The 60,948-nt window shown below is 47.6% G+C and overlaps 1 protein-coding gene and 1 pseudogene across 1 annotated transcript; one reads left to right on the top strand and one right to left on the bottom strand.

The window, feature by feature from the left end:
- The first annotated feature begins 21,454 nt into the window (after positions 1-21,454).
- LOC136399366 (leukocyte-associated immunoglobulin-like receptor 1) lies at positions 21,455-30,575 on the top strand. The gene is made up of 10 exons (XM_066374458.1): positions 21,455-21,697; positions 22,124-22,159; positions 24,740-25,042; positions 25,869-25,928; positions 28,360-28,398; positions 28,686-28,796; positions 28,892-28,934; positions 29,038-29,075; positions 29,270-29,322; positions 29,844-30,575. Exons 1-10 carry the CDS (start codon positions 21,664-21,666, stop codon positions 29,988-29,990), a joined length of 864 nt encoding a protein of 287 aa, XP_066230555.1. The 5' UTR covers positions 21,455-21,663; the 3' UTR covers positions 29,991-30,575.
- Positions 30,576-53,557: 22,982 nt separating this feature from the next.
- On the bottom strand, positions 53,558-55,092 carry LOC136399370 (ras-related protein Rab-6A pseudogene; annotated as a pseudogene).
- Between the last annotated feature and the right edge of the window lie 5,856 nt (positions 55,093-60,948).

Raw genomic sequence — 60,948 nt, 5'->3', positions numbered from 1 at the left:
AATGCTAACTATTATTGTCATTAATATATTCATCTGACATGCTTGATTAGATGTCCAGCCCCACCTGCAAGCAGACACCACACACACACTGACAGATACACACACACACACACACACACACACACTATTTTTCCCTTCTAGCTCCCAAAGTTGCATTTGCAGCAATTAATTCTCCAAACTTCATCTTTTCTTTTCAAAAATGGTCTGAGACCATAAACACTTCCCCCTCAGTGTGACATTTATTGAATTCAACAAGTTTCAATATGACCCACTGTCTTTATTCTCTTCTAAATATGCTGTAACATCTGTGTGATTTTACTCTGTAACTCATGAGGCAGACAGAAATGTTTTGAGTTTCAAAGGTATGTTTTAAAATTTTAACTTTTTTTATTTTATCGATTCTAGAGAGAGAGAGAGATGAAGGGAAAAAGAGAGAGAGAGAGAGAAATACTGACTTGTTGTTCCACTTATGGGAGTTCTCAGTTTATGACAGTATTGACATATGACATTTCGGATTTACGATGCTCCCAAAATAATTTTTAAAAATTGATACATGAGTGTTTTTTGTCTTATGCTATTAGCGTCATACTTACGGACTATGCGGTGGGTGAACTATTTTGGTTAGAAGAAGTCATCAACCTTTCAGACTAGCCTGGAACAATTCTTTAAGAAGGTAGAGAGGCCTGCAACAGATCCTATACATTCTACATCAGCTGCTTCTCATGATGAAACACCTGTAGTCCAGGTAGAGTCATCTCCAGCATCTCCTGTATGTTTCTTAGGCGATCATGGTTCACCTGACCCAGTATCTCCAGCACCTTCTGCAGGTTCTCCTGCCTCTCCAGCTTCCTCCTCCCAGTAGGTCACTCTCTCCCACCTTGCACTGCCCCTTCCAGTGTGCAAGCCAACCACAGGAATAAAGGGAAGGAATTTTTTTTACACTCATTTTTTTCTATTACTACACTACAGTACAGTATATTTATGTCTTTTTCCTTTTTCAATGGCTTAGTTGTGTTTTTATATTCTAGATTACGATTTTACAACTGTGTTAGGATAGGTAAGTGACTGAGGCTCGGGTGTGTTTTGACTTAGACCAAAAATTTGGGTTACGTCACTGTCGGAGGAACAGAACTGTGTCATAACCCGAGGACCCCCTGTATTTACGCAGTCATTGGTTGACTCTTGTATGTACCCTCACTGGGGATCCAATCCACAACCTTGGCATATTGGCATGACACTCCAACTAACTGGCCTTGTCTTTCAATCTTCTAATTTTTTATTTTTGATACCATTTTTGGAGTCAGAGAATATGATTTATAGTAGAAAAAATGTGTGGACTATTTTGAGATCTCCTTGGTAGATTAATAAGTTAATTTTTGTAGATACTTTGTATGTTCTTAAAAGATCATTGATTCTCTGATAGTGCTGTTTTGTGCACATAAATATAACAGTAACAATAATAATAAGACTCAGATTAAACATCGATGTTCGAGCCCTTACTGTGTCAGGCCCTGCCTGAGCACTTTTAAACATATTCACTCATTGAATATTCACAAGAGCTCTAAGAGCTAGAAGCCATTACATTTTTGTATTATTTCACAGAGGAAGAAGCAGAGGCTCAAGATTTATTAACTTGCTCAAAGTTACAGAGTTTGTAAGCGGCAGAGCCACGATTCAAATAGAGAAATCTGGTTTTTAGAATTGTGTTTAATAACGCACTAGGTGCGTCCTTATACTTTGTATATTCTGCATGGATCTATTTATAGCTTATCATTCAAAAGTATTTATTGACTATCTATGGTATGCCCGGGGCTTTTCTAGGTTCAGGGACACAATAGGAAACACCACAGGGGAAAAATTATCTATGCACCTTATGGGGAGACAGACAGCAAAGGATATTGGTAAGTAAAATATATAACAAGGTCAGCAGTGCATGCTGAGAAGTTGCAGAAAGCAGTAAAAGATAATATAAAATGTGGAAGGAGTGGAGCAGTTTTAGGTAGGATGATCTGGGAAGGGTGGATGAGAAGGGAACATTGGAGCAAGACTGAAGGATGGAAGGAGTGAGCCAGGGCATCTCCAGGTGGGGAGGGGGGAAGAACATGCCAGGCCGAGAGAATGGCAGGTGCAAGGGTCCTGAGGCAGATGCGTGGTTGGTGTGTTCAAGGCATGACACAGACGTCAGCGTGGTCAGAGCAGTCGGTGAGGGGGAGGGTCGGAGGAGCTGCAATGACAACAGTAAACCAAGAGGGAGACAGAAGGCTCAGAGCCTGGCAAGTCTATCTGAGATGAAAACCCTCAAATGTTTCTGAGCAGAGGAATGCCACAAAGTGGCTAATTCTCACTTATTTCATTGCCAAATTGCCAAATTGTATTTAATTATGAGCATGTGTTCTCTGTGGAATTGAACTGGTGGTACTTTGGAGAGAGATTCCAGATTTTCTTTTTAACATGGGATATATTTGACATGTAGTATTGTGTAAGTGTAAGGTGTACAGCATATTGATTCGATACATCTGTCTCATTAGCTGACACATCTCTGGAGTCACATGATTATTATTGTTTCTTGTGGTGAGAAGAATTAAATCTCTCAGCAAGTTTAATGCTTATGACACAGTATTGCTGTCTATAATCACTGTAGTGTATATGAGATCTTCAGGATTTATTTAACTATCGATTGCAACTTTGTACCCTTAAACAATATTTCCTATTCCTTTTCTCCTAGCACCTGGTAGCCACTATTCAACTTTCTGTTTCAATGAGTTTGACTGGTTTAGGTTCTACATATAAGTGAAATTATATGGTAGTTGTTTTTCTCTGTCTGGCTTACCTTACCTACTTAGCATAATGCCCTCCACCCACCCACCTTGTAGCAAATGGCAGGATGACATGATTTCATCTTCTTTATGGAGTTTATCCACTGATGGACCCTTAGGTTGCTTCTGTAGCTTGGCTACTGTGAATAAAGCTGCAATGAACGTAGGTGCACATATGTCTTTTCAAATTGGTGTTTTCATCACCTTTGGGTAAATATCCAGAAGTTGGATGGCTGGGTCATGTGGTAGTTCTATTTTTAACATTTTTGAGGAATGAGAGATTCTGGTTTTCACAGAAGCACCAGTGTATGTGGAACTGAAACCAACATTCTCAGGTGAGTGGCCTTCCATCCCACCTCTTGGACATCAGCAGTGTGGATACGTAGGCATCATCTTTGTCTTTCCACTGAGGGGAGGGGGGCTGGAAACTAGGAGCTGTTAGCACGTGTCTCAGATCTTCTCTCTCAGGGAAAACAGACTGGGTGCACCCCTGCAGTTTCTCTCAGCCTCCGTTGTAACTGGGTATACAGGGACCATTTATCCCGATGAATAGCTCTCCTCTCCCTCGTCTCCATGGAGGCCTCTGCCCGTCCTCACAGGAATAATAAAATAGACCGCAGGAATGGGCCCTTTCTTGAATGGCTCTTTCCTGTTGCCTTTTCATCTTTTCATTCACTGCTTCATCTCTTGTAACATCGGCCTTCTTCCTCTGACAAAGCTTTGCTCTCAAGGGAATGGTTTTCTAGAAGGTTGGCCATATGTTGGCTGGCTGTTTCCTCTTATCTAGATCTGCCCAAACTTTAGAAATGACTTTGGCTGGTGCAGTGGCATTCCTAGTGCATTGGTGGTCATGCCTACATTCACCTTCTTCTACCTGCCAGGTGTGGCCCCAATTCTCAGAGGGAATTCTCACATTTAACAGGGTCACTCTGGCCCTGGCTGGTTGGCTCAGTGGCAGAGTGTCAGCCAGGCTTATGGATGTCTTGGGTTTGATTCCTGGTCAGGGCATACAGGAGAAGCAGGCATTTGCTTCTCCACCCCCCCTCCCTTCTCTCTCTAGCTTTCTCTCTCTTATCCTCCCGCAGCCATGGCTTGAATGATTTGAGCAAGTTGGCCCCAGGTGTTAAGGATGGCTCCATGGCCTTGCCTCGGGCACTAAAGTAGCTTGATTGTTGAGCAATAGAGCAATGGCCCCAGATGGGCAGAACATTGCCTGGGAGGGGGCTTTCCTGGTGGATCCCAGTCTGGGCTCATGTAGGAGTCTCTCAGTCTGCCTTCCTGCTTCTCACTTAAAAAAAAAACAACAGCCTGATCTGTGGTGGTGCAGTGGGTAAAGCATTGACCTGGAATGCTGAGGTTGCTGGTTTGAAACCCCTGGCTTGCTTGGTCAAGGTGCATATGGGAGTTGATGCTTCCTGCTCCTCTTCCCTTCTCTTTCTCCTCTCTAAAATGAATACATTTTAAAAATTAAAAAAAAAGAACAAAACAAACAAACAGGGTCATTCTGTTGCTCTGTTGACAAGAGACTGAAGGAGGTTATAAGTAAGGAAAGTTATTAGGAGGCTCTTGCAGTAATCCAGGTGATAGGTGATGGTGTTTCAGACCAGGCTAGTGTTAGAGGAGATGGTGAGAAGATATGCAATCCTGTAATTCTCTCTCTCTCTCTCTCTCTCTCTCTCTCTCTCTCTCTCTCTCCTCTCAATTGGACTCTGATTATACATATATTAGATCTTTTCACTTTATCCCACCCTTGCCTCATGTCCTTTTCTGCTATGTTTCAGTTCATTATTTCTCTGTTCAGTTGACTCTGATTTACTGTTAACCTCATCTGTTGAGCTCATAATTTCAGCAGCCTTATTTTTTAATTCAACAATGTTTATTTTTGTGTATATTTTCTACTTTTTTAATTGAAATTCCTCATTTTGCCATTTAGTTACTTGTAATAATAATTATGGTTATTCAAAGTCGAGTGTAATCTATTTCTATTATATCTATATAGATATATAGATATATACATGTATATATACATACATTTTGAGCCTACTTCCCAGTATATATTTTCCTCTAGCTTCTTTGGACTGTCTAATTTTGATCTCTTGATGCCTTATTGTTTTTGATCATGTGCCCCAAATTAGCATTTTAAAAGATATGTTGCCACTTAATATGGTTCTATTTTTCCAGGGAACATTTATTTTTGCTTCTGGTGGGCTGGTAGATTAGAAACCAGTCACCTTCACTTTAAAAAATATATATATTTATTGATTGAGTTTAGAGAGAGGAAGGGGGAGAATGAGAGAGACAGAAACACCCATCTGTCCCTGTATGCACCCTGACCAGGGATTGAACTGGCAGCCTCTGTGCTTCAGGATGATGCTCTAACCCCCCAAGCTATCTGGCCAGGGCATAGTCACCTTCACTTAACACTGGGTTTCTGCCTTCCCCGGGTCTTGCCAATGCTCAGGTCACTTTTATCACAGTATGTGGCCCTTTGAGGAACCCAGCCTGAAGCCTGGGGTGTTTATGGGGAGCTTTCTCTGGGCTGGACCCCTCCGGTTGATGCTCTCAATTTGAAATGGTTGCTTCATGGGACTTCCACAAGCTCTGCTCAGCTCTTCTGGTCTGTCATCTACTGCCTGTACTTTCCAAGCCAGCAAACTGTGCATGCAGAACAACCCCCAAGTGCTAAATTCTTTGCTCTCAGTTTCCTTTCCCTTTTAAACCTTAAAAACCATGCAGTTCATCTGCCTTGGAAGCTTTTGAGGCCTAGAAACAGAGCTTCTATATTTAATTTTTTTTTTACATTGGGAAGTTTAATCTAAAAATAAAAACACCTAGTCAGACATTTCTGGGAACCAAACTCCCATCAGCATTTTTCAGCCAACTTCCCAGTTTATTTATTCAAACCTCTACAGTTCTGGGCCATGAATCTCTGTCCTGCAAGGCCTGAGCTCCTGAGCTGATCCAACCATGCTGTGTTTATTCCCTTTAGTGTGTTCTATTAATACTAAATACAATATAGCAATAACAGGTGAGAACATAAGGTCTTCCCAGGTGGAAATCCAGCTCCACATTTTACTCGAGACACAACACTCATGATTAGTTAACCTCCCCCTGCCAGCCTCAGTGTTCTCACCTATCAAATGGGTCCAATAAAGAAGATGCCTTCCCAGAGTCATTGTGAGAATGAAGGCCACTGTCCACATGGAGGACTCAGAATCGTGTCTGGTATGTCATAGGCGCTCAGGACATGTTAGTTGTTATTGTTCCTTCCAACTCTGTCTCCACAAGGTGGTCATGCAGATACATTCTACACAAAAAAATGGGCTTATGCCAGGCTTATGTTTAAAACCTTCCTCATTATCTTGGGAATAAAATTCCAAATCTTGGTTTTTTTTTCCCCCAAACCTTTTCAGGATGTATTTAAGTCCTTTAACAAGACGTGCTTGTACAAAAGAAGCTTTGGTAAGGAACTCCATGTCTAATTATTATTTTTTTTTTAAAAAAGGAGATCTGGTAACCCCGGCCAGATGGTTCAGTTGGTTAAAGTTTCGTCTAACCCAAAGTGCACAGGTTGTGGGTTCGATCCCTGCTCAGGCCACAAACAGGAACAGATCGATATTCTTGGCTCACTTTCTCTCTCCCCCTTTCTCTCTCTCTCAAATCAATTTTAAAAAATTAAAAAAGAAAGATCTGATAACACCATCAATAGTAACACTGCAAAGGACTATTTGGTTGGAATGCCCTCCAACCTTGCTTTGGTAGCCATGACCCTTCAGAAGAGCCTCCGAGGGCCCTTGGGTCGCTGAGTCACTCAGTACCGTGTTCTAAGAGGTCAGGACACAGCACGAGTCAGCACAGTCCTTTCCCTCCTGGAGCTTATATCCTTGGGGACACGCAACAAACAAAAGCTTAGGGGACGAGAAAACCCAGAATTAGGGACTATGACAGGTGCCCTGAAGATAATAGAAAGACAAGTAAGACGAGAGAGGTGATGTGTCATGGTTAAATAAGGTGGCTGTGGAGAGAGGCTTCCCGAGGAGGTGACCTTGGCTAGAACGAGGTGAAGATGGGAATGAATACGGAAACAACCCTTTATGATTTTGCCACGCACATGCCCTGGCCTCTTCTTCGGAGGAGGAGAGATGATGGCTCTCATTTAAGGGGTGTTATTTATTGGTTACCCAAGGTTAAGGCCCTCTGCCTGCCAACCTTTATTTGAAGTGTCTTCCTAGCCTGGCCTGCGGTGGCACAGTGGATAAAGCGTCAGCCTGGAACACTGAGGTCACCGATTCAAAATCCTGGGCTTGCCTGGTCAAAGCACATTTGGGAGTTGATGCTTCCTGCTCCTCCCCCTTCTCTCTCTCTCTCACCTCTAAAATGAATAAATAAAACCTAGAAGAAAAAAAAGAAGTGTTTTCCTAGTTCAGCTGTCTTCCTTCCACTGTGACAAAAACCCACTTCTCTCTCAGAGCGATGGAAGCTTTGATCAGAAGAAGAGAGGCAACTGTGTATAAGGATGTTACCTTTGCCCACTTGCAAAGGTGAGAAGCCCAGAATTTTACATGGCTATTTATTTATTTATTATTGATTGATTTGAGAGAGAGAGAGAGAGAGAGATTTATTTTGCTGTTCCATTTATGCACTCATGGGTTGATTCTGTTACATCCCAGGAGACAGACTACAGCAAACCCAAAGTGAATTTTATAAGTTTTATTGCAAACCTGCGCAGGGACTGCAGGCAACCCACGCAAGGGAACACTGCAGCCCCAAGCTTCTAAAATGGCTCCTTTTTATAGGGTGGCTATCTAGGCTGAGCAAGCAAGCAGCGTTTACAAGGGCGGGAGGGGTGCAGTTAGCTGACCTCATTCTTGGCTAAGTCTCTAGGGTAGGGGCTTCCTTGATCTGGGTACATAGAGTTCTGTGGAAAATATTGCTACATTTCTAACGGTTGTTTATCTTTTGCCTCCTAGCCATGTACTGGATGTACTCAGTTTTCATGGCTGGTGGCCTGCACCACTTGTCCTAAGATGTCACAGATTCAACTATGTACCCTGACCGGGGATCAAACCGGCAACCTTGGCGTTTTCCTGATGACGCTGTAACCGATAGAGCTACCCGGCCAGGGCTCCCTGGACATTTAGAAAGTCCTACACCGCCAGTCTCTATTGGAGCTCTGCTCACCGTTCTCCCATCCCCAGCTTGTGGGCAGCTGTCCAGCCTCTTAGAAGTGGGGAGATTATTTCCTGACATCCCGGCTTTCCATCGAAGCTGTGTCCTCTGCTCTGTCTGCTTCCCCATGGGGACCGCCCATCAGTCCTCAGAGTCCTGATTAAAAGCTCAGCATGATCGGGGTGGCCTTCCCTGAGGTCTGCACTCAAGGTCAAGTTCCCTTTCCACATAGGGTCATAGCCATTTTTTCCTTAGAGCACTCACTGCGGGTGCAGCTACGGTGTGCCGCGCACCAGCCTCCCACGGTTTCTCCTCTGTTGTGTAGGGACACCACTGGTGACAGCTGCCCCACCGACTTGATCACCTGCTTCTCTTGCACCCCTCTGTGGGCTCGTGGCTGATTCTCACATCTCGGAACGTGGGCAGACGTGATGTGTGTGTCACATTGAGTTTTTATTTTTTCTTAAAAGAAATTGATTATCATGTTCCCTCTCTCTTTCTCCTCCCCCTCTCTGGTGGCTGAATGTTCCCAGGTCTTAGGGGACATTGGAGCCAGAATTTAGCAGAATCCTGGAGGCACTCGTCACCCCACGGAAAAACTCCAATGTCCGCCTGGGACCCCCATACTGAAGTGCGACGTGGGAGAGAAGTGGACATTCCGTTGTGATAACCTGCTGATACGTTGAGGTTGTTTGTTCTTTTTAATTTGAACTTATTGGGGTGACATCGGTTAATAAAGTTATATAGGTTTCAGGTGTACAGCTCTATTAAACATCACCTGTATGTGGTATTGTGTGTTCATCACCCCAAGTCAAGTCTCCCTCCCTCACCATCTCTCCCGCTCTGCCCTCTCCTGCCTCCCCCACCCCCTTCCCTCTGGTAACCTCCACACTGTTGTCTGCGTTTATGAAGTTCTCTTAATCCCTTCACTTTTTCTTTCACTCAGCCCTCAAACCCTCTCCCCTCTGACAGCTGTCAGTCTGTTCTCTGTATCTCTGAATCTATTTCTATTTTATTTAGTTCATTAAGTTGATTTGTTTTAAAAGAATCCAGTGTCCCTCCAGGCTACCTCTCCCCACTGCAGTTATATAAGTTTTTGAACAGTTTCATGTGTTTTCCTCATAAATCTGTGAGCTCCGTTGATTTGTATTTTCCCAATATTTGGCACAGACCCAGGCACCCCATATACATGTGCTGTTTGAGAGAAAACAAGAAAGTCACCTGATCACATCGATTTAAGTCCCCTGGGAGGTGACTTGACTAAGCTCCCGTGTTCCACATGGGACAGAGCCAGCATTACTACATCATTTGTGCCCAACTCCTGAGCCAGCGCTCAGAATTCCTCTCCATGCTCCAGGGCCAGCATTGCCATCCTGGGTTTGGTGTCAGGGTCGGTCGATCTGAGATAACGTTCAACTGGGCCGGGCATGAGTGTGAGTGACAAAGGGTAAGAGGCACGGTCTCCTCCCAGACCTCCAGTCAAGGGAAGGAGAAGCCAGACCTAGTGGGCGACCTTCCTGTGAAACACACAGTGACAAACCACAGGATGGTTGGAACTGAGTCTGAGATGGCCACTTCCTGTCCAGCTGTCTGTCTGCACAGCCTGGTGCCTGCTCTTTGCTCCTGGCTTTCCCCGGGGCAACTCCGGGCATGATGGGGAGGAACTGCTGTGTGGGGGCTGAGATCCGGGAATCCAGTTCTCTCCCCTAGACCCAGGTCCTGGTTGGATCAGTGCCAAGGGCCCTTGGTGATTGAGGGGAAGCAGAGACTATGAACGGAAGGCGTTGTCTGCCCAAGCATTAGGCTTTCCTACCTCGGGTTTAAACCAGGAGCCTGTAGACTTAATCAAGTACAGATTCTGACTGAAGTATAAAGTAATTTATTTATTTATTTATTTATTATTATTATTACTATTATTATTTGTATTTTTCTGAAGTGAGAAGCGGGAGGCAGATAGACTCCCACATGTGCCCGACTGAGATCCACTTGGCAAACCCACCAGGGGGCGATGCTCTGCCCATCTGGGCTGTTGCTCCTTTGCAACCAGAGCCATTCTAGCGCTTGAGGCAGAGGTCATGGAGCCATTCTCAGCGCCTGGGCAAACTTTGTTCCAATGGAGCCTTGGCTGCGGGAGGGGAAGAAAGAGATAGAGAGAAAGGAGAGGGGGAAGGGTGGAGAAGCAGATGGGCGCTTCACCTGTGTGCCCTCGCCGGGAACCGAACCCAGGACATCCACATGCCGGGCCGATGCACTACCGCTGAGCCAACCTGCCAGTGTTATTCTTATATTATTATTTATTGTTATGGAAGTCTTGAGCTCTGGAATAGAGATTTCAGTGGAAAATGTCCAAGTTATCCATAGCATCTACAGCAGCAAAGCTATAGCTGGCGATTTTGGACTAGACATCTGCCCAGAGGTTGCCCAGACTTGAGTTCTGCTCATTGTACTCAGAGAAAAGGGGGAAGGGAATGGGCCATGTGAAGCCCTTCACAAAGTCTAGAATCGAGGGAATGGGGGAGGAAGAGGCAGCCCCCTTTCACACAGCTACCTCTCTTCTTCTCACCACTTGTGACCATGGTCTTCAGGTTAGCCGAGACTCATGCGGGTTTCCGGAGGAAATGTGGGATGGTGTCCGTTTGACGTTACTCAGAACTCCATTGTGTTACATACGGAGCTGTCAGTCACCCCAGACCAGCCGATGCTTCGCTGGACGGGTTCCAATAACACACTTCTCTGTCTTCCACGCTTGTGTGTGATTTTTCTTCAGATTACTTTTCACATTAGACAGAGATGTCTGGCTGATCACCAGGAAAGTGTGAGTTTCCCCTTTCACAGCGGAATAGTGTCTCTGGGAGGTGGCTATCCACTGGGGTCTTTATTTCCTAGTTCTCTTTGCATCCACATGGGACCCTAAGAACTACTTGTAGCCAAGAAATTTGAGCAGAAATAATGCATGTCCCTTCTGGGCCAGCGACTTTTACAAGTGGAAATATATTCTCTCTCTTTCTCTCTCTCTTTCTGCCGGTTGAGAGCAGAGGATATTATTGCCCAAGAGGATGGTGGGGCCACAGATAGAAGAAGCTGGTGCTCCCGGATCTTTCTAAAGAGAAAATTCAAATTCTACCCAGAAAAACCCACCTTGGTCATTCACATATGAGTGAGTAACAAACTCCTCTCACGTTAACACACTGGTATTTAGGATTCCCTTGTTACAGAAGCTCGTGCTACCATCTCTTACACCCACGACGGTAGATACATAACATATGATGAGCTGTTTGGACCTGTTCCCTCATCAGATGGGGACTCCGTTGAGGGTGAGGACTGGACCTGCGCTGTGTACGCCTGTGTCCCAAACACCAAACACACGAAAGGCAACTGACAACTGTTGCTCAATTGGCTTCTGAAGAAAGGGGATTCATAGCCTCGCTTTTGTGAAGTTTATAGGGGAAGTGACTCACCCAGGGTCACTGACATCATGGGCAGCAGGATCAGGGGAGGATCTCACCCCACCTGACTTCCCGGCCAGGGCTCTGCACCTCTCTGGACATCTTAACCAAGCTTTGACAATAGATAGACTCATTAGGGTGACTAACAGGCCAAACGGTGACAACACGGAACTCCGACGAGGACGTGGAGCAGCAGGGACCCTCGGTCATCGTCGGTGGGAATGCAACACGGTGCAGCCACTTTGGAAGGCTGTTGGGTGGTTTCTTACAGAACGAAACACAGTCTTACCATTGTATCCAACAGTTGTGCTCCTCGGTATTTACCCAAACAAGTTGAAAACAGTTTGTCCACTAAAAAACCTGCATGCAGGTGTTTATTAGTAGCATCTGTGTTCACAATGGCCGAAATATGGAAGCAATTCAGGCGTCTTCAGTCGGTGAATGGCTAAAGCATGGTTCATCCAGACACAGGCTATTCTTCAGTGCTAAAAAAATAAAACAAAACAGGCTATCAAGCCGTGAAAAGTTGTGGAAGCACCTGAAATACTTGTGACGTGGTGAAAGAAGCCAATCTAGGAAGGCTACATACCATATGATTCCAACTTCTATGGCGTTCTAGAAAAGGCATAAGTACAGAGACAATGAGAAGGTCAGTGGTTGTCAGGCTTGGGGGTGGGGAGGGATGGAGGAATGGGTGGAACACAGGATTTTTAGGGCTGTGAAACTACTCTGCGTGATACTATGGATTCCTGTCATTATGTGTTTGTCTAAACTCACAGAATGTACAACACCACAGGTGAGCCCTAAGGTAAGTCACGGACGTTGGGTGATGATCATGTGTCGATGTGATGCCATCAGTTGTGAGAAATGCCTCAGCCTGGCGCCAGCATGTTGACAATGGGGGAGGCTGTGTGTGTGTCGGGCCAGCGGGTTATGGGGAAACTTCTGTACTGGCCATTCAATTTTTCTTTGGACCTGAAACTATTCTAAGAAATAAAAATCTCTCTCTCTTTTTTTTTCTTGAGAAAATAATCGACTTCCCCATCTGAACCCGGTGTCTGGGTGGTGGATGTGTCTGGGGCAGGTGATCAGTGGTTTGCGAAGCAGTTGAGACATCTGTCAGTCTGTGAAACACCCTTCACCACGGAGGAAGCCGCAATGAGCAGGACAAAGCTCAGCAGGAAAATGATAGTTCCCCTTTTCCGAGAAAGGTCAACAAGGAACCTGAAACACGCTTGAGGTTGAGATTTTTGTTTGTTTGTTGGTTGGTTGGTTGGTTTCAATTTTATATGACATTTAATTTTTTTACATATGGGTACATAGTGCGTGAATGCGGAATAAAGTTATTTCAGGGTTCTGAAGTGTCGATACGTCATCACTGAACCATATCGACGTTAGTTCACTTACTGTGAAGAAGTCACATGGGCAGTTCAGACGTGGTCTCTGTTGTGGTTGTTAAAATTAGTTCTTAACATGAATGCCCAGTGGCATCTGAGTAATGTATTACAGTAGACATAAACTAAGTTTTACCATTTTCATCTTTGGGATACATTCTGGTTATTTACATGTTAAGAACAGGTAGTTCTAATTCCTTACCCTACTGTGAGTTTTAATGACTGATTTTAAGCTGTAGAAGGTTTCCCAGATACTATTTCCATTAGTTTCTAAAAGCAACAACAACTCCCATTAATGTTTATGAGAGAGAATGTTGACAGAAAAAGTAAGGTTGAAATAAAGGTGCTTTTAGAGATATTTAAGGAAACTAGTATATATTTTCAAGCACAACACAAATATTGTAGCAGCACTTAATCGAAGTGTTTTAAGATAGTGACAATAGTACTTAGTCAAGGGTGGATTCTGAGTAAAGTCAAGGGCATCTCAACCAGCTGTCTCCTCCTGGGCCCAGCCTGGGCCACGCAGGCATCTCCAGGACAGGGTGAGATTCTGAGAGTTGAGAAGGAGTCCTCCCAAGTTGCCCAACACGGTAACCACGGGCCACGGGCGACTATTGAGCATAGGACAGAACGCCACTTTTCACTGCGATAAAACACATACTGGTTCTAGAAGACAAGGTACATATAAAGGATGTAAGATATCTTGTGGAATGTTTTCCTTTTTCTTTTTAACACTGAAAACATTTTAGAGGGGCACACAGCACAATCAACAGTTCAGATGCTCTAGAAATGTTCACCTGAAACCTTTGTACTCTTATTGCTCAAATGTCACCCCATTACATTTAATTTTCTTTATTTTTATTTCCTTAAGTTAGTAGAAAATTAAATGTAAAGGGGTGACATAAAAAAGGAAACATTTTACAATAGTTCGGGTTAAAAACAGAAACAAACTCATAGATACAACAAACTGATGGTTTGGCAGATGTGAGGGCAGTTAGGGGGTTGGGTGGGAAAGGGAAGGGATTGAGAAGTACACATTGGTAATTACAGAGTAGTCACGGGGGTGTAAAGTACAGCACCACAGAATATAGCCAATAATATTGTAATGACTATGGATGGTGCCAGGTGGGGACTAGACTTCTTGCGGGGATCACTTCATAAGTTGCATCAGTGTTTAACCATGATGCTGTACACCTGCAACTCATATAATATTAAATATCAACTACAATTGAGAAAAGAACATGAAGCAAGTTGGATTAAGTAAAACACATTATTAAAATCAAAGCCCACCAGTTTTGTTTTGCTTTTTTAGTTTGAATGCTAGGAAACTTTAGAACACACATGTGACTTGTATGTGTGGTTTACATGGCATGGTTATTGAATGGGGCTGGTTGAAAGAGTCGACTTGCTGCTTTGACAGCACACCTTCTTCCTAAGGAAGACAGACAATGGGCACCTGCCCTGAAGCAGCCTCTGATCTCAGGAGAGCACGTGACCAGAGGCATCGCTCAGACTCCTGGTCAGATGCTCACCTTCCCCACACGGCAGACAGTGCTACGCAGGCTTTGTGACTTCAGCTACAGAGGAAGTAAGTCTGCGGTGCCGCGGTTTTTCTGACACCACCCTCTTGTGGCATTTATTTATTTATTTTTGTTGTGCACATTGAAGGTGTGTTCACCTAAAACAAAAAGGGCCTTTCAAAGTGGGATTAATAAGAATAGCTATCCCAGGTGCAGGGATTCAGGCAGGAGACCTAATCATGTTGTGATTCAGGGACAGAGGCAAGAAGTATTTATGGGAAAGGGAAGGGGGATAGTTACATCAATAGAAGAAAGGCAATCTTGTTGGTGTAGATAACATAATGATGCTAATTATACACAATGTTTTTTAGAGAGAGAGATAGGCAGAGAGAGAGAGAGAGAGAGAGAGACAGACAGACAGACAACCAGACAGACAGGAAGGGAAAGAGATGAGAAGCATCAACTACTATTTGTTCATTGATTGCTTTCTCATATGTGCCTTGATCTGGGGGGCTACAGCAGAGTGAGTGACCCTTTACTCAAGCCAGAGACCTTGGGCTTCAAGCCAGTGACCTTTGAGCTCAAGCCAGTGATCATGGGGTCATGTCTATGATCCCATGCTCAAGCCAGCAATCATGTGTTCAAGCTGGTGGCCTTGGGGTTTCAAACCTGGGACCTCAGTGCCCCAGGAGGTTGACGCTCTATCCACTGCGCCACCACTGGTCAGGTGTTGTTTCTAATTTCCAGTTCAGTGATCAGAATATCTGCTTTCTTGTTATCTTTGCAAATAGTTCTTTGGGACACAAGGCTGCCCAGGCCCAGTGCAGAGGTTATTTTTCCCTGCTTTAACACCCCAAGGTTTGAGACATAAGACTGCAAGGCACTCCTCTGATCCGGCAGCTCTGGGGCTATGTTAATGTGGCTCTGTTTACATTCTTGTTTATAGGGGTGCAAACCGGTGATTTGATGCACTTACATATTGCAATATGGTTACCACCATAGCTGACACCTCCATCACATCACATAGCAATCATTTCCTTTTTTTGTAGTGAAAACAGTTAAAGTCTAGTCTTTTAGCAACTTGGAAGGGTGTGACACAGTATGAGTGACAAAAATGACAATGTTGTTCATTAGACCTTCAGGAGAAATACACACAGCTTCACGCTTTGCCACAGGCATCTCTTTCTTTCTTTCTTTCAATTTCTGAAGTGAGAAGCAGGGAGGCAGAGAGACAGACTCCTGCATATGCCTGACTGGGATCCATCCGGCATGCCCACTAGGGGGCGATGCTCTGCCCATCTGGGGCATTGACCTGCTGCAACCAGAGCCATTCTAGTGCCTGGGGCAGAGACCATGGAGCCGTCCTCAGCACCTGTGCCAACTTTGCTCCAGTGAAGCCTTGGCTGTGGGAGGAAAAGAGAGAGATAGAGAGAAAGGAGAGGGAGAGGGGAAGAGAAGCAGATGAGTGCCTCTCCTGTGTGCCCTGGACAGGAATCAGACCCAGGATTTCCACATGCCAGACCAACACTCTAGCCCTGAGCCAACCGGTCAGGGCCCAGGCAGGTATTTCTTAATCAGGACACCAAAAACACTAACTAGAAAATAAAAAACAGGTCCACAAGACTCAAATGAGATTTGGCAATTCTATTTGTGAGAACCTACCAGGAAAAGAGTAAAACCACAGCTAGATGACCAGATACTGACCAGGAATGCACCTGACAAAGAACTCATGTGTATAATAAGAAAATAAAAAGCTTCCTATAATTTTATTTTTAAAAAGTCAACTCATTGTAATGAGGAAATCCCATTGTAATGAGGAATGAGGAAAAGACCCAAATAGATACTTCATAAAAATAAAGAGGTTATTCAAATGACCCACGCTGTAGAAAAATGTCCCCATTAGTCATCGGAGAAATGCAAATTAAGACCGCAAGATGCCACTACCCACAATGTTGCAGCTGAAGTAATGGGGTGGAGACTCGAAGAATTTGCTGAGGATTAGAGTGACTAGGGCACTGAAGGGCGCTGGATAGAAACAGATACCATCACTTTGAAAAGTGTGTGGCAGAGCCCACAGAAGTTGAATATGTGCATAGCATGAGAAAAACAATCACACTCCTAGGTTTATACCAACAGAGATGCACATACAGGCTCATCAAAAGATAAGTATTAAGGTATTAAAAGCAATACTACCCATCGTGGCAAACTAAACAGAACAGACTCATAGATACAGAGAGCAAACGGATGGTCACCAGATGAGAGGAGGGTTGAGGTGTTGGTGGAAAAAGGTGAAAGGATTGAGAAGCACAAATTGGCAGTTACAAAATTGTCACGGGGTTGTAAAGGAGGTAGAGTGAGCATAGGGAATATGGTCAATACTATTGTAATAACTCTGTAGGGTGCCCAGTGGGGACTAGACTTATTGGGCAGATTGCTTCATAAATTACATAGATGACTAACCACTATGACGCACACCAGAAACTAATATAATAATATTGAATACCACCTGCAATTTAAAAATAGAAAAGTTTAAACACAAAGTAGAAAAATAGGTTAATAAAGAAATGGGCACAAATATAAGGTGATAGAAAATGATTTGACTTTGGGTGGTGAGAATGCAACATAATCAACAGTTCAAATGCTATAGAGATGTTTACCTGAAACCTATGTACTGTTATTGTCACCTTGTTAAATTTAATATTCTAAAGAAAATTTTCCAAAGGAAAAATAACAAAACAAACGGGCATTTAGAATTAAAAAACACTATCCATTGTAGCCTAAACTAGAAGGTAAAAAGGAAATGCTTATGGACATGAGAATGGATATAGACGTTGTGGTTATTCAAACAATAGAGAGCAATGAAGATCGATCATTTGAACCTCCATGAGTTACTATGGATAAATCTTACAAACGTGGTTTTAGCAAAGGAAAACAGACGAACACACAAAGAGACAGTAGCATATAGTCACATGTCTGTAAAGAAGCAAAACACTCTGTGAGGGGTCAGGTTGGCCACTGTCCTTGGAGAGAAGTTTCCAGAAAGCTGAATAAAGGGAGCTCAGGTGGGTCTAGAAGTCTTCTGTTTGTGAGTCAGGGTGGCGGTGACATGAGTGGGCCCAGTCTGAGAAAATCCATCTAGCTGTGCACCTGATATGTGTGCCTTTTGTCTCTTATGACTCAATAAAAGAAAACACCCCCTTCCCCAAGACAAATCGTAGTCACACTGTGAAACACAAAGACAAAACTCTCGAGACCAATGACAGAAAAAAAATAAAGACACCATTTTCACAAGCAACTGTCAGATTTACATATTATTCAAAACAGGGATGCTGTATTTAAAATCCTGAAAGAAAGGAACTTGGCAACAGGGGAGAAAATGTTGTAGAAAATTATGTAATTTGTATAAATGTCTGATCACTAAGTTGTGGACCTGAAACCCATAACATATGCCAACTGTAATTGAAAAACATCGAAAGTAAAGTTAAAATAATTGGCACCGTGTGATTTCACTCGTATGTAGGATGTAAAACTGAAAGCAACAAGTGAGCAAAGACAAGAAAAACAAACAAACAGATGTATAAAAACAGTGTGGTGGTTACCAGAGGAAAAGGGTGGGGGGTACATAGGGTAGAAGGGGTCAAATATGTATATGGTGACGGAAGATGACTTGACGTTGTGTGGTGGGCACACAATGCAGTGTGACACAGATCATATGTCATAAAATTGAGCACTTGAAATTTTATTAACCAATGTTGCCCCAATAAATTCAACTACTAGAAAGCATTGGCACAATAATCTCTATTTGAGGAAATTTGAAAAATCACTTTGGAAACTGTACTCTGTTATCAAGTTTAAAGTGACATGAGTTGAGGTAAGAAATGCATGCACACAGAGATATATGTGGTAACATAATATTTACAAAAAAAAAAGTAAGGGGGGTTTGAGCACAAGATTTTGGGTGTTGTCTAGTTGAGGGAGGGAAGTACTGGAACAGAATGGGGTACACCACGGACACAGATTCTGTTTTTATCAGTTTTCTAGTTTTCCTGCAGGGTGTTGATTTTGCCAGCATTTTCATGTTTTGTTTTGTTTTTTTAATTTTTCCATTGATTTGAAAGAGAGAAGAAGGGAAGGAGAGAGAGAGAGAGAAAGAGAGAGAGAGAGAGAGAGAGAGAGAGAAAGGAGCATCAACTTGTTGTTCTACTTAGTTGTTCCATTTAGCTGTGCACTCGTTGATTGCTTTTCATATATGCCCTGGGCTCTAACCTGTAACCTCAGTACTCTGGGATGACACTCTATCCATGAAGCCACTAGGCCAGGGCCCACAAGGGTTTTTATTTCTGTTTTGTTTGTTTGTTTAATTTTCTTTAAATTGGCTTTTGGACACTGACCAGCAAAGGGAGGGTAAATGTGTAACAATCAGTTTCTGAAGAAAAAAAAAATTACCTGATTTGTAGCATTTGCCTACTCCTGTGGTGTAATGTAAATACTGACACCAAGGCTGATTTCGAACTACCAAAGTTGCATCGTGAACGTGGGATTTTGGGAAGAGATGCCCCTAGTCAGGTGCTGGGAGCTGGTCTGCACTGCCTGGTGCCAGCTCACCACTGGCACAGCACCGAATAAAGGGAAAATGGCTTTAATCCAAAGGCCTAGGGACATAGAGGTGTCTTAAAAAATATAAAGGTTAAGAAGGGAAAGGAAGAAGAACAGAGAAGGAGAAGGAGAAAGAGGGAAGGAAGAAGGGATTAATGGAGGGAGGGAGGGAGAGAGGGAGATGAAGAGGACAGAGGAGATAGATATTTAAATAGATAAATAGATCATGGATGAATGGATGGGTGAACAGATAGATTAGACAGACAAATATATAGATAGAGATAAATGATACACAGGCAAATGATACTTAAATGATGCAACAATATTGATAGGTAAATACAAGATAGATAAAGGATAGATGAGTGGGAGATCATGATGTTGAAGTTTAATAGATAGATGTAGATAAATGATAAATAGACATAAATGAAAGAGTCACACAGGCCAGAAAGCTAGGTAGGCGATGAGAGAGAGAGAAGGGGGAGGAAAGTGAGGAGAGAGAGAGAGAGAAAGAGAGAGAGAGAGGGAAGTGAGGAGAGAGAGAATCTTAGTTGGCTGTGAATAAGAGAGTTTTAGACAAAACCCTCAAGAAATAATTCCTATATGTATCACACATGGCTATTCCATAGAATTCCAAGGTACATTCAGTAACTCATTGTCCTCCATGAAAGAAAATTATGGCTTTATAAGTGGTACCGAGTCCAAATTCTAGTTAGACTAATCATTTGATTTTGTGCGCTGTAAATGTGTTTCATATTTTACAAGAATAATGCTCTTACGTGTTTTGTTGGTAAAGAAGTACAGTGCACAATAATGAGATCTTGTATTTAAATAAAGAAAGTTTAAAAAAGAACTTAAGCTCTGATAAGAGTTGAGTATTTGGTAAGACCTGGTTGTGCCCATTTGGGAGACGGGGCTTGGGAGACAGACCCACTCATGTCAGGCACTATTAGGAGAGGGGGCTTCCTAATGCAGACTTGGGTTTCCGCAGAGAATGTCCAGGAAGTGGGCTCCTTTCCATCTTCAACCTGGGGAAGATCAGAGCCGCACGCGGAGTGGAAAGGAAATCACACATTGTATGTGTGGCTGCTGTTTAAAGTGCGGTGTGGGGCCCCGCACACCACATTCTGTGCGCTTCTCAGTTCTGTGTGGCTCCTGCTCTGGGTGCAGCCCAGCATTTCATGCCCCCCACCCTGGCCGCCTGTGTGTCTCAGGGAGTCCAGAAAAGGAGGGGAGGAGAGGGTGGTGGTGGAAAATCCTGAAGACGTGGTCTTCCTCAGCGCAGGGTGCAGGTGAGAGCCCGTGGGAAGCGGAGCTCACCCACGCCCAGGTCCAGGCCACGCTGCCCAGGCTCACAGCCCAGACCACGCAAACTTCCCGGAGCCTGGGCGTCAGGTGAAGGGGCAGCAGTGGTCATGAGGTCTCCCCTCCAGGTTCCATTACGACCAGAGGATCTGGATGCAGGCGGGTGAGTCCCCCCCTCCCCAGGTGGTTTCCGGGCTGGACACCACAGTTCTCCCAGCAGCAGGACTCAAGTGCCGGGACTGGGCTAGTTTGGATGACGTGGGAGGGGCTCTGCATTTGAGTCTCCTGGAAACACCAGGGAGCAGAGACCCCGGGGCATTCTGGGACCAGACTCTGTCCTGGGGACCCACTGTGGACACTCCCATTTGGCTGAGCCAATCTGGGTCGCTCAGGAACAGGGGTCTTTGAGGTCTGAGCAGCTACTATGTGTATGAGGCCAGACCCAGGGCTGTGGCATGTATTCCCGACCAGGATCCAGCCCGAGAACCCAGTCTGTACATGGAGGTCATTACCCACCACAGTCTCAGGAGGAAGACTGGTCAGCACGAGTGCTCGTGCGGGAGTATTCTTGGAACATTCCAAGTATTCTGATGCAAACTCGTCTTTTTAAAAACTTGTGATATAATTGACATAGGGCATGTATAAACTTAAGGTGTACAACGTGTTGATTGGCTGCATTTATATATATTGCAATGTTGTTGCCTTTGTATTATAGCAGTGAGGTGCGTGGATACCTTCCTCACCACTGGTCCTGCCCTTCCTCCCAACAGCCACGTGGTTGCCCCAATGTAGACCCAAGCCTAACACCAACACACACAGTTTCTTTCCTGGTTGTTCAATATGTTTAGGATTTTGCATTAGCTGGTGGTCACCCTACCTTTTCCTGTTTCCAAAGCCCCTGGGGCAGATGGGAAGAGGGCTTGTGTGAGCAGGATGTTACCAATGCACTCAGTACCTTTTTGGGAAGTTAACAACATATAGCATAACACTGAATGCTTGGAGGGAGATTTTAGAATCCCCATTTTAAATATGAGGACATGTCAGCCGAAAGTGGTGTAATGCCCTGCCCAAGAACAGAGGGTTCGTTTGTGGAGTTGAAACCGACATTGACGTCAGTTGGTTGCACAAATCCACACTCTGCTTGGTCCTGCAGATTAAACTGCAGTCCACATCAGGGGGTTTGTTCAGATGAGTTCATCATCATACGAATATAGGGCGAAGAAATATTTTAGGAAGCCAAAGCCCTCCCTGCCTCAGTAATGGGAAATGGGGGAAGGACTGGAGAGCTCTTCCCCTTGGGGAAAGGATGTTGATGTGGCAACCCTGAGACGGGCCACAGACCAGCACATCTTGTGCCCTGTGCCAGCTGCAGTCCTTCCACCCACCAGCTCCAGGACAGTGCAGGCGGCGGGGACTGGCCATGTCTCCTCATCCCACCACCCTCCTGGGCCTCGGTGAGTCCTGGAATGGAGGAACAGCATCCCAAGGACAGAGGGGTGGTTGCTTGCGGAGGTGTCTGCATTCCCTACTCAGTTCTGACTCCAGCCGGGTGACTGTGGGACCCTGGGCAAGTAACATGGTCCATTCTGGGGGGTCGGTCATTCCCTTCAGCTCTGACCTAAGTTTGTTCATGGAAAGTTCCGTCCTAGGTGCAGGGACCTGGTAAGGGGACAGGTTCAGCCTGAGCACCTGATTGGAAGAGGGTGTGGGGGAGTTGTCTTGAAATCAGAGCAAGAAGAAGGGTTGTACAGAGGTAACGCTGAGGAGGGTGGTTTGGAAATTCTCAGAGGCTGAGCCCGCTGCTGCCATCAGGTCCCCTGAGTGCAGCCCTGGAGGACACTGGGCACTGGGTGCTTTTCTCACGAGACCTTCTCTTCCAGTGCTCTGTCTGGGCCACACGATCCACATACAGGAAGGTGAGTCTGACTTTTTAAATTTAGGTTTTCTTTTCTTTCTTTTTATTTTTAGGTGAGAGGAAGGGAGATAGTAAGGCAGACTCTTGCATGTGCCCCGACTGGGATCCACCTGGCAACCCTGTCTGGGGCTGATGCTTGACTACTGAGCTATTTTTAGCAACTGAAGCTGATGTGCTCCAACGGCATCATCCACAATGCCTGGAGTCTTGCCCCAACCAATCAACCCACTGGCTGTGGGAGACAAAGATGGGGAGAGAAAGGGGAGAGGAAGGGGGGAGAATCAGATGGTTGCCTCCCCTGTGTGCCCTGACCAGGAATCAAACTCAGGACATCCATATGCCAGGTGGGCATTCTATCCACTGAGCAACTGGCCAGGTCCTGAATTTAGTTTCTCATATACATTTTATTTTCAGGGCAAATATTAATTTTCCTTAGTGTTCTCTCACGGTTTATCTTCAGCTTGAAAGAGTCCCACGCCTCTTTTTGTGTCGGGATCTGTCTGCACTCATGCTGTCTGTCTCACTCACCATCAGAATCCTGGCCTTTCTATCACTGACACTGTTGTAAAGTACCGTTCTACTGGGTTTACATAGAGACACCAAGTCCAAATGAATTTTTAAGGAGTTTTATAAAAAGGAGCAGCTTTATTAGTAAGCCAGCTGATAAACACGGGGTATAGCTGACCCAAATCGTGCAGTCCCCAATATAGCTCTGAGGCAGGTTTTATATATACTTGATCACACACAAGTTGGTGGGAAAAGGAGAAGGAGGGGAAGATGACACAATCATTAACAAGCTTATAACATCTGTCTATAGGATCTATAAAAAATAGTCCTACATATTAAAACTTATAAGGTAACACAATAGCAAAAAATGTTGTTTTACATATTAAAAGACATTCCCAAATCTTTTAGTGTTTATCTGCCATCCCTTTGTTTTAGAGGTACACACATCAATCACACGACTTCAGGATGGGGGGAGGCTTACATGATGTCAGGGGATAAACGTTTGTAAATCACCCATTAAAGAAAGGAGAGGGAGAGGAAAGGGCTTGCTTAATCTTTCTTCCCTTCACTCGCCCCTGGCTAGCTATTTACCTTTTCCCTCACAGGTGTGGGGAAAGGGAAGGAGTTCAAGTTTCCTTTCTCCTCTCCATTTACAATACAATGCTATTGGTCATCCTGACCTGGTGTAAATCACACACAAGTATAAAAAAATCATATTTACAAAATCTTGTGTATGCTTAGCCCAAATTATAAAATGCCCTTTAAGCTTCGTAGTAAAAGGGGGCTTCCTACACAGTATGTCTCTGCAAGCTGGAAACTCTCACATTCCTCTCCCCTCACTCTCCACAGAAAGAAGAGGGCAAGAAACCTGACTCTTCCTCCTAAAATATTAATCTTAATTTTTGCAATTCTTTGGTACCTTACCACAACACAAACCATTTCCCCTCGACCCTGACCTCCTGGGCCGGTGTCTCCTGTCGCTGGGCTCGGCTAAGTCACACTTGGCCATCTGGTCTCAGCTCAGAGCCTCTCCCCTCTGGTCCCAGATGAGGTCAGCTCAGCCTCCATCTGTCCTTGTGCCCCCACTCACCCCAGGGTGCGTGTCACAGCGTGTGGCTGTGGGTTTGCACAGTTCCCTCGTCAGCCCTGTGCTCCCTCTGCACCTGCAGCCCAGGAAGGGGGGACCCTGTGTGAGTGTCTCGTGTGTGTGGAGCCAATGGCACAGGGAGGGCGTCTGCACACGGACAGACAGGAGCTGAGATACGGATGAAGAGTGAGTGGATGAGCGACCGAATGCGTGAGTGGTGACCCTGGGCCAGCGCCGGCCTCTGTTGGGGACAGTGTAACTGGGACGCCTTCCTCCTGGTTCAGGGCACAAACCTGCTCTTCCCCCACCCAGCCTAGAGAGACACATGGGGGTTCAGGAGCCTCAGGGACAAGGAAACGGGTGAGGGGAAGATAGAAAATGCAGAGGGACCAGACATGAGGCCTCCACAGAGGATGTGCCCTGGAATTGGGGGTCCTCACCCACTGGGTCCTGTGAGCAGGGCTGGAGCTCCAGCACAGCCCCCTGGACTTTCAGTGGAGCCTGCAACCCCCATGAGTCCCCCACCCTCTCCCTCAGCTGCCCCTCTGACCTGGCCCAGATCACTGCCCCCCTCTTAGAGCCCTGCTTCCTGTCCCCACGGATGACCTGCTCATCCTCATCCTCTGCCTCCCTCCCAGCCCTCTCTGTCCCCTAGACATGGCCATGGGCAGGGACACATGCCTGGGGACTCAGCCTGCCTGAGACCTCCCGTGTCACCCTGAGAAAAGCCCAAGATGTGACCATGACTGAGCATCCTGTGTCAGTGGGGAAATCCCTCTGCAGTGATGAGAATTCAGGCACCTGGAGTGGGCGTGGGGTGGTCTTTGTGGGAGAGGGAGGTGGACATGTTCTCAGACTGGGTTGTGGTGATGGCTGCACAGCTCTGTAAGTTGCTACAGACAGTGACGTGCGCACCTAAACCAGGGGACTGTGATGTGTGTGATGTCCTCGTAGTGAACCCTGAGACCCTGCTCTGCTTCCTCCCAGGGGCCCTGCCCACACCTTCCATCAGGGCCGAGCCAAGGTCTTTGATCTCCCGGGGACGGCCTGTGACCATTGTGTGCCAGGGCCCCGCTGGGGCTGACAAATTCCGCCTGGAAAAGAAGGAGAATGTACCTGAATATAAGGATCAAGGCAACATATCTCAACCTGAGTCACAGGAGACAGAGGCCAGATTCTACATCCCTGCTGTGAGTGAGGACACCGCTGGGCCTTATCGCTGCCTCTATCATTTACGTGAAGAAGACACCTGGTCCAATCGCAGTGAGCCCCTGGAGCTGAAGGTGACAGGTGAGGATGTGTCTACTCTGCCCTCAGTTTTGCCGCAGGTCCCTGCACCCTGTCCCAGCTGCGTCTCTGTCCTCAGGGTCCCTCTCCTGCTGACCCCCCACCCTGTGCCCCTCTGCCCTCTACACGGGTGTTCCTCAGCCTTCACACCTGGATCAGGACCCTGAAGTCCTGGTCCCCTCTGGACCCCGGGGTGACATGGATACTCAGCCCAGCCTCATAGTGGGCACAGAGCTGTCCCTGGTGGGCCGGGTGGGGGTGTGGGCTTCCAGAGACCAGGTGGGGAGAGACCGCCTTCAAGGGGACACGTGTCCTTACCTTTGTGATGGTGTTAAACCTTCCTCTCCATGGACCAGACTCTGTGGGACAATGTGTCTCCTGTGTGTGCTCGATCCTTTTGGCCGAGTCATGTGTTCTGAGGCATTCCTACCCAGGGCTGGACCACGCTTTTAAGGCGTTGGAGGATGAAGCTGCCCTTCCCTTGTGTGTGTTCAGCCCCTGAGATTCCTGAACTCAGGGTCCATTGGGGATGGGCACACTAGGAGCCCTCCCCATGTCCTCTGGGGCCTCTGAGGAGCTGCCTGCTTCTCTCTGAGGCCATGGTGATGGGAGAGGAGAGGAGATACTGCCCCCCACCAGAAGAAGGGAGTAGGGGTTCTCCTTGTGTTCCACCCCTCCCATTTCTCAGGTGTCTCAGGAATGCCATCTGGGGCTGAGTGATGGCAGTTGTGGCTTGTGGGTGGACGCTCAGGGTGAAAAGGACCCATTCTTAGTGAGACACCCTAGACAGCCCCCACAGGGCATCACCCTTCTTCTGCCCTGATCACAGGAGCCTCCGGAGTCACCAGGTCCGTCCCCATCACACACACAAAGCCTGTCTCCTCAGCTGGTGAGCAGAGACCTCAGCCTGAAGAGGTTTGGGGACCTCTGTGCTGAGGACTGAGCTCCCAGGTTCAGCCCTCTGTCCTGGGCTTGATCAGAGACCGGAAGACCACAGCAGGGGGCTGCCACTCACAGAGCATCCCTAATATTCATGACTGTGACACCACTGGCCTGACTCACTGAGTGCCAGGCTCTGTGAAAGCATTTCATGCTGCATCAGCCTGTGAGGGGGGTGCTAGTCTCACCTCTTAGAGACCAGCTTTTGTAATCTGTGGAAACAGACCTAAAGTTTCTTCCCTAAGGACACAAGGTTATTGAAGAAGCAGAACTAGCCCAAGGTGGCCAGAACCCTCACTTCAGTTTGTCCACCGCTCTGCACCGCCCCCTTGTGGGCAGAACCGTACATTACATGATAGAGGGACAAGGGATGAAAGGGACAGAGAGGGATAACTCAGCTTCAGATCTCGGACCTAGGGGAGAAGGGTCCTCATGTTGTTCATACCTAGACAGCAACTGAGCCCCCTAGAGGAGGAGAGAGCCCTCTGCAAGGGTCCTGAACACCGCGCTGTTGAGGGGACACAGGAGAGAGGTCACCATACAGGGCACGGGCTTAAATCCGTTCCTGCGGGACAGGAACAGCGGACAAGCTCTTATTACCATTGAGCAAATATTCCTGTTGCCTCATCTTCAGCAGCGCCCACCTGCTGTGGCTTGATGCACACAGGGAAGGAGTAGAAATGGCCTCTGTCCTCCCAAATCTAATGAGTAGAATTGAAATGAACAAAAAATGCATATATGTCTATACATGCAAATATATGTAATTTACAGTGTAAAGTTTCAGGCCTATAGTTTATGTTAGTGTATATGTTTATTTTGCACATTCAATATGTAAATAATACAATTAATATAATAATTACATTACTATATCATTACAAATGAATATAGAGTATTTTATTATCATGACATTATATATTATATCATGTATTACTAAAATTGATACATGCAAATGTAAACAAAATTTTGCAGTATATTTTACATAAAATGTATAATTGATATAGTATATGTAACTTATATAGTATGTTCTTTTAAATTTCTATTTTAAACTTTTACATGATTTAAAGTATACATGTTCCTAGCGTGCAGAGGACCCGGGTTCGATTCCTGGCCAGGGCACACAGGAGAAGCGCCCATTTGCTTCTCCACCCCTCCGCCGCGCTTTCCTCTCTGTCTCTCTCTTCCCCTCCCGCAGCCAAGGCTCCATTGGAGCAAAGATGGCCCGGGTGCTGGGGATGGCTCTGTGGCCTCTACCTCAGGCGCTAGAGTGGCTCTGGTCGCAACATGGCGATGCCCAGGATGGGCAGAGCAACGCCCCCCTGGTGGGCGTGCCGGGTGGATCCCGGTCGAGCGCATGCGGGAGTCTGTCTGACTGTCTCTCCCTGTTTCCAGCTTCAGAAAAATTAAAAAAAAAAAGTATACATGTTATTACATATTTTAAATATAAAATTACACTTACTATAATTACATTATAATCATATAATTTATTGCAAATGTATAAATATGTTATTCATATCACGTGTTATTAATATTGCATATATATAATTTTAAATTGTGGCCACTGTCCTAGAGGGGAGCACAGACAGCTGTGTGTAGAAACGCGGGGGGGGTGTCCTGGATCATGGATAGGCAACAGATGTGTAGGGGAGGAGCTCTGGACGGGGAGGTTTCCTGCTTTCTTAAGAAATAATGAGGATTCAGCCTCTGAGAAGGGCGGGGGCGCTGTTACGGAAGAAGGAACACAGGGATCGCTGTCCTGGACGGGGAGGAGCCCCTGGGCCTCAGCATGACCGCCTGTGAAATGAGCAGTAATGCTCATGTGCAGTAAAGGTAAATGGTAAAGACCATGATGGACGTACAGCGCTTGCGTCAAGGTCAGACAGTGGCTGGTGCTCCATCAACTTGCCCGCTGACAACAGGTTTGCAGGTAACATGAGGATGTGGGGGCTTGGCGTCCTCCCTCCAGCAGGGCCGTTCCACCCCCTCAGGGGCTGTGTGAGAAACCAGCAATGAGAGATGAGATGCCTGCACTTGGGTGGGGACCCAGAAGGAGTCCAGCACTCCCTGTTCCCCGGTGTCCGTCTCCACAAGGGGCATCAGGGAGGGCGGCGCTGCCCCCACAACCTCCTGCAGGAAGGAAATGGGGTGTGTCTGCTGAGGATCTGACTTTTAAATTTATTTAACTTCAACATCAATGGATACAGTAACACGTGGTTACCAATTTGATCAGCACAGATGTAGGTTACTTCCACCCACACAGAAAGATCTAGGGGAGCCTGTAAGGGCCCTGGAGTGAGGGAGACCTCTGTGCGGGGACTGGGAGACTCAGCCTCCTCTGTCCAGCTCCGGCCTTTGACGCATGTCCTCCTGATTTCTCATCCTAGGAATCACACAGACACGTTCTCAGAGCAGTAACAATGGTGGTGAGTGATGGGGACACAGGGCCTGGACCTGGGGCGTGCCTCTTGGGGAAGGGAAGAATCATGGGCTTCAGTGTCGGTCAGTCAACGTCTCGTAGACAGAGGACATCAGCACTCAGGACTGATGTTGTGAAATGGGGATAGTGGTTCCCGTGCTGCAGGAAGACTAGTCACATAACAGATTATATATCAGTGCGAACATGACAATACCCAGAGTATGCATAGTATGCAGTAGGTGCTCCATAAATGGATGCTGCCAATACTGTGGTTTCCTATTCCCTGCTCCCCAGGCCTGGAGACAGTGTATGTCTACATTATCGTTGGGGTCTCAGTGGCCTGCCTCCTTTGTCTCCTCCTCCTGGTCCTCCTCTTAGTCCATCGTCAGCATCAGAAAAAACACGGTAGGTCTCAGGGTCAGGGTGGGGTGACAGGGAAGGCTGTTTTAGGTGTTGGGAGAATGGCATCCATCCCTAATTCACACCATGACTGTTCTCAGGGTCCCCCCACAGCAACGGTGAGGAACAGAGGCCCCAGGAGAGGTGAGTCTCCACCCAGGAAATGACCTGTGGACCCCCTCCCTGTTCTCAGCCTCCAGGTGTCACCCCACCCCAACGTCCATGCTCACTTGTTCTTTGTCCTCAGGCTCAGCCCAGCTGTTGACATCACAGAGAGCATACCAGGTGAAGGGACAGAGGGAGGGAACAGCTTGGGAGAGGGGAAACGGGCCCTTTAGGAAGCAGTGGGGTGGGGATAGTTTGGGAACATTATAGGGTATTCTAGATGGGGTGAGACATAATATGAACCTGTGAGGTAACAGGAAGATTTGCCTTCCAAGGTCCCCTCCAAAGAACTGACCACTGTTCTCTCCCCCCAGATGTGGCCACAGGTGATGAACTTCCAGAGAAAAACAAGGAGATGCACAGCCCAGTAAGTCCTTGTATTAGTCACCAACTGCTGTGTAACAAAGTACCCCAGATTTAACAACTTTACAATATTATCTGTTTCTTGGGTCAAGAATTTGGAAGCAGATTAGCTGGTGGTTGAGGCTCACAGCATCTCCTGAGGTTGCCGTCATGATGACCAGGGTTGCATTCATCGGAAGGCTGGGCTGGGGCTGCAAGACCCCCTTGCAGGATGGCACCCCAGAGGGCAGTATGCAGGGGCCTCAGCTCTTCCTTATGTGGGCTTCTCCATGGCTGCTGCCTCCCTCAGAGGGCGGGGTCCCAGAGAGGGAAGGGCAGAGGCTACAATGTCTTTTGTGTCCTCTCCATGGATGTGACATGCCCTCACATTCCATGTTCTACTGGTCACAGAGACCAACTCTGATTTTATGTCGGAGGGGACTACACAACAGAGACTGGGGAGGTGGGACCACATGGAAGCTGGCTGCCAAAGTCTTTCCCTCCCACAGACCCTCCCCTCAATGCCCACCACTCTAACTCCCTCAGAACCCTGTTGAAGGAGACACCCAGGAGGTGACCTATGCCCAGCTGGACAAGCGGACCCTCATACTAGGCCCAGCACGAGCCATGTCCCCACAGTCCCCGGAGCCCACAGCTGATTCCAGCATGTATGCGGCCCTTGCCAGACGCTGACTTCGGGCCCACCTGGCTTCTGCACCTACAGACACAGGAAGTTAGTCTATTTGGAGGACTTCCCTATGGAATCACCCCTGTCCTGAAAGGCATCTAATCAATTCTCCTGGAAGTGAGAGCTGGAGTCCAGGAACCCTACTCAACAAGTAGGAGGATCATTAACCAGGTGGCCCCTCCTACAGTCCACCAGCTCCTTACAAGTGTTACAAGTGAGACTGATGTAACACTTGTTTCCAAAACCCACTGTAGGCACCTGGCTGTTTCCAGGGACCCAGCTACAGTGGCCCAGCAGTTTTTAGAGACCCAACTATAGGTGTCCAGCAGTTTCCTGAGACCCAGCTGCACTTGCTGGGTTGTTGCTAGAGACCCAGCTATAATGCACAGTCACCCTGCTGATTCCATACATGTCCTGTGAATTCCAACTTCCCCAGAGACTGTTTGAACCGTTTTAGCTGACTCGAAAGCTTTCCTAGCGTCAAGTTCTTGACCTTTAACCTGGACTCTATTGATGCAGCTGATAACTGAGGTCCCGTTTACTGGTTCCTGCTTCTCCTTGTTCATCAATAAATATTTTCACAGACCCTACGATGGCAGCCCTGCGTGAGGAGCTGGGCACATGGGGACCATCCCTGTCTCTGCCTCCACAGATTCTCAAATCTTAGCGAGGGGAGACAGAAAAAAAAAAGGCATTGGTGTTTTCTGATCTGAGTGGTTCTCAGGGACGAATGAGGAGACTTCTAAGGGGATGTCTGTTGGGATGAAGGTGCAGAGTGTACACGCTACCCGTGCACACACATGCACAGGCCCATAGATGCACAAATGCACAAACATACATACACGTGCACATGGACACATGTGTGGACCAGGCAAAGGCTGTGATTGCACAGGATGGTCCCTCAGCTGTGAGCTCACTCCGAAGACATGGCCGTCTCCCACGCCCCAGGCTCATCCCAACTGGACGCCACACAGTGGTGTCCATTCTCTAAACACAGCGGGACCTGTCCAGCTCTCCAACATTGTCCTTGATCTGACCCTCGTCCCCTCACCTGGGTAATCCCTTCAAGTCTGGGACTGGGGGCTGTTCTTCCCAATAAGCCTGCACTGACTCCTCCCCTGAAGTGAGAGTATTGGCTTCCTGTCGCTGCTGTAACAGATGGCATGTAGTTGCTTCAAACAACTCAATTTATTGTCTTACAGGTCAGGATGTCAATGCAGATCTTCCTGTTAGAGAGTTAGTGGTTGCTGGCTAGTTTGAGGTCAAATTATTTAAGAGTTGTGTAACTGAAATAAGACCTCCAGTTTGAATAATAAATATCACAAGAGGTTCTCAAGTGGCTTGTTGAACAAGACACTATGCTGTTGTCAGGTCCCGCAAAGCGCAGGAAATAGGGCGGCGCCAGCTCTGAGGCTGTGTGGACCAAGGTGAGAACACAGCTGAGCATCACGTGGGCTCCGTCTCTGAAGCTGAGTTCATCGCTGGACAACAGAGCGAATTAAGGAGACACTATTTGGTGGGAGAGAAGCTGCACCAATTATTTCTCTCAGATTTTTCAAGCACATGGATCATTTTTTTTTCTCCCCAACATGAGAAATAATTCAGAGCCTCTTGTAAGTTGCATTTTTTTCTAAACCCCTACCGAGGTCTTCCTGACGCCCATCTGCGTCCATCCCACGACTCACGTCTGCAGCACGTCTGTGAGCACAGCGCTGTCTCGCATGTTTGCTTTGTCTGTAACCTGCTCCCTCTCACCCATAGAGATGTGTGACCACCTGGAAGTCAGGGACATTTTGCAGTTGTTGTGTTTGTGCCTGCACAGGGGCGAGTCTCAGCAGAGGGTGTGTTTCCTGGAGAATTTTGGAGAGTTGATCTCACCTAGAAAGAGAAAGGCTTTCTGTGGACGGTGACTCTGACCACAGACCCTGGTTCCCTGTAGCTTGTGAGTGATGCTGTCCACTGTAGCCACAGCGCCCGGATCCACAGGGCCACTTCCTGTATTCTTTCCCAGGGGAGAGCCCATAGTCTGGACCTTCTGTTTCTTAGAGGCGATGGCTCAGCTTGGCTGGGGAACATGGGGGTCTGGGACGATGGGGGTCAAAGCCAGGGATCTCAAAGCACAAGGGCCTTGGTGCCCAGGGATGGGTGATGGTGACACACACTGAGAGTCTGGGTCTCTTTTCCTTGCACAGCAGTGACCGCTGGGCACCGTCTCCTCTCTGTTGAGTGTGAGTCAAGACAGAGCTGCAGGTCTGTGCCCTTGGGGAGACTGAGCCCCATCTGACCCAGGAGAATGTGAGAGCTGACATTGCAGACCCCTCCTCCATCTCTCTCAGACCTCACCTGGCTGCCCTGGGACTGAGGAAGGCCCTTCCCGATGACCCCAGCTCTGAAGGGAGCCTGCCTGGTGCTGTGGCCTCAGCAGCTACTCTGAGGGTTGTGACCCTGAGAAGCCTCAGGTCTCTCCCTCCAGGGCCTGATTCTCCTTTGTCTCCTCCTCATGGGGCTGCCCTCCCCTGTGACATCATAAAGATGTGACTCAGTGCTGTGAGCAACGGAGGCGATGAGGCCACCTTCCCTAGTCACAGTGCCTGTGCGCTGGGCCATGAATGGACCCAGGAGTCCTCACTGGTGTCCAGACTGAAATCCAGCCACCAGTTTAAACTCACCTGATTCTTTACAGACCAACCTCCCCAAAAGCCCCACCACTAACGACTAACGTTTCCATAATGTAAGAGTTTCTTTAGTGAATTTCCTTCTGTAGACTTAGGGGCTCTCAGTTTCAAAACAATAGAAACCAGCTGGGAGGCAGCAGAAGTGTGCAGAGTGCAGCCTGGGGTCACAGGACACAGAGGGGCCCAGAGACAAGGGCATCGTGCCTGAGCAGGGAGTCACCTGCCCTGGAGAGCATGAGAGGGACAAGCTGAGTGTCCTTGCAATGGGCACTCACCTCTCTGTGCAGCCCCACTAATAACATACAAGTGTTTGGAGAATTTTATAAATTCCTATTTGCATGTGAGAAACTGAAGCATTTGCAAAGAAATGTGTGGTTTAGTAAGAGTCGCCCTGTGAGCACTGGAAGCCAAGGCCATGAGTTTCCCTGTCATAGTGTTATAAAATACTGTTCCACCAGGTTTACGTCGAGACACCAAGTCCAAATGAATGTTTAAGGAGTTTTATTAAAGGAGGAGATTTATTAAATATGCCAGCCACATACAACTAACATGGGGCAATCTGACCCAAATCGTGCGCACTGGGCACAGCCCCTGAGGCAGGTTATATACCTTTGCTCAAACACAGGTGGGCAGGAAAAGGAGGAGGGGGATGGAACATAATTCATTAGCAAGCTTATAACATTTGTCCATAGGATTAAAAAAAAACATTTCTACATATTAAAACTTATAAGGTAACACCATAGCGAAAAATGTTGTTCTACATATAAAAAAATATTCCTAAATTTTCTAGTGTTCATTTGCCATTCCTTTATTTAGAGGTATATACAGTAATTACATGTTTTCAGGAGGGGAGGTGTTGTGGACTGTAAATGGCAAAAAGCCATTGTAGATTTCAAGGCTTAGCAAAAGGCTAAGTTCTCCCCCCTCCATCTCCATATTTGGCTATGATGCTGAGTATTTGCACTCACTCCACTTGCTTCCTTGGGTTGCTGGAAGCAATATACATGCCCTTCCTCTGACTCTTTGTTTGTTTCCAATGTTTGTAGATTTCACTAATGTATGCTGTTTTTTACCTTGGGAGAGTTCCTGTCTTAGCCTTTGATGTGCAACTTGTATCAGAGTCCTTGATTTGCATATGTCTATATAATAAAGCGAACTGGGGCTATGAGGCACTCAGATACTGCCAGGCAGTTTGAAGAGTCCTCCTGGTCCCATCGTTTTTGTTTTGACAAGTGTGTTTCCTTAATTCCGCTGGTCCGTGGCAGGGAAGGGTAGTTTCCATGGTGCCAGTGGATAAATGCCTGACCTGTGAATGGCCCATCAAATAGAAAAAGAGGGAGAGGAAAAGGTTTTCTTAATCTCTCTCTCTCTCTCTCTGAACCTGGCTAGCTATTTACCTGCTTCCTTACAGGTGTGGGGGAAGGGAGGGAATCCAAGCCTCCCTTCCCCTCTTCATCTATAATACAATACAATGCTATCGGCCATCCTGAGTAGGTATAAATCACACAAGTATAAAAATCATTTTTACAAAATTTCTGTTTGCCTAGCGCAAAATAATAAAATGCCCTTTAAGCTTCCTAGTAGAAGGGAGTTTCCTACACAGTATGTTTCTGCAAGCCAGGAAATGTTCACATTTCTTTCTCTTTATTCTCTACAGAAAAGAGGGGACAAGAAACCTATTTTACCTAAAATATTAATTTTCTATTCTTTGGTACCTTATCACAATACTGTCTATGTATTTATGTGTGTCTCTAAGTATCTATCTAGGTATCTATATGTCTATCTATGTATCTTTGTATCTATCTAAGTATCTTTTCAAGTCTGTATATCTGTGTGTCTAGATGTCTATGTAAGTATCTATCTATGTATTTATCTAGTCTATTTCAGTATCTGTTTGTGTATTTATATATTTAAGTTTCTATGTAACTATGCCTAGGTCCATTTGTGCATCTCCATAACTATGTAACTATGAATTTGTGAATCTATGTAACTTTTTATATATCTATGTGTGAGGTAGGCTGGCAATGGGGGAAGGTCACGTGGGAAGCCAGACCCGGGAACTTTGGCTGGAACCTCCCACACCCATGCCCGCCAAAGGAGACTTCCTGGGAACACTTGGAAAAGAGCGACTGTCCGTCAGCCAGTGAGATTTCACCACATCATATCAACTTGCCTTCACCCTGCCGATCCTATATATTACCCCCAAATGGGAAAATCCATGTGACTTCTCTGGCTCCTGTCTCGCGGACCAGAGAACCTCATCCAGGAAGCTCCCTGAATAAATCTTTTACTATTCCACAGTTCATGGCTATGCCCTTCTTTTTTCCTGAGCGGGGGGGGATACCTTACATTTGGTGCCAAAACCCAGAAGTTTGAAGTCTGCAAGGGATCACTCCTCTCCCCTTCCCTTCCAAGGAAGAACCAGGACCTCTGACTTTCCACCCACTTCAGCACACGGTGCGGTAAGTCCCCTGCCTCCAGCCTCCCCTCAGTTCTTTCCGCTGAGACTCCCTGTCCGTAATTGGCAGCTGTGTCAGGGACCTCTTATTTGTTCCGAGTGCATGTGTGCCCGTGGAGACGTCCTGGATACATCCACTCTACCTAACTGTCCAATGGCCAGAGCTTGAGTTGTGGGATGCCAATTCTCATCTCTGATCACTCTGAGACTGAGAGCGGCCATAGAGGCACAGGAGTCTAAACCTGATCTAAAATCACTCCTGGAGTGCCTTATCCAAAATCTCTCTCTCCCTAAAAAAGAAGAAACTGTTCTTCTTCTCCACTGTGGCCAGGCCACAGAACCCGCTGGATAATTGAACCAGGTGGCCTCTTGAAGGGACTTTCGATTTTAACACCCTCACCAATTTAACTATTGCCAAAGAACTGGGAACTGGTTGGAGATCCTTTACATTCAGGGCTTCTAGTATTTGCGCTCCTGTCCTAATCTCTGTGCTGCCTGCTACATGGTTCAGGCCCTTTTTGGCCAGAGAAACCTCAACTAAACCCTCCACTCCTGATCTTTCCCCCAACTCTCTTCCCTTCCTGCAAGGCTCCCTCAGTCCTATCGGGCTCCTCCCCTCCCTTTGCTGGATCCTGTTTCTCATTCACCTGCAAATACCAGTCCCTCTTTCTCCTCCCCTACTGGCCAGGAGCCCCTCCCTTCTCCGCCGTGTTCTTAAACCCCTCCTCCCTCAGGCCACCTTCCACCGGCCACTGGCTCTCATTCCGGTTTGCAGGGCTCCTGACCCCATAGCCCAACCCCAGTCTTCTTGCAGGAAGGCCTGGCCTTGTCCTGCTCTGGCTCCAGTATTTCCAGCTGGATCTGGGTGCTGGGCTTCCCAGGAGCCCCCCTCCTCTTATAATCATCCCAAACTCCTATCCGAGACCTGTGAACATGGCATTTAAGGTTTTTAATGGTCGGAGGAAAAGGCCGAGGTTGCTTGCCAGACCCTGCAGCAAAAGGTGACGCTCCAAACCCAGACTCTTGTGGCAGCCCTGAGGCCGGCAGAGCAACAAGGGCAAGGCACAGGAGGTGCCCGACCCCAGTCCAGGCCACAAAGAAGAACCCCACCAGAGCTTGCTTTAAATGCGGCAAAGAGGGTCACTGTGCCCAGCAGTGACCCTACCTGAGGCCACCCACTAAGCCCTGCCCTGACTGCAAGCAGCCCAGTCACTGGCAGAACGATTGCCCCTTTGGATAACAGGCCCGTCCTCATGTGGAGGACAAGCCACCCAAATGGGAGGCCAAGCCAGCCAGACGGGCCCACCGCTCGTACTCCTCGGCCTCATAGACAACTGCCGCAGCCTAGACTCGAAGACCTCCATCACCCTCGCCGAGCCCAGGGTAATACTGCAGGTAGTGGGTAAGTCCATCTCATTTCTTGTGGACACAGGGGCTACCTTCTCTGTTTTGCCATCACACTCTGGACCTCTAGTTCCCTCACAGGTCTCGGTTATGGGAGTGGATGGGACCCCTTCTTTTCCTCTTCGCACACCATCCCTGACATGTAGTTTAGATGGATTTCCCTTTTCGCACTCCTTCTTAGTTATGCCATCATGCCCTGTACCCCTCCTGGGTCGGTATATTCTACAAAGTCTCGGAGCCACTGTCCAGCTGACAACATCTTCCCACTTATTTCTACTACTCCTTACTGAAGGCTCTCCCACTACTACAGATCACCCTAACCCGATCACACCCCTTATTCCACCAGATATTGTCAACCCTCAAGTCCAGGACACTTCTACCCTTGTGGTAGCAACCCACCACCCACCCATTCACATCTGCTTGAAGAATCCCTCCCAATTCCCATCTAGACTCCAATTCCCTATTTCAGCAAGTCATTGCCAGGGCCTTAAACCAATAATTACCTGCCTTTTGAACCAAGACTTACTCATTCTCACAGACTCTCCCTGCAATACCCCCATCCTTCCTGTTCGAAAACTTTCAGGGGCTTATCGCCTCGTACAAGACTTACGCCTAATCAATGACGTGGTAGTTCCCCTCCCTAATCCCTACACATTACTGTCACACATTCCCTCAGACACCACTCATTTCACAGTCCTAGATCTCAAGAATGCCTTCTTTACCATTCCTCTACACCCTGACTCTTACTTTCTGTTTGCTTTTACTTGGACTGACCTGGACACTAATGCAGCCCAGCAGCTTATGTGGACTGTCCTACCCCGGGGGTTCAGGGACAGCCCACACCTGTTTGGACAGGTGCTAGCTCGGGATTTAGCTGCATGCAATCTTGAGACTAGTACTCTCTTACAGTATGTAGATGACCTACTCCTCTGCAGCCCCTCTCTGCCTGCCTCAAAAGACACACTGCCACCCTTCTTAACTTCCTCACCGTGAAGGGATATCATATCTCCTCTGCTAAGGCTCAACTTTACTCTCAGTCTGTAGTCTATCTGGGCATCGCCTTAACCCCCACCACCTGAGGTCTCACTCTAGATTGATCTCAGACCCTCCGCAGTCTCCAACCACCTACCACCGCTGATCAGATTCTTTCTTTCCTTGATCTAATAGGCTTCTTTAGACACTGGATTCCCAATTTTGCTCTCTTAGCCAAACCCCTCTACGAGGCTGCAAAAGAGACTCCCACAGAACCTCTCACATCCCCCAATGCTGTCAAAAGGGCTTTCTCTACCCTTTGAGATGCCCTTATCTCCTCTCCCCCTCTTGCTTTACCTGAATGCAGATGCCCCTTCCATCTTTTCACTGATGAAAAGCACGGTAATGCTGTTGGCGTGTTAACTCAACCTGTGGGGTCTACATATCTTCCCATAGCATGCTTCTCTAAACAACTGGACACCACCGTCAAAGGCTGGCAGCCCTGCCTCCAGGCCCTGGGTGTGGCAGCTGAACTCACCAAGGAGGCTACTAAACTCACCCTTTCCCAACCCATCACTGTCTTCTCCTCCCACAGGCTCACTGATCTCCTTTCGCACAATCTCTTTCTCTATTGGGTCCTTCCCACCTACAGGAATTTCACCTCCTGTTCATCGAAAACCCTTCAGTCACTCTTTTACCCTCTCCCCAACTCAATCCAGCCACTTTACTGCCAGCTCCAGTGACACTTCCGGAACTTACCCACTCCTGTACGGAACTAATAGATTTCCTCAACAGGCCTTGAGATGGATTATCAGATTCTCCTTTAAAAGATCCAGATCTAATACTCTTTGTAGATGGGAGCTCTGTACAGGGACCTGACGGACGACGACGGGCAGCCTACGCGGTGGTCACCACCTCCTCCACCCTAGAAGCTCAACAGCTGCCATAGGGCACCACCTCCCAGAAAGCAGAGCTAATTGCCCTCACGCGGGCACTCACTCTGGCCCAGGGAAAACGTGTAACCATATATACTGACTCTAACTATGCTTTTCTTATCACCCACAGCCACTCTGCCCTCTGGAAGGAAAGGGGCTTCCTCACTACCAGGGGCTCCCCATAATCAATGCTACCCTCATTTCTAAACTTTTGCAGGCATTACAGCTACCCGCTGAGGTGGCTGTGGTACATTGCAGGGGCCATCAAACCTCTCAGGACCCGGTGGCCTTGGGAAATGCTCAGGCCGATGCCGCAGCTCGAAACCTCACCCTGGGAGCCTCCCCCACTCCTCTCATGTTTCTTTCCACCTCCTTGAAACCTTCCTACACTCCTGAGGAAGAACAGGCCCTCCTCAGAAAGGATGGAGATGTGTGCAGCCAGGGATGGATATTTCTCGGAGGTAGAATTGCCTTACCAAAAGGACAGGATGTAGGTCTCCTTTCTGGTATCCACTGTTCCTTACACATAGGGCCAAAAGCTCTCTATCGGTTCTTGCAACCACTCTTTTTCTTCCCAGGCCTCCAGCAGACTATTGAAAAGGTACACGCAGCATGCACAGTCTGTTCCAAAGCCTCTACACAAGGGGAACTCTGCCCCCGCTTCCCCACTCATCAACTGAGGGGGCACGTGCCAGGCCAGGATTGGCAGATTGACTTCACTCATATGCCCCCTCACAAAAAACTCCGTTATCTCTTAACTTTTGTTGATACCTTTTCAGGGTGGATAGAAGCCTTCCCCACCTCTGGAGAGATGGCAGACACCGTTGCCTTCATTCTTGTTGAAAATTCAATGTCCTCAACCGTTGGCAAGAGAAACTGCACAAGGACCTGTCCTTCTACAACCTGCTTAACTCCTGATGGCAGCAACCCATCCTCACCTGGGCTGCCTCTATCTTAGGCCCTCTTCTAATTATCAACATATTACTCATATTTACTCTTCTTTTCTAAATTCTTACTGGGCCGCATCCGCGAAGTTTCTTGAGTCACGTCAAACAGAGGTTTGTACACCCATATACGCGACTCCCCTCAGAGCCACTTCCTTCTGACCTCCCCTCTCCACGACGCCCCAAACCAGCAGGAAGTAGCCAGAGAATAGCCGTGACTCTATCTAACCTAAAAGGCCAGAATGTGAGGTCACGAGTGGAGCCAGACCCGGAAACTTTGGCTGGTACAGCCCACACCCATGCTCGTCAAAGGAGACTTCCCAGGAGCACTTAGAAAGGAGCGACTGTCTGTCAGCCAGTGAGATTTTGCAACATCATATCAACTCTCCTTCACCCTGCCTACCCTATATGTTACCCCCAAATGGGAAAATCCGTGCGACTTCTCTGGCCCCAGGCTAGCAGACCAGAGAACCTCGTCAGGAAGCACCCTGAATAAATCTTTACTATTCCACACTTTGTGGCTATGTCCTTCTTTCTTCCTGGAGGGGGGGATACCTTACACTATGTATCTGAGTATGTATGTATGTATGTATGTATGTATGTATGTATGTATGGGTGTATCTGTCTATCTACCTATATCTATAGCTATCTATCTATCTATCTATCTATCTATCTATCTATCTATCTATCCATCCATCCCTGTCTGTCTCTGATGAATTCATACTGGGTTTCATTTGGACAGAAGTTCAGACAGGTTATGAAATATCTCAGTAGAAATGTCTTCTGGAAACCCAGGTCTCTCTGGCCCCAAATAGGGGAAGCTAAAGTTGGGCCTGGGAACTGCCTGCCTCCTTCCTGTGAGAGTATAAAAATGAGCCCCATGACATGGCCCCTTCACACTTGCTGACCTGCAGGGCCCTGTCCTCCCACCCACAGGACTAGGACAGAGCAGTCGGTGAGAGGGCAGCCATGTCCCCAATCCCACCACACTGCTGGGCCTTGCTGAGTTAGAACACAGGGGCAAGAGCACAGGGACAAAAGGGGTGGGACTGAGGTTGTGGTCCAGTTCCTCCTCGGTCCCTCCTCTAGCCCAGGACCTGATGTCCTCTGTGGAGAGAGTCAGTCATGCAGGCCCTGCCAACTCTGGGTCACCTGGTCCTAAACCTCTATTGGAGGGACCAGGGCCTCCAACCTGTTCTAGATCTTCAGATAGCAACAAGTCAGACACAGAAAGGCCAACAAAGGTCAAGTTGGGAGGTGTCTGGAGGTTTGTCTGGTAGCTACTATACAGGAAGAAGCTACCCTCTAGGTGCCATGTTGGTGAGGGGGATTTGAAGATTATGATGGCAAGGTTTTCTCTACAGCACACTGACCTGGACCCTCGTTTAGGGAAATTGGGTGGTGGGTGGCTTTGTCACTGGGGCTTCCCTTGCAGGGCTCAGCCTGGTCCAGGTGATTCACATGTCATTTCTACATGATTCCTCATTCCTGCCACCACAAGGGCAACTCTGACAGGAGTCCTGTGGATTCTGAGAGCAATCAAACCCTGACATACACCATAGAATGTCCCTCCTGACTGTCCCCAGACAGCTGCAAACACCACAGGATGTCAGCACTGATTTCCAGACTCCTCAGGCCCAGTGTATGCAGAACTGGACCCCTGTTCCCGCCCACTCTAATCTGACTCCTCTTCACTCTCTCTCCTTCTTTCTAGGTGAAGGTGATCAGTTCAGGCTCAGAAAACAAAGTCATTTTAATTTTCCTTAAGTCACTCCCATGCCACTCCATCACAGAACCCTGTTCATGTCACCCCACATGTTCTCACTTGTCCTCACGTGTGCCACGTCTCTGCTGGGAGCTGTCCCCCAATCTGAGTACCATCAGCTCTCAGCCCCACAGCAGGTATTGGGGCCTCCAATGGAGTCTCCCTGCCGGCCCCGCCCCATTCTCTCCTGCAGGTGAATTTAGAAGAAAACAAGTCTGATGACTTTACATCCCAGCTGAAATCCTCAACTGGTTGAATTGAGGTTGCATCAGATCAGTGGTCAAAGTATTTCCTCAGGCCGTGTCTGCCTCTGGCCTCACCTTGCCCTGCCCCATCTGACACATTGGTTTTTTTCAGTTTCTCAGACTCGCCGCACTCAGGACTGTCTCACATGCTGACCTCCCTGCTCCAACACCTCAGCCTCCCCTGATCTGCTCAGCTGAGCAACATCCTATGTGTTTGTCACATCACAGAATGAACTCCTGTTTCCCAGATGGGAGGGGTCTCCGTAGTCTGTGCTGTCCTCATACCTGTGGGTGCTCATTTCAGGGCTGTCAGACCCCTGTTCTTTCTCCTCCCTGCATGTGATCCCCCAACATCACTGCCTGTAACAGAATGCATCTCAGCAGTTTGTTTCTGACTGTCACAGGATGCCACTTCCCTCATTCTATTCCACAATTTAAGCTCATGGACACAAGCACTAAAGTCACCTCTTTTTGTTTTTTCTTAAGTGAGAAGCGGGGAGGCAGAAAGACAGACTCCTGTATGCACCCCAACGGGAGATCCACCCAGCATGACCTTTAACGAGCAATGCTCTGCCCATCTGGGGCGTTGCTCCTTTGCTCAGCAACTGAGCTACTTTAGTGCCTGAGGCAAGTCCATAGAGCCATTTTCAGTGCCCAGGGCCAATTTTCTCCAACAGAGCAATGGCTGTGGGAGGGGAAGAGAGAGGTAAAGAGAGAAGGGAGACGGAGAGGGGAGGAGAAGCAGATGGTTGCTTCTCTTTTATACCCTCACTGGAAATCGAACATAGGACATCCACACTCTGGGTTAATGCTCTACCTCTGAGCCAACTGGCCAGGGCCCTAAAGTCATCTTTTGATGCAATAAGGCTGCCAGGGCTCCAGCCATTGCATGTGTTTGGATGCTTGGTGGCAGAGAAAGACAGATGTAGTAAAGGGCCTCCAGGCCTAATCACCACCTTTAATGGTGCTTTCCTGGGACTGTCACCAGCAGGATTCCTTCCATCTCATTGTCACGGACATGGTCACAGGGCTGCTGCACAGATTTGATCCTGGGGTTCAGGTGTTGTTTTTTGTTCTATGAGGCCCTCAGGCTGGCTAAGAAGTGAGGCTCTGATTCAAATGAGGATGTAGAGTGCAGATGTTGTAGAGGTGACAGCAGTCTCAGCCCTATTGTCCTCCTGTTGTCACAGAGAGGGGAAGGCTATTTCTTCATAGTGGACCTGGAGATTCTTCTCTGCTTCCTCCCAGGAGTCTTGTCCAATCTGTTCTTGAAGGCTGAGCCCGGCACTGTGATCCCCTGGGGACAGCCTGTGACCATTGTGTACCAGGCCCAGCTTGGGCAGAGTCATCCACCAGGTAAAGGAGGATGGAGGACTTGGTATAGGGATCTGAGAATCATGTCTCAACATGGGTCACAGGGGACAGGGGCCAGATTCCTCATCCCACAGAGAGTGAGGTCACTGTCGGGAGTTATCGCTGCTGCTGCTGTCACAAAGGGTCCCGCTGGTCTGAGTGCAGTGAGCCCCTGGAGCTGAGGGTGACAGGTGTGGACGTCTTCACTAAGCCCTCAGGTTTGCCCCAGGTCCCTGCACCCTGTCCCTAGCTGTGTCCTCAGTCCTCAGACTCCCTGGTCTCCTGGTGAACCACAGCCTTGGGGCTCCCTGTCCCTCTGCACATACATCCTTCAGCCTTCACAGGACGCTGGTCCAATATGGACATCATGATGGTGAAAAGTCTCGTCATGAAGACATGGTCTTCCACAGCGCAGGGTGCAGGTGGGAGCCCGTTGGAAGAGGAGCTCACCCACCTCCAGGTCCAGGCCTGACTGCCCAGGCTCACAGCCCAGACCACACAAACTTCCCAGAGCCTGGGCATCAGGTGAAAGGGCAGCAGTGGTCATGAGGTCTCCCTTCCAGGTTCCATTACGACCAGAGGATCAGGATGTAGGCGGGAGAGTCCACCCCCTCCCCAGGTGGTTTCTGGGCTGGACACCACGGTTCTCCCAGCAGCAGGACTCAAGTGCAGGGGAGAGGGCTGGTTTGGATGATGTGGGAGAGGCTCTGCATTTGAGTGTCCTGGAAACACCAGGGAGCAGAGACTGCGGAGCATTCTGGGGCCAGACTCTGTCCTGGGGACCCCCTGCGGACACTCCCATTTTGCTGTGCCAGGCTGGGTCGCTTGGGAACAGGGGTCTATGAGGTCAGAGCAGCTACTATGTGTATGAGGCCAGACCCAGAACGGTGGCATGTAGATGGGACCAGGATCTGGCCCAAGAATCCCTGTTAGTCCAAGGGGTCATTACCCACTGCAGTCCTGGGAGGAGGACTGGTTGGTACGAGTGCCCACCGTGGGGTATTTGTGGAAAATCCCAAGTATTCCGATGCAAGCTCATTTATTTTAATATCGAGCTATAAATGACATAGAACATGGTATGGATTTAAGGGCACAACGTGTTGATGTGATGTATTTATATTGCACTTAGTTCCCTTTGTAGCTGTGAGGTGCACAGACACCTTCCTCTATATTCTCTCAGCACCCCGCTGGGTGTCCCATGTGCTCCAACCCCAGAGCCCGCTCCCATGGTCTCTCTCCTGCCGGTTCAATCCCTTTAGGATTTTACATTGGTTCTTGGGTCACCCTACCCTTCCCTTTAGCCACTGTCCCTGTGAGTGAGATGGGAAGAGCACTCATGTGAGCAGGATAATTTTAACATATAGCATAACATTGAATACTTGGAGGGAGATTTTAGGACTGGTCAGCATAAAGTGGTTTTACACTTCCCCAAGAACAGAGGGTTCGTTGGTGCGGTAGGAAATGACACTGACGTCAGCTGGTTGCAAAAAAACACGCCCTGCTTGGTCCTGTAGATTAAAGTGAGGGCCACACTCAGGGGTTCATGCAGAGAGGAGTTCAGCCTCATCTGAGTATGCAGTAGAGAAATATTTTTGGAAGCCGAGATCCTCACCTGTCTCATTAGTAAGAAACTTGGAAAGGACTAGAGAGCTCTTCCCCTTTTCACGGAGATACTGACGTAGCAACCCTGTGGCGGACCCCCGACTAACACATCCTGCCCACAGGCTGCAGGCTTTTTCCCCCACCAGCTTCAGGGACTGACCATGTCACCCTTTCCCACCACCCTGCTGGGCCTCGGTGAGTCCTGGAATGGAGGGACAGCATCCCAGGGACAGAGGGGTGGTTGATTGGGGAGGCCTCTGGATCCCTGCTCTGTCCTGAGTCCAGTCCAGGAGATATGCAACCCTGGGTGAGTAGCATGACCTCTCCTGGGACCTGAGCTCAACCCAACCAAGTCTGCTCATGGACAGTTCTGTCCTAGGTGCAGGGACCTGGTAAGGGGACAGGTTCAGCCTGAGCACCTGATTGGAAGAGGGATGGGGGAGTTGTCTTGCAATCAGAGCAAGAAGAAGGGTTGTGTCAGAGGTAATGCTGGAGAGGGTGCTTTGGAAATTCTCAGAGGCTGAGCTCAAGGCCCCCATCAGGGCCCCTGAGTGCAGCCCCGTGAGGACACCGGGTGCTGGATGCTTGTCTCACCAGACCTTCTTCTCCAGTGCTCTGTCTGTGCGACACAATCCACACGCAGGATGGTGAGTCTGCCTTTTTATTTAGGTTTACATATATATTTTATTTTTAAGAACAATATATATCTTTAGCCAGAGTGAGTCCCATGACTCTCTCTGTGTCAGGACCCGTTTGCGCTCACGCCGCCGTCTGTCTCACTCATCAGAATCCCAGCCTTTCTATCACTGACACAAACCATCCCCAGCCTACCTCCTCCCAGGTTGCCATCTTTTGTCGCTGGGCTTGGCTAACTCACACTTGGCCATCTGGTATCCACTCAGAGCCTCTCCCCTCTGATCCCAGACGAGGTCAGCTTGGCCTCCGTCTGTCTTGTGGCCCCACTCACCCCAGGGTGCGTGTCACAGCGTGTGGCTGTGGGTTTGCACAGTTTCCTCATCAGCCCTGTGCTCCCTCTGCACCTGCAGCCTAGGAATTGGGGACCCTGTGTGAGTGTCTCGTGTGTGTGGAGCCAATGGTACCGGGAGAGCGTCTGCACATGGACAGACAGGAGCTGAGATATGGATGAAGAGTAAGTGGATGAGTGACCGAATGTGTGAGTGGTGACCCTGGGCCAGCGACGGCCTGTGCCATGGACAGCGTAACTACAATGCCTTCCTTCTGGTTCAGGGCACAAACCCGCTCTTCCCCTCACCCAGCCTAGTGAGACACATGGGGGCTCAGGAGCCTCAGGGACAAGGAAATGGAACTAGGTTGAGAGGAAGGTATAAAATGCAGAGGGACCAGACATAAGGGCTCCACAGAGGCCATGTCCTGCAGTTGGGGTCCTCACCCACTGGGTCTTGTGGGCAGGTCTGGGCTGGAGCTCCAGCACAGCCCCCTGGACTTCCAGTGGAGCCTGTGGCCCCCATGAGTCCCCACACCCTCCCCCAGCTGCCCCTCTGACCCGGCCCAGATCACTGCCCCCCTCTCAGAGCCCTGCTTCCTGTCTCCACGGATGACCTGCTCATCCTTATCCTCTGCCTCCCTCCCAGCCCTCTCTGTCCCCTAGACATGGCCGTGGGCAGGGAGACAGGCCTGGGGACTCAGCCTGCCTGAGACCTCCTGTGTCACCCTGAGGAAAACCCAAGTGTGACCATGACTGAGCATCCTTGTGTCAGTGGGGAAATCCCTCTGCAGTGATGAGAATTCAGGCACCTGGAGTGGGCGTGGGGTGGTCTTTGTGGGAGAGGGAGGTGGACATGTTCTCAGACTGGGTTGTGGTGATGACTGCACAGCTCTGTAAGTTGCTAAAGACAGTGACGTCCGCACTTAAACCAGGGGACTGTGATGTGTGTGATGTCCTCACAGTGGACCCTGAAACCCTGCTCTGCTTCCTCCCAGGGGCCCTGCCCACACCTTCCATCAGGGCCGAGCCAAGGTCTTTGATCTCCTGGGGACGGCCTGTGACCATTGTGTGCCGAGGCCCCACTGTGGCTGACAAATTCCGCCTGGAAAGGAAGGAGAATGTACCTGAATATAAGGATCAATGCAATATATCTCAACCTGAGTCACAGGAGACAGAGGCCAGATTCCTCATCCCCGCTGTGAGTGAGGACACCGCTGGGCATTATCGCTGCCTCTATCATTTACGTGGAACACACACCTGGTCTCCGCACAGTGAGCCTCTGGAGCTGAAGGTGACAGGTGAGGATGTGTCCACTCTACCCTCAGGTTTGCTGCAGGTCCCTGCACCCTGTCCCAGCTGCGTCTCTGTCCTCAGCTCCCTCTCCTGCTGACCCCCAGCCCTGTGGCTCCCTGCCCTCTGCACAGGTGATCCTCGGTCTTCACATCTGGCTCAGGGCCTGGAGTCCTGGTCCTTTCTGGATCCCAGGACGACATGGATAGTAGCCCAGCTTCAGAGTGGGCACAGATCTTTCTCTGGTGGGCTGGGTGGGGAGTGAGATTCCAAAGACCAGGGGAAGACAGACTGCCTTCAAGGGGGCATGTGTCATTTCACTCATGGTGGTGACAAACTTTCCTTTCCATGGGTCAGGCTCTGTGAGACAATGTGTCCCTTGTGTGTGCTTGATCCTTTTTGGCCAAGTCATGTGGTCCTGGAGTCCCTGCCCAGGGCTGGACTGTGCTTTTAAGGCGTTGGGGGATGACACTGTCCTTCCCCTGTGTGTGTTCAGCCCCTGAGATTCCTGAACTCAGGGTCCATCTGCGATGCTTGCCCCCTCCCCTTGTCCTCTTTGGGCTTCTGAGTACCTGCTCCCTGCTGCTCTGTGAGTTCAAGGGGTCCATAGTGGTGGGAGGGGAGAGGAGCTAACACCCCCCACACACACCAGAGGAAGGGAGCAGGGTCTCTCCTTGTGTTCTGCCCCTCCCATTTCTCAGGTGTCTCAGGAATGTCATCTGGCACTGAGTGATGGCAGTTGTGGCCTGTGGGTGGACACTCAGGGTAGAAAGGCCCAGGCTGAGTGGGACTCACCCCAGACACCCCTACAGGGCAGCAGCCCTTCTCCTGCCCTGTTCACAGGAGCCCCTGGAGTCACCAGATCCACCCCCAGCACACACACAAAGCCTGTCTCCTCAGCTGATGAGTAGAGACCTCAGCTGGGGGTGGGACATGTTTGGGGACCTCTGTGCTGGGGACCAGACTCCAGGGCCCAGCCCTCTGTCCTGGGCTGGATCAGAGACTGGAAGACCACAGCAAGGGCCTGCCACTCACAGAGCATCCCTAATATTCATGACGGTGACATCACTGGCCCGACTCACCAACTGAATGCCAGGCTCTGTGAAAGCATTTCATGCTGCATCAGCCCGTGAGAGGGGTGATCCTCTCACCTCTAAGAGACCAGCTTTTGTAATCTGTGGAAACAGAGATAAACTTTCTCGCCCAAGGACACAAGGTTCAAAAAGGCAGAACTAGCCCAGGACAGCTGGTAAATGTAATATTTTAGCTTTGTAATTTAAATTATGTTAGTGTATATATTTAGATTATATATTAAATATATGTGACATAAATAATATAATAATATACATTAACATCATTACAAATGAAGACAGAGTACATTATTATATATTGCACTATGCATTAGAGTATACATTACTAAAGTTAATATATGCAAATGTTAGCATAAATATGAGCACCGTATGTCCTAATAAAATGTGTCATTGATAGAGGTAAATTCTACAGAATAAGTTCTTTTAAATTACATATATTTATAAAATTTAAATTCTAGATATATAACTTAAATCATACCACTTTTTTTTTAAATGAGAGGGAGGGAGATAGTGAGACAGACTCTTGCATGTGCCCCGACTGGGACCACTTGGCAACCCTTCAAAGCCCATGCTCAAATCAATCAAGCCACGGGCTGTGGGAGAAGAGTAGGAGCAGAGGGGGGTTGATAAGCAGATGTCACTTCTCCTGTGTGCCCTGAGCAGGAATTGAATCCGGGACGTTTGAGAGACAGGAGGGGGACTTGCCCTAGACCCCTGAGTGAGTTTTATCAAGCAACTCACTGAATTTTGCCACTGTGCTGGGCCCTGGGATCCTCTAGTTGACCAGTTGGGGGTCCTGGGGGTGTGGAAGCAAGGGTCTTGAGGTGGGTGAGGGGAGGTGTCTGAGGGGCAGGTGTCTGGGTGCTCCCAGTGGAAGGAGGGCCTGTGCTGGCTCCAGAGGCAGGTCACCGTGAGAAGGGGACAGAGGCTGCAGGAGTCATTTACTGACCCTTTCTGACTCCTAGGACCACCCCGTGAAGTCACCCTCCCACCCAAAGAAGGAGGTCCCCAAACAGGTGAGTCACCTGGGAGTGTGCCCAGGGGGAGTGCTGGGAGGGACAGGTCCTGCCCATGGAGAAGGAGCTCCTGCCTCACAGGTCCTGTCTGGGCGGGGTCTTGTCCCCTGTCCCTGACCCCCTGTCCTCTGCTTCCAGCCCACGCCCCCCGGAATTACACGGTGGGGAACTGTGTCCACATTGGTCTGGCTGCTGTGGTCTTGCTGATCCTGGTGGCGATTCTGGCGGAAGCTGGGCACAGTCAGCACAGGTCCCCGCACGGACCACAGGGATGGAGATAAGAGTACACCCATTGCAGTGGCCTCCAACCCCAGGGCCGCGGACTGCTACCGGTCCATGGACCATTTGGTACCGGTCCTCAGAGAAAGAATAAATAACTTACATTATTTCCGTTTTATTTATATTTAAGTCTGAACGATGTTTTATTTTTAAAAAATGACCAGATTCCCTCTGTTACATTCGTCTAAGACTCACTCTTCACTCTTGTCTCGTAAGTTCGACAATTATATTTAAAAATACCACAGTTTTTATGCCGGTCGCATAATTTTATTTTGTGCATTTATCTGTCCCACCCTAAAGGCCGGTCCGTGAAAATATTTTCTGACATTAAACCGGTCCGTGGCCCAGAAAAGGTTGGGACCACTGCATTAGAGAGATTAGACCCCAGGGCACAAGGCTCACGCTGGAGACCCTGGAGACTGAGCCCCATACACACTGAGCGCCCTCTAGAGGCTCGTATGCGGACTGCAATCTGTCCTCCGAAGCGGTGACACCCTGGCCGCTTCTGTGTGCTCCGTCTCAGGTCGTCAGGGTTTGGCTCCAGGTCTGACCTTCACGAAGATCACGGCCCCGCCTGCCTCTGCCCTGGTTCTCCCTTCTCTCAGGGTCTAAGACAGCCGCCAGGTCCTGTAGCCCCTCCCCCTCCGCATCTGTCCCAACCCCTTCCATTTCTGAGGATGCAGGTGCCCAGCTCCGGCAATTTCCTCTGTGCTCACGCCTCTCCCCGTGGTCTCAGCGTCTGGGCTGCCCTCCCAGTCTGACTGCCCGACACCTGCGCTGAGATTTCCTCCCTCCTCCTTTCTCCTCCTGGGTCCCCACCTTTCCGGCTGCTTTCCAAGAACCCTGCTGCTCAGGGTCCTTTTTCTCACCCGCCTCTGTCACCCGTGGAGCGGCACCCGCTTCTCCTGTGCCTGGAAAGGTCTCTGCTTCCTTCTCTGTCCCCTCAGGTCCCCACCAGCTTGGATCAAAGGTCAGGGAAAGAGACACAAACCAAAAACCAGTGAGATGTCACTGCACACCCATCATCAGAATGACTATGACTAAAAATAACAGCGGACGAGGGGAAAGTGAGACGTGTCACGGGATGTGGGGCGGAGGGGGCCGTGCACACGGCTGGTGGGGGTGGAACGCGTTCACGCCCCTTGTGCCCCTCCCTCAAACGTAACCCCGGAATTGCCGTGCGGCCCGCAGCCCCGCGGGGACACGTGTGCGGAGAAATGAGCATGGCTTCGGTGCATGTACACCCGTGTGCACACCAGCCTGACTCACAGCAGCCCACGTGGACACAGGGCTCCTGCGCGTGGAGGAGGAAGCACACCCCCGTGTCATAGACCGGGGCCTCAAGATGCTGGGACGACAAGGTACGGATCGTCCCCAGAGCCTCCGGAGGGAACACAGCCCTGCTGACACCTTGATTTCAGCCCGTGAGGCCCCTTTCGGACTTCGACCTCCAGAGCCTGAAGATCACACACCGTGTTGCTGTCAGCCACCACCGGGTGCTGACCGGTCACAGCAGAAGCAGGAATCTCACACACCTGGTGTCCGACACTCTGTGGTCTCAGCACACCCTCAGGCTTCTGAAAACCAGGGCAGAGCTTTCCTCAGAAGCCTCTGGCCTCACCCCCACTCTCCCCACCCCCCGCCCGACCTTCCATCCAAACTCCCCCCCCCCCCCCCACAGAGCGGGAGGCCCGGATGGGCACACCGCGGGCGGCAGGGGCTGGAGGACGCCCGTGACTCTGGGGTGCTGGCTGTCCTGTGCCTGGGCTGTCGTATGCCGGATCCCTGTGTGGCCGGGGCGCAGTCCTCACTCATCTCTCTCCTGCAGAGCAGGGCTGGGCAGGGTGACCCTGGCCCTCCCCTGTCCCCAGCACAGGCAGGAGACGTGAGGGGGAGGCTCACTCTGCTGAGACTTGAGTTGTCTCCTCTTCAGAAACTGTGAGGACACCTTGGCCCCTCTGTGCTCCTGATTCCGTGTCCCTCTCACGGAGGAAGGGGCTCTTCCAGCACAGGGGCTGCCTGCTTGGTTCCTGCACCCCCCCCCCTGGGAGCAGGGACTGTCCCCTGTAACAGTGTGGCTCAGCTTCCCAAACGTGGCCACTGAAGGTCCTTTTGAGGCGGGAGAGTAAGAAGCTTGGGAAATTCCTTGACAAATGGAATAAGGGAGCCTGTGACCACATAACAAAACAAAGCCAAACAATTTGCATAACTCACAGGCAGCAGATGAATCACAAGGTTTTACCCGCTCTAACCAAGGACACTTAGGAGGAAATAGTTTACACATTCCAGACCATTTCAGGCAAATGAGCCTCAGTCTCAGTTCCTCTTCAAGAAAATTTTTGAAAAAATGAAATGCAATTCACCAGAAAAATCCCTGACACCTCTTTACACACATTTTGATGAATGAATGCATTGAAGGACACATATGGAAAGCTAATGAATATTTTGTTAAGACCTTTACTCTGAGACCTGACCTAAGATTCACCCCCTCCGTCTGCTGAAGAATGAGAGAAGCCTTCAGACAAAGAACCCAGAGGCATTCTCAGTCTAGAGCACGCCCATACTTTTTGCTCCTACACTAAGGGTCCTCAGGAGACTTGCACCCAGGGAGCAGTGGTGGTGGCAGCTCCTCTCAGGCTAACCCCCTGAACCTGTCTCCAAGGCCTCCTTTTCTGTGACTTCCCAGTGAGCTAAAGCAGCGCTTCCCAGGCTCTCCTGTGGCTTCTCCTGTCCTAAGCCCTTCCTTCATTGCACTGTCCCCAGCTGGAATAAACGCCCTCCCAAAACCACCTGGACTCGTCTGGTGAAATCTTTCCTGCATGAAGTCAAGAAACCTCAGACTACTTGCTGACCCGAAGCAGACCTGCTCCAGGCCCAGTCCCTGTCCGGTAACACTTTCAGCTTCCCGAGGTCCTTTCTGAGACATTTTCTTTTGTCACCTGTGCCCCATCGTCAACCTGTGCCCCATCGTGCTTTCTAGATCAGAAGGGAACCCAGTCTGGTCTGTGTTCCTCCTGCCCTGGACCAGGAGCCCACCTTGTCCCCAAGTTCTTGAGTTTCTTTTATTGGGAACGATAAGTACTTAGAAAACATGACCTGGGGTTACGTGAACTCGGGGCTATGGGGGTTTTGTTCCGTATGGACCGCTTAGTATCAGGAAGGATGCACAGTGTAACACCACACAGGTATCCCCACTGGGTGTGACATTACAGATTTCACATTTTAAAATGTACTTACAAATGTGTTTATTAACTTACACAGTGATCTCACAATAACTAGTAAAGATTAAAATGGTGCACTCCTAGTATACAGTGTGTCCGTAAAGTCATGGTGCACTTTTGACCGGTCACAGGAAAGCAACAAAAGATGATAGAAATGTGAAAACTGCACCAAATAAAAGGAAAATTCTCCTAGTTTCATACCTATTCAGTGCAGTTCAATGTGGGCTCACACACAGATTTTTTAGGGCTCCTTAGGTAGCTATCCCGTATAGCCTCTACAGACTCGTCACTGCCTGATGGCCTACCAGAACGGGGTTTCTCCACCAAACTGCCGGTTTCCTTCAACTGCTTATCCCACTGAGTAATGTTATTCCTGTGTGGTGGCGCTTCGTTATAAATGTGCCAATATTCACGTTGCACTTTGGTCACGGATTCGAATTTAGTGAGCCACAGAACACACTGAACTTTCCTCTGTACCATCCACATCTCGACTGGCATGGCCGTGGGCTGCATCGCTGTATACACAGCGTTACATCATCATTTGCACATGTGCACATGTTGCCACATCATCCTACAGAAACTGGGAGGGTTTTTCTTTTATTTGGTGCAGATTTCACATTTCTATCGTCTTTTATTGCTTTCCTGTGACCCGTCAAAAGTACACCATGACTTACAGACACACTATTTATTTGCAGTGTTTTAAGGGAAATACATATTGCCATGGTGATGAAGCTCTAAATTGACTGAACAAAACACTTAAAAATTAGAAGTAGTTTTAAAAGAGGTCAAGAAATAAATATCACCAAAGAAAAAAGATTATAGCATAAATATAAAACTAAATTACTAGTTAATTAACCAAACTATACAGACCTAATAAAAAGTAAAACCATCCTGAAAGACCCAACATTTAAAAAAAGCTAAAAAATAAGGCATAATTCTGTATAATATTGAGTTTTATTTCCATTTTCTCTTTAGCCTCTTCTATATATGCTTTTTCGGAACTGCCTCTAGGGGCCTATAAGAAAACTTGCTGTTTTCAACTTGACCTCAAATATCCTGAGCAAAGTATTTGAGATTTTGTTGAGGATTCTTTTGTTGGTAAGCTTTAGATATCATTGCTTCTACTGGGCACAGTAGTTTTGATCAAGGTGGGAAATTTAAATTCTTCCGCTTCTTCTTAAAGGCATTTAATTTCTACAGTGCCTTGACTGCATAGCATTAAAAACAAACAAACAAAAACCCAGAAGAAATCTATTGCTTAAAAAAGTTAAAAAACAAACAAACCCCATAATAACTCTATGTTGACAATTTAAACATCTTAGGAGAGAGAGTTTATTAGAAGAATTATATATTAAAAAACCTGTTCTGGAGTACTTCCACTTTTCTCTCCCAGAGTTTAATATATGAAAGGGTTACTTGTTTTGGTCAGAAATACATTTTGTGTTAATCACTTGTAAGTACTAAGTTCATTAGGACTCATTTTAAAGATGCACTGAACATTTTTCTTATTCAAGTACTGTCTACCATGATAGTTGAGTTTTGGCCTCAAATAAGGTCTATAATTTTCATCAGTGCTCAAGAATAATTTTGGACATCTTGACCCAAGGCCTAGAGCAAGTGGTATCACTAAAATTGAAGGATAATTCCAATGGGCTTGGTCTGACTGCTGCTTTGCCACCTCTTGTTTGTCTTGAAGGAGGGAGAGTTAGACTAGGGAAAGGGGTAAGGAAGAGGTGAAAAGAGCAGGACCAAGTAGGTAGGCAAGTGCTTGCTGCTGGGAACAACCATTTTTAACCAAGCCACATACTGCTGAGATTTCCATCATTTTGAAGTACATTATCATGGCATTAAAAACGAAAAAAATTAAAATGTATCTAATTTTTAAACTTGTCACTGGAATATGCTGGAATTGTTTGAACTTTTGGAAAATATAAATAATAAAGACACTGACTTTTTGTGCTTGTGAAGCTAACAGATCATCCCCACGAGACAGGCAGCAATGATGAATTGCAATACGTTATTACTGAAGGGAAAAGGTTCAAGCCAATATTCACACTGCAGTCAACGAAAGGGTAAGGGGGCCAGAATGGTGAGCTTCTGGAGAAAAGCTGAAGATGCCAAACAACCTTCACTGACTGGTTGATCCTGAGGCTTTTCCAGTTTTATGTCAATCATGTCTTCTCTGCTTCTGTCCTGTGTGCTTTCCATTCCAGGCAAAGCTGCTGCAACACATCGGAAGAGCTGCTTTACATTGTATCCTGCTTTTGCACTAGTTTCAATAAACAGAACATTCAGCTCTTTGGCTTTCCTCTCTCCCTTCTCAATTGACACTTGCCTCTTATCAGCAAGATCTGTTTTATTTCCTACTAGCATGATGATCACATCACTTTCTCTTTCTGTTCTGACATCATCAATCCATTTTTGTAGTTTGCTGGAATGAGTTAACATTTGTGACATGGTAAACCACTACGGCTGCAGCAGAATCACGGATTTAACTGGGAACGAGGCTACGGAACCGTTCCTGACCCGCAGTATCCCACAGCTGCAGCCTGATTGTTCGATCCTCCAAGTACAATGTTTTTGATAAAATGTCAATACCAATTGTAGCCTGATAAGTGTTGTCAAAACTGTCATACATGAATCTGGTGAACAAGGGTGTCTTTCCAACGCTCTGCTCCCCCAGGAACACCAGCGTGAATTTCCTCAGCGGGTTCCCGAAGTCTCCGCCCGCGGACATCACGGAGCCGGAGGAGCGACAGCCGCCTCAGCCCAGACACCTCCCGGACCAAGGCTGCTCCAACCGGCTGACGACAAGGGCGAGAGGGCGGGCGGGCGCCGAGCGCTCCCGGCCCCTGCAGGACCCGGCGGCGGAGCCAGGCTGGGGAAGCAGGACTCCTCCACCGACAGGCGCGGCTGGGTAGCGAAGGAGGGCGGGGTCGGAAGAAGACGGCTGTATGGGCGGAGCTCGCAAGGCTAGCGCTGCTTCCTTCTCAGCACCCAGTACCGAGACTTGGGTGACAGGCGGAGGGTGGCGTAGCCGGAACCGCAGACGTCTGGGACCTCCGACACGCAGCGCCCCAGCTACCACAGCGGCCGCCGCGCCGCCAGGATTCACTTAGGTTGTATTTGTGTCCCTTAGATGAAAACCCAATTCTTAACACATTCTTATTGTTGCGGTGCATCCCGCACTGAACGAAACCAGAGCCCAAATTGAATTTGAAAAGCTTTATTCACTGGCCAGTGGTCTGTCAGCTGCACCTGAGAAAGCAAGAACAGCAATGAGCTGGGGGTGGAGGGTGGGTATTTATAGGCAAAAACTACAAGGTTACAGTTATTTCAGCATGTTTGTACAATAACTTTGTAAAAGCACACACTGTTCTAAGATAATAACCGCCTTCCTGCAATATCTGCAAGGCTGACGCACAAGGAACACATCCTGCCTCTGCCAGCAAGATTAGATTTGACCATAACTGCTGAGACTTGCACCAGTTCCTCCCAAGCGCCAAGCTGAATTGGGTCAGGGGTCCCCAGCATGGGCTGGCACACCAGCACATTCTCCGCTGGTATTATTGGGGAATCAAATCATTGTTTCCTCATCAGTATGGATGGGCTGATAATGTGCCCTTAGTACTAGAAGCTTTATGGCTTGAATTCTTTTTTGTACATATTGTGTGAGGCAGTTAATAATACACGGACCAATGGTGACCCCTACTATAAGTAAAATGAGGGGTCTGGTAAGAGCAGTAAGTAACATAGTGAGCTAAGGGGATGAAGAGAATAAATTCTTACACTAATTTTTTTCTGCCTTGCGTTTTTCTCCTCTATCCTGGAGTCTTTTTCTAAGTTGGCTGAGACTTTCTCTGATCACTTATGAGTGATTAGAATAGAAACAGCAAATGTCTCCTAAAGCTAGTCAGAGACCTCCTTGCTTTAGGATCTAAACCTTTTCCATTTTGTAAAACTATTTCTTCTATACAAATAAACTTGAGGTATAACATATACTAGAATATACAATAGAGGCTTATTCCGTTCTCTAAATCTGTTTTTTTTTCCTTTTCTGTACAAACCTCCTGCAACCTGCACAAACCTTCTGCAACTTACATAAACCCTTAATTTTATAAACCTTCTTAACTATTCAGAAATAACTGGCTTTCATAACAATTTACCTTCTTTTTTCTTTCAAAACTATTTCTATATCTTACACCTTTTATTATTAAAACTATACAACTTCTTTCTAGTCAGACCTCTTAATTTTAAAGTCTTAACCTATAGTGACAACCAAGCTGGCAATAAGTAATTTTCTTTAAAGTATACTTCCTTTAGGAGGTGTCCTCCCTCTAAGTAGCTAGTATTTATAGGTTAATTATAAGTATGATATATATATTTTTCATTTACCTTGTAGCTTCCCTTCTAGCAAAGGGACTTATGTCTCCCTTCTGTATTACTCATAGCAGTATATGTATTAACCCTTAAGACAACTTGTTCTGGCTTTCCTATGACCTTAGTTTTCCTCCTTCCCCAAAGTCTAATTAAAAGGAGGTCCTCAGTGAATTTCTTTAGACATTAGCCATATGTAGACCAGCCAGCTTCCAGTTTGTGGCTGGAGCAGGACATGCTATCCTTTTCAGGGTCAATTTACAAGGGTTGGTGGGGTCAGTCTCCGCTGTCCATGAGGGTGTCTCTGTTGGGACTGCAGGCTTCAACCAGCTGTGATGGACCCATCCATGTGGAAGTCAGTCCTTGGGTGGTGTACTTGTTTACCCAGACTGAGTACCCAGGCTGGAAGGGATGTACCAGATCTCCTGGCAGTGCTGAAGACACCTCTCGGACAGTCTTGTGGACAGCCTACTGAGTAATCTATAGACCCTGTAAGTACTTAAGGAAGGAGTGGTTGCTTAACTCAGCTTTTATTTCTTCTCCGAGTTTTGGTAGGAAGCGAGTAAGGTAGGCCACTTTTCACCGGTTTCAAAACAAATTTGGTTAAAGTTTCCTTTAAGATCCTTTGGTTAAAGTTTCCTTTAAGATTCATGCATTCTACCTGCCCTGAACTTTGGGGCCTATAGGTACAATGTAACTTCTTAACAACTGTTACTGCAGTCTTATTTCTAGTAGGAAGGTCTTATTTCTACCTACCTGTCAATTACTTTAGTAAAATCTATTTCTAAATGTTTACTTGAAAAAGTTCCTCCCGTCCTGTTTCTTTTTTATAATTTCTTTACTTTGTTTAGTATTTATTTGGGCACAGACTAAACACTTGGACATTATGCCTTCTGTAATAGATTCTAATTTTGACTTTTCTAATTATTTCTTCTTATCTTTAGTCATTCCTTTCTTGCTGGCAAAATCTTTTTCTAATTGGTTGCAAAAAACCTTTGGCAACAAAGGTTCTAGTAAATTTATTAAATTTTTCTAAAAACCCCACTGGTTTTAGGGCTACCTTATTGGTAGTATCATTAGCTGCTTGGTTTTTCTTGAGTTTCTATGGAGTTCCCCTCTTTTGTTGCCCTGGACAGTGTATGATGGCCACTATTTCAGGGGAGCAGTCTTCTGCTTTCTCCAGGGTGAGGGTTTGAGCCTCACCTTTGTTAGTTCTTAAGCCTTCTCCTCATGGCCCCTCTTTGACTGTGCCTGATTTAGTTTGTTCCTGCCTTCAGGAATCTTACCCGTCTTTGGCCATCCAGCCATCTTAGGGGCCAAACAGAGTTATTCACGTGAGTGACGGAGGAGCAATGTCTTTTCTGAAATGCTTAGATTTTTTTTGGCAGCGGATGTTTCTACCTTTTAAAAACTTATAATACATTTCCTGTCTTATTTCTAGAGCTGAATGTTATGTAAAGGCTAAGTTGACTGTGTTAGTATCATCTGGAGCCTCTAGATCTAGAGGTGCATAGACTCTAAGCTTTTCATAGTCTAAGAAAGCTATGAGGGTCTTCCAAGGATCCTTAATTACTTCTGACACCTTAGACAAACTTATGGTTCTAACAGACCTGTTAAGGCTTGAGGCTTCCCCAAGGAAGGGGATTCTGAGCTTTCTAATTCTATAAGTCACTTGGAAAAGGGATTTAAACTATTTTCTATTATATCTATGCCTCAAATTCTAAAGATCTTGTTAAAAGCACCATCTGAAATCTTATACTCTACTTAATTATAACCCTTTTACATTCTAAGAAAACATACTTTATTTATGCTGTAATTTTATGCACCCTAACAGATAATGTCTGAAAGCTCAAGAGAAACAGATTCCTGTTCATATCCTTTAGCCCCTTTAATCTGGGCACAAAACTGAAATGTTCTCTACTACTACAATTAGTCATCTATTTTCTCTTTTCAACTTTCTACCTGTTATATTGAGAATTCTACTGTTAAGCTAATCAATAATAATATTTGTCACTCTGGTTTTGGTGACCTAACATTGAATAATTAACAATTACTGAATTATTATATTAATAATAATTACATATTCCCTAATATTTAAACTAAGATTTCAACATCACAGGGCTATGAAATAGCAAATAAAAAAATTAACAAAAGACTCTTGAAATAACATATACATTTCTAACATAGAAAATATTTTTTTCTACAACAACAGATCCTTGGTACAAAAAGGAAGTCTTTGGATTTGGCAGACTATACAATTCCATATGCCTTATTATTAGTACAAATCTAGTACAATTTACAATAAGAGGATTATAAACTACTACCCCTAATGAACCACTGATTTACTGAGGATAATAAGAAATGGTCAAAATGTACTCACTATTTTGTAGCTATCTAGCCGGCATAAGAGGTGCTAACCTTCTTTTTGACCCGCAGTGTTTTACAACATTAAGTCAATACAAGGGTTGGGGTAGCAAACTCAAAAAACACAAATTTTATAAACTCATTATCCTAACAGTGGGCTATTCGAGTTTACATAAGGTCCTCAATTTCCTCAGGGACATAGTAACTCTATAATTCCTTGAGAACCCTTTCTTACAATTCTTGACTATTATGGCTAAAGCAGTGGATTTAGAAGGGGCGGTATTCCCTAAATCTTCTCCTCGGGTCTGGCTCCAGGTAGGAGGTGGGAATTCTCTGCAGCCAAAGCAGGGAGGGGGGGCTGTAGCAAGGTGGTGGTACCCTCTAGTTTACTGTGCTGTTATCTTTTGCCTTAATCACTTGGCACAACCCTTGAGCTAAGAAAGAGGTTTCTTTGTTATACAATATAAGGGAATTGGTCTGTGTGCCTGGGATTCCGTGTGCCCAAGGGGGAGGGGCAGGTTCCTGGAGCTGTGAGGGGAGCCTGCTGCTCCTTTTTTTTTTTCCTTTTTCTCTGCTTCTTCTCATGCAGCCTGGCTGCCTTTCCCTACTTCTGCTGCCTCTGCTGCCGCACCAGGCCGTATACTGGCTATGCCACCTGCTCATGGTCAGGTGCCCCCCTCCCCCCCAAAACAAGCAGTTCTTGTTTTGGCTAGTCTGCTCTAAAAGTTGGCACTTCTAATTTACAGAGAGTTTTCAATGTATCTTCTTAATATTAATTCCTACCCTGTATTTTCCAAATGGGTAAAACTTCTTTGGGTCAGTAGGTGGATATCTGAATATCTGAAACTACTTTCTACTCTATACTTCCTCCATCACTCTCTTAGGTCTTTAGTTAGTTTTTATAATTTGTGGGCTTGTTTATGAATTTCCCTTTACTTTTGCCCTCTGGTTCTATACCAGAAATTTCCAATTGAAATCCCCTCTTCAAGGCTAAGTACCTTACACAAGAGGAGAGATAGGAGCTAATAGAAAAAGCAATTTCTTCAAGGGAAAAGTCAGATAGAGAGCCTTGAAACTAGAGGTCTTAGATTCAAGAAAAGAGATCTAGTGGGTCTGGGGAAGGTGGCTTCTAACTAGAAAATGTTATGAGAGATTTCTCTGATGAACAAAGAGAAGCTTCAGAACAATTTACTATGTACATTTACACTTGGCTTAGGCACAGTTTAACAGACAAAGGAAGGGAGTTCCCCATCAGGGGCCTCTCAGGTGCTCGCCTGGCCATGTCCCTTGAGGGAGCCACAAACTGGAAACTGGAACTCAGGTACAGGCACCAGAGATCCCCACTTACACACTAATCACTCAGGGGTTCTTAGATAGAAACAATAAAGCAAAGAACGAGATCTCGACATGAACAGATGGACAGCACAGAGGTGTCCCAGCAAGCCCGAGACAGGACTTAGTTTAGTCCCTACTATTTGCTTTGCCTGAGAACACAAACAAATGTGTCCTAGAAAAGCCCGAGGCAGAACCTAATTCTCCACTAATGTCTTGGTCCTGGAGAGTCTTAAATTGACTAGTCACAAACAGAAAAGCTAGAATTCAGTAAAGCAAAAGATTTGCCTTACCTCCGGAGGTCAGAATTTACACTCTTTGATTTTGCCGAATCTGGGGATCGGGAGTGTCTTCCAGGAAGTTGTCCAAGATCCACAGGAAAACTGGAGCCCTGGAATGTCTCAGGGGGTGCCCTTCCCAGAGATCTAGTGAGGTCCGGCACCCCCTCAGAGAGGCTGACCAGTCCTGTGTCCAGGACACCTGAAGATGACTGATTGAACCTGATAAGCAAGAGAGATATTAGTAGATCCCTTGGAAGGCCAGTTCTCTTGGTGGGGGGCGCTGGCCACTTTAACTCGCACAGAGTGCGTAGTCTCCTGGAGCTAACGGTTGCCCCGTAGTCCACAGCTCATTCCTTGAAGTCCTGGAAATTATTCAAAAAACATTCAAGCAG

Source organism: Saccopteryx leptura, chromosome 3 (genome assembly GCF_036850995.1).
Source record: "Saccopteryx leptura isolate mSacLep1 chromosome 3, mSacLep1_pri_phased_curated, whole genome shotgun sequence".
Taxonomy (NCBI): Eukaryota; Metazoa; Chordata; class Mammalia; order Chiroptera; family Emballonuridae; genus Saccopteryx; species Saccopteryx leptura.
The sequence above is the reverse complement of the archived record's forward strand: the minus strand, read 5'-3'. Positions and strand labels throughout refer to the sequence as shown.

Excerpts from the sequence above, each read along its gene's own strand:
- LOC136399366 (XM_066374458.1), top strand. The coding sequence starts at position 21,664 with ATGTCTCCTCATCCCACCACCCTCCTGGGCCTCG. Across the intron at positions 21,698-22,123 it reads CACCACCCTCCTGGGCCTCG|TGCTCTGTCTGGGCCACACG; the intron begins GTGAGTCCTGGA and ends CTTCTCTTCCAG. Across the intron at positions 25,043-25,868 it reads CCTGGAGCTGAAGGTGACAG|GAGCCTCCGGAGTCACCAGG; the intron begins GTGAGGATGTGT and ends CCCTGATCACAG.